Source organism: Pongo abelii, chromosome 10 (genome assembly GCF_028885655.2).
Source record: "Pongo abelii isolate AG06213 chromosome 10, NHGRI_mPonAbe1-v2.0_pri, whole genome shotgun sequence".
In the NCBI taxonomy this organism is placed as follows: domain Eukaryota; kingdom Metazoa; phylum Chordata; class Mammalia; order Primates; family Hominidae; genus Pongo; species Pongo abelii.
In genome coordinates, this window is record NC_071995.2 from 49,961,354 (window position 1) to 50,012,990 (window position 51,637).

General features: G+C 51.6%; 1 protein-coding gene, 1 long non-coding RNA gene, 1 other non-coding gene and 1 pseudogene across 5 annotated transcripts; 2 read left to right on the forward strand and 2 right to left on the reverse strand.

The window, feature by feature from the left end:
- Window positions 1-7,160: 7,160 nt before the first annotated feature.
- Window positions 7,161-13,196, reverse strand: LINC02874 (long intergenic non-protein coding RNA 2874). The gene is made up of 4 exons (XR_656277.3): window positions 12,943-13,196; window positions 10,490-10,773; window positions 8,851-8,980; window positions 7,161-8,517 (listed from the first exon to the last, which is right to left on the reverse strand). It is a non-coding gene; the product is annotated as a long intergenic non-protein coding RNA 2874 (transcript).
- Window positions 13,197-13,295: 99 nt separating this feature from the next.
- On the forward strand, window positions 13,296-26,432 carry LOC103892043 (uncharacterized). Its single transcript, XR_656278.3, has 5 exons — window positions 13,296-13,386; window positions 14,411-14,523; window positions 14,966-15,394; window positions 24,513-24,564; window positions 25,986-26,432. It is a non-coding gene; the product is annotated as an uncharacterized LOC103892043 (long non-coding RNA).
- A 3,064-nt stretch (window positions 26,433-29,496) lies between these two features.
- On the reverse strand, window positions 29,497-35,547 carry LOC100453124 (thiol S-methyltransferase TMT1A-like; annotated as a pseudogene).
- Window positions 34,909-51,116, forward strand: KRT7 (keratin 7). 3 transcript variants are annotated; one of them, XM_009247753.4, is made up of 10 exons: window positions 34,909-35,056; window positions 35,218-35,886; window positions 37,408-37,619; window positions 39,765-39,825; window positions 40,908-41,003; window positions 43,653-43,817; window positions 45,208-45,333; window positions 47,624-47,844; window positions 50,387-50,421; window positions 50,800-51,116. In XM_009247753.4, the coding sequence occupies exons 2-10, from the start codon at window positions 35,563-35,565 to the stop codon at window positions 50,967-50,969; spliced, it is 1,410 nt and encodes a 469-aa protein (XP_009246028.3). In that variant the 5' UTR covers window positions 34,909-35,056; window positions 35,218-35,562; the 3' UTR covers window positions 50,970-51,116. The 3 variants fall into 3 exon arrangements, with proteins under 3 accessions (XP_009246028.3, XP_063568221.1, XP_063568222.1); XM_063712151.1 differs by having other exon boundaries at window positions 34,926-35,056; window positions 50,387-51,116; XM_063712152.1 differs by lacking the exon at window positions 35,218-35,886 and having other exon boundaries at window positions 34,971-35,056; window positions 50,387-51,116.
- The last annotated feature ends 521 nt before the right edge of the window (window positions 51,117-51,637 follow it).

Here is a 51,637-nt window from a genome sequence, read left to right on the forward strand (position 1 = left end):
GTCCCTGGCCAAGCAGCATGCTGGGAGGTTGGGCAGGTGCGGGTGTTCTGTAATGAGGCCAGGCCTCTGGGGCCAGGGAGAGGTAGGCACAGGCTAATTACACTTTCCCATCTTCACAGCACTCAGCCCAATTTGTAATTATTTATTGTTGGTATTTACGTGTTTGTGTCTGCCTCCCCTGCACAGCTCTGTGAGCACACGGACTGTGTGGTGGCTTTGTTTCTTTAGTGTCCCAATGCCTGGCATAGTGCCTGGCACACATCATAGGTGCTTGATAACTATTTCTTTCTGGAGTGAGTAAAAGGCTACCCTTCCTCCCAGTACCCATGTTACACTGGATTTCAACGCAGGGTACAACCGCAAGAGCTTTGGGATGCTGTAGAGTGACAGAGCCCAGGCGGGATGTGGAAGGAAATCAGGGTGAGTGTCCCCCCATCTCTGGAAGCCAGCTTTGGGGCCCCTGCCCCACCCTTGCTAGGCTGTGCTGGGCTCACAGGGATGAGTCACAGGTTGACACTGGGTCCTCTGCCTGGAGGAGTCAGGCAGACCACCGACATTTGACTCCTAGGCCTGGCATCCTGCTCCTTCAGCTTCTGGCCCAGCGTCTGGTCATGGCCAAATGCTTTGGAGGGGTGAAAAGATTAGGGTCCCTCTCGCAAAGCAAAGAAGCAGAAGGAAGCCTCCCCAAGATGGCAGAGGCCCCACCAGGCCTAGAATTTTGTCAGACATGTATGCGGGGCCGAGCGGGATCAAGCCTTAGGCCCCCAGGTCCCTCTCCTTTGAGGTGGGACACAGGGATGGAGCATGTTGGGGTGGGCAGCTTTCCTCTGGTCCAGGTGTAGGGTAGGCCCAGCCTTCCTGGGGAACCCTAGACCCTGCCCCGCTGTGTGGGTGCTTGGTTCATGCCAGTGGCATTTTGGCAAGGCTGCCAGGCCTGCTTCTGGGTGGAGAGGAGCAGGAAGGAGGATTGCACAAAGGGAAACTGGCAGGAGAGCCCTACTTCCTCCGGCTGCTCAACGCCTTTCGGGGAGGGCCGAGGGGCAGCACAGGTTGCCTTGGTTCCCCGGGAAACACCACGTCCTTGCATCTGTGTCCTCTCCCAGGAGGAGAGTCCAGGTCCCAGAAACAGGGGTCCTGTCATGCCCACTCTCCATGCCACCCTCTGTGCCTGGCTGTGACCCATGAGGGAGGTTCCTACAGCCCTCATTTCTTAGGCCTCAGACAAACACTCAGCCGCTCCCCCTCCCTCCCTCTGTTTCTGGGCTTCACAGTGGCCCTCAGCCACTTCTGCCTGCTTCCTCCCTGCAGGAAGCCCCCTCACTTCGCCTTTGAGCAAGACAGCTCTCAAAAGCAACCTCCACCACGGCAGGGGCTGTGTTGTTTACTGTTCTGTTGCCACCGGCACATGGCAGGTGTGCAGTAAACAGTTGTTCAATTGAGACACAGCACGCCCTCTATTATTAGCACTTTCTCTATGGCTCTCTTTAGGCAAGGGTCTCTTCCCTTCCTCCCCCATTAGACAGGGCTGAGGACCCTGTTTCTCCTCCTCCTAGTCTCCCATGCCTGGAATCCTGGTCACTGCAGAAACTGGCCAATCTTACCTACCTCTGCTATTTGGGCATTTCTGAGTCTCTACTGGGTGCCTGTCCCTGTGCTGAGCAATGGGGCAAATATGAAGATAAGCGAGGCAGGGTTGTGACGGGTGTTCACCCCACAATTCTGGATCCCCGCTGCCCCTGAGACCAGCACTTTCTGAGCTCTGGAGTCTCTTTCCATCCAGCCCTGCCTCCGGGCCAGCTGCCGGCTGGTTGCAGCCTCCTCACCCTTCCACTCCTGACACTGTACACAGCTATTTAGGAGGTATCTTCCTCCCTGGGGCTGCTTTCAGGAAAGAACAAAGAGGGACGGCAAGGCTGGGGAGTGGCAGGGCATCTGGAGACGCTTATTTGTAAGCCCAACTAGCTCCCCTGAGCTTCAGCTGCTGCCTTTATCTGGCCCGATAATAGACCGAAACCATAGTCTGCTCCCTGTTGAGTGATCTGTGGGCCTGCCAGGGTGGCAGTGGCCCAGGGTGGCGCTGAGCACTGCTCCAGCTGACATAGGGCGGGGAGACACCAGCCTGCAGGCTGCCTGCCATGCAAGGATGTTCTGTCCATCCAGGGGTCCTCAGTGCCTGTCTAGGAGGCTCAGGACATATCTGGAGAAGGGCAGCTTCATCTATTGTGGTGTGTGGTATTTCCAGCACTGAGCACGGTGCCTGGCATATAGTGGGAGCTCCGTGGCTGAACATTAAGCATTCAGCACCTATTTATCAGAGATCTACGATGTGCAGGAAGCTGTGTTTCCCCCTCCCCATCCTTCTATATGCTTCCTTCAGCACCTGTTGGGGATTCCTTGATGCAGTGAGAGGCAGGGAGTCTCCAAGGCGGTTGGTCTGTGAAAGGCCAGTCGGGGGCCAGCCTTGCCCATCATGTCTCAGGGAGGAAGCATCAGTGCCTAGGATAACAGCAAGTGCTTGCTCATGTGACCAGTGCCATCTCCTCAGCACCAGCAGGCAGGCATGGGGCTGCTGCACTCCCATTTTGCAGAGGAATGGGGCTTGCGCCCAGATTTTGCGCCTCATCCTTCAGCACCCAGAGTGCCGCTGCCACCCTGGCAGGCTCACAGATAGCTTAACAGGGAGCAGAATATGGTTTCGGTCTATTATTGGGCCAGATAAAGGCAGCAGCTGAAGCTCAGGGGAGCTAGTTGGACTTCCAAATAAGCATCTCCAGAAGCCCTGCCACTCCCCAGCCTTGCAGTCCCTCTGTTGGGTGGGATAAGAGCTGGGGTTGGGCTGGGCTGGGGAAGGGCAGCCAATGGAGATGAGGTGAGGAGCAGAGGGAGGGGGCAGGCTGGGCCAGTGGGCGTGGATGGGCTCAGGACTGGGCCCCCGGCCTGGGCTGCTGGATGGAGCAGGGCCGGCTGGTGGGAATCCAATGACCCCAGCTCTTCTCTGAGCGGCCACTGGCTACCTTTTGAGAGGGCAAACAGTGCCGGGCGGGATCTGGGGCTAATGACTGTTTTCCAGCAGGCGATTCCTCTATGTGGGGTTTATCTGCCTGGGTCATCATTCTGCAGACTGCACTTACCAGGGTAATAGCAGGCTGGTCTGGGGCCTCTACCTGCCCATTGGCCTTGGGGCCCTGCAAACAGATGGCAGTAGATGAGGGAGGGGAGGGCAGGAATAAACAGGAGCAGCACCCACTGTGTTTTCTGAACGGCAGCTCCCTGCCTGTGTTTTCTGAAGGGCGTCTCCACAGCTTGGCGGGGGAAAGCCTGGTGAGGACGGGAGAGAAGATTCAACCCAGGGCCAGGGGCTGGGTTTCAGTTGCTCTCCTCCCCCTCCTCCTCCAACTCCAGCCTCCCGCTTCCTATCCCTCTCCCATAGGGAGGCGGACAGAGAAACACGCCTACAGCAGCCCGTTTCAGGAGACTGAGTGCTGGGTCACTGCAGCTGTGTGTCCTCAGCTCAGGGTGGCTCCCCTCACCACAGGCTCATTGCCGCCCAGATCCAGGGAACCCCCATGGACACCCGCGCCCCCCAGTCCTTACCCCAACTGTCAACCCCTGCCCAAGTCCACACGGACCCCTTCACTGGCCTTAGGGGTCCCTCTCAACCCCCTCCTGCCGCACACTGCTTCAAAGCCATCCTCAGGAAGCCCCAGCTGGAGAGGGCAGTGCTGCTGACTGAGGTGGCCCGGGTGAGCGGTGCAGTGCTTTGAGGACTCACGTGGCTTTCCAAATCCCATGGCCACCCATGTGGAGGAGTTATTTTCAGTTTACAGTTGAAGATGCTGAGGCTCTGAGAGCTTAAATGATTTGTCCCAGTGTGGGCAGAATAACAGCCTCCCAAAGATGTCCACATCCTAATCGCCAGAACCCATGAACGTGTTCCCTTACATGGCAGAAGGGACTTTGCAGATGGGATTAAGGATCTCGTGTTGGAGAGATTATCCTGGTTATCTGTGTGGGCCCAGTGTCATCACTAGGGTCCTTTAAACTGGACGAGGGAGGCAGGAGACTGAGGTGGTGTGAGGGAGATGGAAGGGAGCCCAGGAACGTGGGCAGACGTGGGAAGCTGGAAAAGGCAGGAAAATGGGTTCCCCTGTGGAGTCTCCAGGGGGACCGCAGCCCCACACCTTGATTTCAGCCAGTGAGACTGTTTTGAACTTCTGGCCTCCAGAGCTGCAGTGGTAAGTAAGATTTATTTATTTATTTAGAGACAGGGTCTTGCTCTGTCGCCCAGGCTGGAGTACAGTGGTGAGATCTCGGCTCACTGCAGCCTCTGCCTCCTGGATTCAAGTGATTCTCATGCCTCAGCCTCCTGAGTAGCTGGGACTACAGGCACATGCCACCACACCTGGCTAAGTTTTGTATTTTTAGTAGAGATGGAGTTTCACCATATTGCCCAGGCTGGTCTTGAACTGCTGACCTCAAGTTATCCTCCCACCTCAGCCTCCCAAAGTGCTGGGATTAGAGGCGTGAACCACCACACCCAGCCAGTAAGATTTATTTAAATAAAGAAATAGAGTTGTGTTGCATGGAGCCCCTAAATTCTGGAAATCTGTTACGGCAGCCGCAGGAAGCTAATACTACCAGCTGGTGAGTGGTGGAGCTAGATGTTGAACCCAGAGTGGAGGGCTGGGCTCCAGGTTGCTCTCTTGGCCTGGCGTGGCTGTGCCTGCCACTTTCTCTGCCTCTTGTCCCACTCCCCGACTGTGTTTTCTGAAAGGTGGCTCCATTGGCGGGGGAAAGTCTGGTGAGGATGGGAGAGAAGATTCAACCCAGGGCCAGGGGCTGGGTTTCAGTTGCTCTCCTCCCCCTCCTCCTCCAACTCCAGCCTCCCGCTTCCTGTCCCTCTCCCATAGGGAGGCGGGCAGAGAAACATGCCTACAGCAGCCCATTTTTTGGGGGTTCATATTAGGGGCAGGTCTGTGCTGGCCGTCGGGGCTGGGAGTGTGGAGAGCACTGTGGCGGCACAGTTGACACCGCCTCTGCCGAGGTCCACGCAGCCTGGCTGCCTCCACGCTTCACTGGGTTTTTCCTTCCTGGCTGCTGCGTCATTTGATGCAGGGGGAGGGTGGGATGAGGGGGTGTCTTTGGGTCTCTCCTTGGGGGCCCCTGAGGTTCTGTGTGGCTATCTCAGGGTAGGGGGTGTCTGGGTGCCTGGTGTGGGGAGGATCCGAGGGCCCTGCCCCTGTGGTGTGTGTGGGTGTGGGGGAGGGTGTCCCAGACACTGTGGCCCTTTCTGGGCAATGTATCTCTCAGCCCCTGCGTGTGAATCTGGAAATGTGAGCATGTGAGTGTGCCTGTGTGTGTGTGTGAATTTGTTGTGACTGTAAGTGTGTGAACATGTGTCCCTGTGCCCTGTGCTCACTCATTCCTCTGTGTGAACATGTGAGTGTGCAAATGTGGCTGTCTGCTCATTCTCCTGTATGTGACTGTGTGAACACATGGGAGCGCGTGCCTCTTCACACCCTGCATGTGAATGTGTGTGGACACGTGAGCATGTGAATGTGCAGACACACCCACTCTCCCCCATGTGTGGATGTGTGTGTCTCTAGATGTCCTTGTGGGAGTGAGTGTTTGAGCATGACTTCTTCCTCCTCTGTGTGTGAACATGTGTGTGTGTGTGTGAGTGTGTGGCTGGGGAAGCGCCACCCCCCAGCCATCCAGCATTGCCTCATCCCTGTGACACAGCCGCTAATGACTGTTTGCCATTGTCTGAGCGGTGGTGGCATCACCTGCACTAATGACAGTCTCCCCTGCCTAATGACCTGGCTCCTGCCCCATCATTTAGGAGCCTCAGGAGCACTGGCCATGTGACCAGAGAGATGTTGACCAGCTCAACACATTTCCCATTGGGGTGTTGTGGGGGGGTGGGGAAGTCATAAATCCCACCCCTCCCCAACAGCCCTCAGGGTGCCGGCGTGGGCTGGAATTTCAGCTGGCTGATGGCATCCTGGGCGGGAAGCCCCAGGTCTGGCCCTGCCCTCTGTCTCCGGCAGAGCTGGGCGGCTGCTGTCCCTCTCCACAGGTGACCCTGGACCCTGGCAGCCAGATCCATATCAGGTTCCAAAGACAGGGCTTTCCTTTCCACCATGAAACCCCCAGGCCCTCTCACCTCTGCGAATGGAGATGTCCCTTCTGAGCAGGGCTCTCTGTGCCCAGGAAGCTCTGATCTGCAGCTGACCTTGGGGAGCGAGGGGGTCTGGAGCAGCCAGGGAACCACAGGGTCCAGAGCAGGCTGCCTGCGTGGAGGCCACCGCAGAGCCTGATTCAGCCACACCGTCAATATTTCTTTTATGATCAACATTAAATTAAAATAGCCTCTGGATTCTGGAGGAGAGCTGGGCAGGGGGGCTGCCCCCTTTCTGTGAGCTCACAGCCACAGCCATTTCTTCATATTCTCTTCTAGCTTTCAATCTGCTCCCCCCGTTGATGTTCCCCACTTACAGGCAGGCCTCCTCCTACGTGAAGTTTACCTGGATCTGCAGGGAAGCCTAGGACTCTGCCTGGGGCAGGAGGGACTCCTTAAAGGTGTTCCGGTTTGAGAGATACGGGCCTGCAACTGGCTGTGAGACCCTGAGCTGGGAGTTGGGGGAGCTGCGGTGTCCTCCTCTGCCAAGTGCAGATGCAGCGGTACCTGCTCCCTAGGGCTGCTCTGGGGAATAGGTAAGCGCTGTGCATTATATAAACCATTCAGAACATTGCCGGCACACAGCAAGCACACAGTAAATCTTTTTAAAGCCTCTGAGCCTGCATTGCCTCCTCTCCAAAATGGAACAGATAACTGCTGGTGCTCATGGCTGTCGTGAGGATTAGTGAGAATCCAGGGGAAGCGCCTGCTGCAGAGTGGGGCAGCTCCGGCATCTTTCTCATGGAGTCCTCAGCTTGGCCGCTTCTCTCCTCACCCATGAGGGGCTGAGCGGGGGAAAAAGGAAGGAGTGGTTGCACTGGCTGTTTTCATTGCTGCCTCAGTGTCCCTGTCCTGGTGGGGCACTCCCTCACTTGCCAGCCAGGGACTGTGGCTTGCTTACATTACTTATAGCGGGACTCATCTGTGACTCACTAGAGGGTCGTGAGGAGAGAAAACCAGTCCAGTGCATTACAGAGTATCGTTTTGTAAATGTATGTGTGTGTTGGTTGCTGTAAAATGTATTTCTTACTGTGCGTTGAGGTTAAGAAGCTGGAGACACCTGCTCTACTGTCTCTGGGCAGGGCAGAAGCAGGGGTCTGGGGACTGCCTGGTTTTGCCTTGCTCCTCCTCTGCTCCATCATGAGATTCGCACTAAGCACCCATGTGTGCTGTCCTGGCACGGCTGGGCCCCAAAATGGGAGAGCCCAGATCCAGCTGGAGACACATCCCTTCCTGCCCCCAACAACCCACAGAAGTACCCCCTCATGCCATGTGCCTGGGAAGGCCCACACCTGACATCCAAGGTGCTATGCCACCCAGGAGCGGCCTGCAGGCTGGAGGGTGCTGCAGGACAGGCAAGGGTACAAGGGAAGGCCTTCCAAGCTTGCCTCTCATCTGGACCTAGGCCCAGATGAGTTTCAGGGCTGAACCAAGCTGTCCCTGAACCCTGCTCCTTTCCTCATGATGCTGGACACTTAGTCAACCAGCCCAGGGGTAGGGTGAGGGCATCAGAAAATGCTTCCCACAAAAGCAGACCAGTTCGGGGTGGGGGCCCTGCAACCCAGGCATGGTTTTTTTTCCTTCCCCCAACACAACAGCCACACCCTCAGTGTGGGCCTAAATGAAAGCTAGTGGTGGGCAGGGGCAAGGAGTGTTAGGGCGCCCCAATAGCAACGGCTGCCATTTACTGAGGGAGGCCTCTGTGCCAGGCGCAGCACAGATCAACTTCAATCTTTATGACTCTCTTAAAGGGTTCATATCTATAAAATGGTGCTCATTTTATAGAAAGCAAAGCTGAGGTCCAGAGCAGTTATGTCCACACAGTAAGTGCTAGGGCTGAGAATCAATCCCAGGTTGGTCTCTCTCTGCATCCTTCTGTGGCTTCTGAGGGAGAGACTCGTGTGTTACTGGGGACACAGCACTGGCACACAGGCTGGTTCCAGAGGTCAGGAGGAGGGAACTTGGTCTTAGAAGGCTTTGCAGTACACCAGCTGGAGAGGCTTCCTTTGAGGAGAAGCTGACCTTTTCCAGGTACTCCCCAGAGATTCCTTTCCCAGTATAACCTTAGCTGGGGCCTCCCTGGCAATGAAGGCAAGAACTTGCTCATGGGGAGAGCTGCTCCTCATTGAGAGTTTTATCAGTGAGTTTCCTTGATTATCAAGAGGAAAAAATTGCAGCAGGGGAGATGTGATTTAGATTCCAAAGTCTTCTTTGGCACTCCTTAAGGGCAGGGACTAATCCTCCAGGGACTAAACTTCCAGCAAAATAGGCTTAATGAACACTGGAGACTCTCGCAACTAGTGATGATCATGGCATGTGTAGCTCTGTGAGAACATCTGAAAAGTAATACATAAATAAGGGCAAATGAGTACAGGGTAACTTGGGATCTAAGTGCCGAGGGGACGCGAAATAAGTGGTGTAGTAAGCGGTATAAGTTGGGTGCGGTTGGCCAGGGAAAGCTTCCAAGAGCGGGGAGTATGTGATGGTCTGGGAGGGACAAGGCTTTCTTCGAGGCTGGGGCAGGCAGGGGGAGTAGCTGGCATCTGGCATCCTAGAAGCATCATTTCAGAACCAGCCAGTCCTTGGGAGCCCTACCCCAGAGACGGCTCAGTGACCTGGTACTCTGGGAATTTGCCCTGCCTCCTGGGTGGGGATTGTCCACCACACACCTGTCCAGCTCAGTTGGTGCCACTGAAAAATGACATGGAAATGTGGTGTGGCCTTGAGCTAGGTCCTCCTCTCCAGGGTTTTGGCCCAGTTTTGGCCTGTGGCCCATCCAAGTATCTTCTCTGTGAGATGCTGGGAAGAGAAAAGAGGGGAGTGTGGCTTCTGCCAAGGTGGGGCTGAGGGAGATTCTGGGAAGTGGAGTGGGGAGTGCTACCAAGGCCAGCCACCCCCCTCCTCAGGAGCCAGAGGCCAGTCAGGAGGGTGTGTGCCCTGTGGTCAGCCTGCTTCCAGACTCGGCTGCATCCAGGGCGGAAGCCCGGACCTGAGGCCATGGAGAGAAACCTCAGATTCACAGAGCTCCTGGGCTGGAGGGGACATGAGTCTCCCTAGTTTCCTTACAGTGAGGGAGGTGGGGGCCAGGGGTTGGGAAGGGAGGATAGAGCGTGTATATGTGTGTGTGTGTGTTTGTGTGTGTGTGTTTATGTGTGTGTGTTTGTGTGTGTGTGTGTGTGTGTGTGTGTGTGTGTGTAGGATGGATAGACCCAGGTTATGAGGTTTTTGATTTTTGAGGAATTCCCCGAGGGTGGGGGAGGCTGGTGTCTCCCAGACCAAGGTCTGAGGTGGGAGCAGCAGGGGCACCTGAACTCTAGTGCTGGGGTGGTGGCTGTGGAGGGAGAGACAGGCAGAGCCCAGGTGGCTCCCTGCAGGAAGGGTAGTTGAGGAAGCAGGGCCGGGAAGCTGGAAGGGGTAGGACCTAGGTGAGGAGATCCTTGGTGGGGACAAGGAGGCACGTGTGTCTGGCTGCGCTGGAGCTGAAGGCCTGAGAGCATACAGTGAGATGGGTAGCAGATAAAGCACCCTGAGGGCAGAACTCTGGGCCGTGTGGTGTCCTCTTCCTGTAATCAGGAGGCAAAGGGAGCCCCTGGTGGTCCAGTAGGACCAGACCGCTCCTTCACCTGGGGCTGCCAGCCAGGCCTGCCCATGCTGTGTTCCAGAAGCTGCAGCCTGTCCAGCCAGGCTCAGGGGAGGTCTTTGGATCCCCAGTGGTGGATTTTGGGGTGGGTGGAGGGGATAATTTGGGGAGAGACATATCCAGGAATTAGCTGAGGAAGGAGAGGTTAAGGGTCAAGATACAGGAGAACTTGTGGTTGGGGTTGAGTCCTGGTCTGTCTGATCTCTGTGGACACCCTGAAACAGAGAGAGAGAGAGAGAGAGGCATCTCTTTGGGGATTCTAGTCCCTTTACAGCTGGCATTTAGGTGCATGCCTGCAGCAGCCTCAGGAGTGACAGCATTTGGCCACCTATCGCCTTCGCAGCAAACTTCCCGTGCTTTAAAACAAGGGTGTCCTGTTAAGGGTCAGCAGAAAGAGATGCAGGGGAGGGACTGGCCCCTGGCAAGGAGGAGAGCCTCCCCTCCCCTCACCCATTGTCTTTTGGGGTGAGGGGGAAGCACGGGGAGGCTACTGGGGAGCATGGAAGGGCCTGGAAGGAGGGACAGAGATGGTGAGTCACTAGCTAAAGGCCACACGTGGAGGCCGGAGGAAGCTCGTGTCTGAGCCCCATGGGGACAGCTCTGTTGCCGGCTCTCCACAGCCTTTCCGTCTTGTCTTGGGCTTCTTGCCCAGGCCCTGCTGTCAGTACCTGCTCCCTGAGCCAGTGCCTGGCACACACAGCCATGAGATCATGGGGCAGGGTAAATTGGCAGGCCCCCGATCTCCCCTGGAGCTGTGGCAGGTGCATGTTGGAGCTCTGGGCCTGGCGCCTCTGTAATCTCCCTCCTGGCCCCTTGCAGGGAGGTGGCTCCTCCAACCAGCCAGTTCTGCCTTTTCCACCTAAGTCCCCAGACTCCAATAAAGGTGGAACATTGGCCCAATCCATGGCATGAATTCTTGAGATTAGACTTCAAGAAGGACTTCCTACTCAACCTACGGGATGGTGGGATAAGGGTAGAGGGAGTTAAAATTAGGAATAAATATTAAAAATAAGTGTATTATTCATCATCGAGGGCTTATTCTGTGCCCTGCTCTGTGCTAAGTGCTTTGCAGGTAGTTCTCATGTAATCTTTACCATAACCTTGTAGAGCATAGAAACTCAGGCCGAGCTTTCGCAGCCAGTGAGCAGAAGAGCTGGTGCTTGTGCTGAGCTTCTAGCTGTGGGTTAAATCTGGAGGGTACAGTGAGGCTGGCCACTGGAGGATCACGTGGGCTCCCAAGTACCCACGATCCATCATTTAGCATTCAGTTGTGAATAAGACAGGGGTATGGAGGTCAAACATGTAGGAAAGGTAAGAGCTGAGTTCATGTTCCAGAGGGCGAAAGTCAGGACGCAGAGGTGGGTGGGACTGTTTCTGTTTGGCATCTCTTGAGTCAGAAAAGAAGCAAGCACATCAGAATGGCAGCAAGAGGGATTGAGGTGAGACAGCAAGACGTTCTGACTTCCAGGGCTGCATGTCATCAACACGTGAGGGGCGTGTTTCCTGCAGAGGGAGAGCTGCTTACCGGCTCAACTGGGAAGTGGGAGGATGGACGGCTCACGGTGGGGTCTCTGTTCAGGCTTGTGTGTGAGCACCTGTGTGTGCATGCGTGTGTGTGTGCCCAGATATGTGTGTCCACAGTCTTTAGTGAGGCATCTTCTGCCTCCACGGGCTCTGAGATCTCCAGCAGCGTCTGTTGTTGTGAGCACAGGCCCCCGAGAGAGGACTGTTTCCTTTGCTGATGGTCTGAAAGGTACTTTATGTTTGGATGCAGTGCTGTCTTGATTGGGGACCATTCTTTTTCCTCAAATGTCCTCCAATTTGGCAGGCCATGTATTCCAATCTGGAAAACTCCACCCTTACTTTCAGGAATTTTTCTCTGCCCCCTCTCTAAGGACCTCCATTCCCTTTCCTTTCATTGAGGTTAAACGCCTTTCCTTGATATGACTCGTTCGCCCCTGCTGCGTTCCAGCTTCTACAGGATTGGATCCACTGTAGCGAGTCCACACATGCTTAGTAGCATGGATGCAGGGGGAGAAGGGGCACGTGAATGACTGCGTGTGGCTGGGGACAGCCCTCGGGTGCTCTCTGTTAGGTGTCATGTTGGCTGCTGGCCCTGTCTGCCCTTGGTGTCCAAGCCTGTGCCCCGTGTCAGGGGTCTGGGGTCAGATTCTGTGTTTCAAGGTCCAATGGCAACACACACACACACACACAAATTCTTGGATGTCAGGGCCAGGTGGGACCCCAGAGACCACCTAGGTGCATCTATCCTTCATTGATATACAAGGCACCCCCCAGAGAGGGAAGGGCCTTCCCTGCCCAAGATCACACAGGAAGTTGAGGGGATACAGCCGGGTCTCCTGACTCCTAATCACAGCTCTCTTCACCATACTACATTCTCTCCCTAATTTTGACAACCTCCTCTCCCTTCTTCTCTCTCTGCTGTCATCTCTGTACTTTTCTCATGCCCTCCCCTTTCAGAACCTGCCCATTTCTCAAGGCCTAGCCTGGCCCTCCTTCACTCTGGAACCTGCCTGATTCCTTTCCCCTAACTTCTTTTGCACCATTAGCGACAAGTCCTGCTAATTCTCGTTCCCTAATTGTCTGTAACACAAATTAATGCTTGATTACTTGATGCTCTAATGACCTGGGCTCTAACCAGGCTCAATTGCTTTCTAGCTGCGTGACCTTGGGCTACTTACTTAACATTCTTAGTCCTCTGTTTTGTCATCTGTAAAGTGGGGCTGGCTTTTGAGCCTGAGTAAAGAGCAGAAGCCAAGACTCAGAGGGGTAAACTTCAAAAACGGCAGTGTTAAAATCTAAGGTGTGATGGTGGTGTGTTGGGAGCAGTGGTGAGAAGGCAGGCAGGGGTCAAACTGGGGGAGCCTCAGCTGTGTGGGGCTTATGTTATTGGTAATGGGGCTCCCATGAGGCTTTTTGGAAGGGAAGTAACAAACCCCTACCTAGAGCTTGAAGCAGGGTAGAAAGGGCACTGGCTTTGCAGCTGGCGGATCTGGATTGAAATTCCAGCTCTACCACTGACTAGCTGTGTGATGCTGCACACATTGCTAGATCTCTCTGAGCCTCCTTTTTCAATCTATAAAATCAGGATTATACTCACCCTATGGAATTGTGGTAAGGATTAAACAAGAAAAGGTCTATTAATTGCTTAGCTTGGAGTCTTGCACTTAGTAAGTACTTAACAAGGAGTAGCCGCGATTACTGGTGCTGTCGTCATTACCCAGCAGCGCGTGTCTGCCTCCTGGCCTGCCTCTGTCCTGGGTCTCTCTGGGCCCTGGGTGTCAGGCTCATTCCTCATTTCCCAACCTGGAAGCTTCCCAAGGGCAGGGCTCACATGCATCATCTTCTTGCTCTGGCTGTTTCAGGAAGTGATGGGAGTGGGGAAGGCTGTTGAACTGGTGATGTCACACTTTGGGGCTTCTGGGTGGTTCTGCAGAGTCCCCAGGGACCTGTAGGCAGGTGGAGAGGGGATGGGGGAAGTCTCAGGTCCTCTTGCTCATCCATCAGCTGTGTAGTGTCTGAAGTGATTAAGGAGCTTGGGGAGGTTGATGTTGACAAGATGTTAAGCCATTTCTCCCAGGGACAGTCCCTGGGGCCTCAGGCACTGCGGTGGGCCTACCTCTGCTCTGGAACCCCATGGTGGGGGCAGGCCCATCCCCCAGAGAGGAAGCATGGAGGTGGGAGCTGAGGGTAACTTGACTGCCACCTTCCCCCACCCCTGACTGAGTGTCTCCTCGGCCCATGTGGATGGAGCGGGGAGCCAGACCACACTATCAATGAAATAATTAGAGCCTAATATTAGACAGTATTTCTTTAACACCTACTCGGTGTTCATGGGTGTGCTGGGTGCAGAAGATAACCATTTGGCAAGGTTGGCTGGGCCCCTGCCTGCAGAGAGGTTACAGTTTGGAGGAGGATTCAGACAAGCACACAGAGGATACGCACCAGGAAGGGAGGAAGCCCGGGGGCTACGGGAGCCCTGAGGGCTGCACTTGGCCTCTCTAGAATGGCCGTGTGAAGTTCTGTGAGGGTGAGACATAGCTGGCCCTGTAGGCTGAGCCAGGGACATGCAAGCAGTTGTGTGTTTGGAGAGCAGACCAGGGTGTTAAGAGGGTCGGGTGGAGGTGGCGGTAGAGGGTGACAGTGGCTGGAGATGAAGCCAGAAAAGTATGTGGGGCTCTTGAATGCCGATATGAGGAGTGAGCTTTCTGTCCCAAGGGAAGCTGGGAGCTGTTGATGAGTTTTAAGCAGGAAGGGATGTGGTCAGATGCAGGGGCTGCAGTGCTGTGGGAATGGGGAGGATTGCGAGGGGTCTGCCTTTGGGTTTCACGGAGCAAGGGAGTGATGACAGGGGCATGCTCCTGCAGAGGGAGGAGAGGATGGGGTGTGTGGGTCTGGAGCAGGCAGTCTGAGGTGGGCCTGCCCAGGTGAGAGGGTGTGGGGACTCCATCAGGTCGGGGTTTGGAGCCCAGGGCAGGGCTGAGGGAGGGGGAAGGGTGAGGTGGAGGGCTGGACTGCAAGACCAGGCAGGGGAACTGCGGCTTCAGCTCTGCCAGCACTTCCCTTAGGCCTCCCAGGCTGGTCTGCTCCACTGGCCCTCAGAAAGACTTGCCTCCTCACCGAGCCTCAGTGTTCTCATCTGAAGAATAGAGCGGGCAAGGCCTTTCTCCTACACACTCAGGTATCTGATTAGTGAACAGTCACAGTGTCTCCATCTGGGCCCTGAGTTATGGGAAAGGCAAGCCCATGACCCACCAGGCCCCCTGAAGAGCCACGCCACAGTCTGAGGTGGGCTCTCGGTGTTGACCAGCTCTTGGAGTACTGCAGGAGGAGGTGGAGGGACTGGGGAGTTCTAGGAGTGTGTCCATGATAAAGAGCCGCAAACAAGGTCCCAGGTCCAAGGCTGCCTCCCCTCCCCTGTGACATGGGGTGCTCTCTCAGACCCCTCCAGCTCATTGGGCTTTTGAGCCACCCCTGTGTAGTGGGACCAGGGCCCCCAGGGCTGGAAGGACAGGGAATATGGGGTTATAGCTTAGGCATAATGGGGTGAGGACCTCAGGACTCACCCAGCTCTGAAGGTCGCCAGATCTTTGCATTTTACTGTTCATCTTCTGCCTCTGCAGAGCCCTGAATGGGAAGAAATGGGTTCCATGTGCAGCAGGCCAGGAGAGATTTAGGCAACAAGAACCTCCAGTTCTGTCTTAGGGTTCCCAGCTTTCTCCTTGTCCTGAGGGAGCCGCTGAGCCTGTGGGAGATGAGGGGTGCCCATTCCCTAGTGCTTCTCAGCCTCCCCCACCTGCCCTCCTGGGGTACCTTTGTCTGCCACTTGCATCCTGTTGGAAGCTGTCCCCATGTGGGTGTTAGGCAGGTGGCAGGTGCTGGAGCAGAGTGCACCACCCTCCGGTGATCACTGTGAGTCGGGGTAAGAGTGGGGTGTTCCTGCCAGCTCCAGGAGAGGGGAAAGCAAGCCCCCGTCCACCCTTGTGGGTCTCTGCTCCTGGAAAAGGTGCTCTAGCAGGCTCATCTGTGTGAGTCACTGTCTTTCATGTGGGGTAAGTTGAGCCCTGCCTTTTGGATCTCAAAATCCAGGGATGCAGAGATCCTGGGTCTGGAGAAGGGAGGGGGCACAGCGCAGCAGAGCCTTGGCCTGTCTTTCCTGACGGGGTATGGAGCTGGCAGGACAGGGAGGCTAGGTGGCTGGTGGTGCAGGGCGTGCCCATCCCTCTGCTTCCTTCCTCACAGCCCTGCACTGCTCTGTCCCCGTCTGGCCCCTCTTCTCTCCTCACTTTTTCTTCTCTGCTTCTCTTCTCTCTCACTCCCCTCCTGTCCTCAACCTTTTCGTCGCCCTCCCCGCAGTCCTTCCCTTTTTCTCCTTTATTTCTTCCTTAACCCCCTCCCCTTCCATTTCCCATCTCCTCCTCCACCTTCCAGTTCTATTCCGTCCACTTGCCCCACCGCAGACCCCCCTCCCTGAGTTTAACCTGCCCATTCTTCCTTCTTGCAGCCCCTGCCCATCTGAGCAGCTGAGTTCATCCAATACCCTGCAGGGAGTCCAGCACCACCATGATGTCCCTCTCTTCCATCCTCGAGGCTGGCTGGGTCCAGCCTGCGCTGTGCCACCTGCTGGCTCAGGCCAGTGGGATTGTGCCTTAGGCAGGCTCCTGCCCTTCCAAGCCAAGGGCTTGGCTGCAGACCCGACAGCGGCTCCCAGAGGTGAGGCTGGGGATTGCAGCATCCTGCCAGCTGCAGTTCCCTCCCTGCTGTACTCTCACTCCTGATGTCCTGAAGGTCCCACTTATATGTCTACTGGTGGGCATGAACGTGTGAATGCTGTGTGGACACCTGGGCATAGTCTGTTGTTCATGCACGCATGTGCGCATCTGGTGTGTGTGCATGATTTGAGTGTGTACCTTCTGCCTTGAGTGAGCACCACCCCTGGGAACCGCAGTGTATGTGTGAGTGCTGAGTACACATGACTGTGCAGGTGTATGATGGAATTCAGGCTCCTGCAGACTTTGCATATTTATGAATGTGTACATTTTGGAGCATGTGCGATAGCACAAAGTCATGTGTTTTCCTGCGTACTTGGAGAAGCTTAAGTGCCCTGCCAGGTGTGTGCTTGTCTGTGCCTGGGGACACCAGTGGGCACGGGAATAGCATGAAGCCACGTGGACATGTATGAGGTGGGAGGGGGCTGTGGGCACTTACACAAGGCTGCTTGTAGCATGCACCTGTGTGCCCAAGAGGGACTATCTGCCTGTGTGAGTTATGTGCACACATGTGTATTCACTGCACGTGTGAGGGATATGAGACCACCCCCACACCCGGAAGGTCTGTGGTGCCATAAAGGCATGTGTGAGCAGTGAGCAGGCCCTGAGGGAAGCTGTCTGTGTCTACATGAGGAGATGCATCCTCACAGGCCCAGGGTGTGGCTGTGCTGAAAGGGGACATATTTAGTGATTTATGAGCTTTTAAGGAAAAGCCTTAGCCCCCATTCAGGCCCCAGACACAGTGACCCCCTGCTCCCACTGCCACATCACTCAGGCCTGACATCAGCCAGGCACCAGAAACCACAGGAATGAGAGGTGATCTCCTTGCTCCTGCCACCTCACCTGCTCACCCACTGTAGGGCTGATACCAGGGGAGAGCAAGGATGCCTCCCGAAGCACCTGCTGGGTGCAGGAGTGTGCTGCCAGGACCATGCTGCAGTCCAGGCCAGAGACCCCTCTGCAGCCACCGAGGCCATGCTAGCCCCACCCCCTGGCTGAGAGAGGGTTGCAGGGAGTAGGGATACCTGTCTCTGCCTTGGTGGACTTGGGGTCCAAGTGCCCCCTTTCCCAGGCAAGCCTGGCTCCTTCAGGAGAGCTGGTGGGCGTCCCAAAGTCTGCCCTCTGGGACTGACTGGCCATGAAGCAGAGGAGAGGAAGCCCTTGATAAATGTGGGTTGGAGGAATGAATGAAGAAACGGTGAGGCGGCTCACACCTGTAATCCTAGAGCTTTGGGAAGTTGAGGCAGGAAGATTGCTTGAGACCAGGAGTTGGAGACCAGCCTTGGCAACATAGTGAGACCCTGTCTCTCTATTTTTTTTTTTGAGACAGAGTCTCGCTCTGTCGCCCAGACTGGAGTGCAGTGGCACGATCTCGGCTCACTGCAATCTCTGCCTCCCAGATTCAAGTGATTCTCATGCCTCAGCCTCCCAGGTAGCTGGGATTATAGGATTGTTCCACCACACTCAGCTGATTTTTTGTATTTTTTAGTAGGAATGGGGTTTCACTGTGTTGGCCAGGCTGGTCTCCAACTCCTGACCTCAAGTGATCCGCCTGCCTTGGCCTTCCAAAGTGTTGGGATTACAGGTGTGAGCCACTGCGCCTGGCCCAATCTCTTTTTTTTTTTTAAATTTTTAAAAAGAAACAGCGGTTCCCAGGGGTGGTGGTGGCTGGCCCCAGGGAGTGCACTGAGGGTGAGTGGATGGCTGTGCTCGGCGCTAAGAGATTGGCCTTTGAATTCACTTCTGCCTGATCCTCATTTTTCTCCTTTCTACGAAAGATCAGAAATCCCCTTCAAGTTAATTATACCAATGAAATTCAGAGGTGTGCCTGGTGCCTGGCACATGGTAGGTGCTCAGGAAATGATAGGTGTCTCCTTCCTGAGAGCTGACAGCTGCCCTGAGCCCCTTCCAGAGCAACCCCTGGACCAGCCATGAGTCAGCTATGGCTGGGCAGCAGGGATCCTCGAGTTCCTGTTCTGGAAGTATGAGTCAGGCCCAGGTGGGAGAGGAGGGAGGTCATACTGGGGTCAGATGCCGGACCCAGGCAGGATCAGACAGGCGCCTGGCTGCCACCTTATCATGATGCTCGTTGCTAGTAACTGGATCTCAGAAGATAAGGCCCTGGGGCTGAATGAAGCATTCCAGCTCTGTGGACCGAAATGTTGTTGACATGGGCTGTACGATGCGTAGATGCTTTTCAGATAGCACAGCCTGAAAAGGGCCAGCAAGCCCCCGAAGGCATTGCCTTCACAGATGCTTTTGCCGCTACTGCTGGGGGCAGAACCTCCAGCCCTAGAGCTTGCCCAGCCTGGGGAACCCCTCACCTCCATGAGAGCTCCTGAATCTAGCTTGCCAGCCTAGAGCCCATCTCTGATTTTCTGAGAGCCTCTGTTCTTTACCTAGATTGTAGCAGTCACGAGTGAGGACCCAGATGTGCTTTCCACCAGGCTTTGGAGAACATCTGAGGAGTGGAGATTCCTATTTTAACCCTCTTTCCTACACCTCTGACTCTTGAGCAGGGGTCCATTATCTGCTGTTGCTGCAAACTGTGACCGTTCAGTACAATGGACAGTGCTCATGAGTGGGGTGGGGTGGGGACAAACTTCTCTGCGCTGTGCAAAAGTCAGTGTTTCAGCCACACTAGGCATGTGCCCAGTGCCCAGCTCCTTATCTCTAGCAGCCATTGTCTCTCTTGTTTCTTATGGCAGATGAAGATGGCTTATCCATCTCTTAGGAACAAAGCACGCCACTTTAGACAGTCACAAACGTGAACAACCTTATTTAGGAATTAGGTGCCTCAGAGAGAGCCTTTGCAGGCTGAAACATGGAGGGAAGTAGCGTGGTGATGGAACTTATCTCTTTGCCTCCCAGATATGCAGAAAAAGGCAGTGCGGGAACACACACACACACAGACACACACACACACCTACACCTGGACAGAGAAACAAAGCATTCATTGAGCACCTGCTGTGGACCAACCCTTATTAGGCACTGAGAGGGAGTAGACAGAAAAGTGAGTTTGCACAGCGCTTGCCTTTAGCAGCTCACAGTTGCATGGAGAAGATATGCATCAGCAAATGCTTACTGCTTTTCCATTTTTGAAATTTGTAGGACCATCCCAGGGAAAACATCAAACCTGTTAAAATATGCAAAAAGTGAAGCAGCAGCTTTGCTGTGGGGAAAAACATACCTCAGAAACCCTTAGTGAGAGGCCACTGAACACTGGTTCCTAAGACAGTCCTCTCCTGGTTCCACTGGCAACTGCACCAGCTGGACCCCTGCCACCCCTGCTGGGGAAACAGTGAAGGGAAAATGGCATAGAGGGCCAAGGACAACAGGTTCTGGTGACTTAGATAAAATATATATATGTGTATATATATGTATATGTATATATATATGTATATATATGTATATGTATATATATGTGTATATATGTATATGTATATATATATGTGTATATATGTGTATATATATGTATATGTATATATATATGTGGGTATATATATATACACACATACACACGCACACACATATATGTGTATATATGTGTGTGTATATGTATAATATATATACATATATTATATATACATATATATTTTATGTGTGTGTGTATATATATATATATATATATATATATATAATGTGACAATACCAGAGAGCAAAGTCACTCCTCTCTTCCTCTCCCCTCCTCCCTTCCCCAGGCTCCTCCTTCCCTGAGCCTTCAGGGCCTGATGGGAAGGTCTCGCTCCCAGTGGAGGGTAGGAAAAGTCCCAGTTTGCTTCGCTTCCTATCCCAAGCCCCAGAGGCCACAGGCGACCGACCTCCTCCTGGAATGCTTAGTGCTAAGGTTCCTCACTGGAGCCTTGGCCTGCAGCCAGCATCCAGCCCTCCCTGACCAGCCTCAGGTCTGAACCCCTGCACAGGGAGGTGTTTGTCTGCCCATGCCTGGCAGCCTGCCCCAAGACAGTCAGGATGAACAGGTTTGGCCACCTGAACTGGCTGCAGCCTTTGCCTTTAGTGAGATAAAGAAAGACTCAGAGCTTTCAGCCACAGCCAGAATGAAGTTTTGGGACTTTTTCTTCCCGTTTTAAATAATTTTTAACTTATGAAAAAGTTGCAAGAATAGTACAAAGGACTTTTTTTTTTTCTGTATCATTTGAGAGTAAGTTGCTGGCCTGATGGCCCCTCACTCCTGAATAATGTGTATTTCCTCAAACAAGGACATTCTCACTGTCACATAACCACGACACAGCCATTAACACCAGGAATTTCATCTCAATACATTACTGCCATCAAGTCCTCAGACCCCATTTGTTTTTCCCAGTTGTCCCGGTGAAGTCCTTTAGGGCAAAATGTTCCAGTTCAGAGTCAGGGGGTTGCGTGCGGCTATCATGTCTGGTTAGCGCTCTCAAATCTGAAATAATTCCTCCGTCTTGATTTCCATGACCTTGACACTTGTTTTTTGTAGAATGTCCCTCAATTGGGGTTTGCGTGATATTTCTTCATGAATAGATTCTGATTCTGCATTTCTGGTAGGAAAATCACAGAAACCATGCTGTGTTTTTCCTACGGCATCCTGTCAGGCCCTGCACCATCTTAATTTGTTCCATTACCGGTGATGTTAACTTTGATCGCTTGATTAAGATGGTGTCTGCCAGGCTTCTCCGAGGTCAATTACTTTTTTCCTCTCTGTAATTAAAAAGCACTTTATGGAGAGATCCTTTGAGACTATGTAAGTATCTTGATCTTCATCAAACTTCCTGCCACTAGTTTTAGCATCATTGATGTTTCTTGGCCTAATTATTACTGTGATAGTTGCCAAGTCCACTATTACTTCTGCATTTATTAGTTGGCATCTTCTGTACAGAAAAAGAAAAAAACTCTTTCTCTTCTCTACATTTATTTATTCTTATTTTTATTTACATTAGTGTAGACTCAGGGATTCCTATTTTACTCATGATTTATTTTGGCTTTATTTTATTAATTTTAATTTATTTTTGTTAATTTATTTTTGAGATAGGGTCTTGCTCTGTCACCCAGGCTGGGGTACAGTGGTGTGATCATAGCTCACTGTAACCTTGAACTCTTGGGCTCAAGCAATCCTCCTGTCTCAGCCTCCCAAGTACTTGGGACTTCAGATGTGCACCACTATGCCGGGCTAATTTTTTTTTTTTTTTTTTTTTTTAAAGACAGGGTCTTGTTATGTTGCCCAGGCTGGCCTTGAACTCTTGGCCTCAGGTGATCTTCCTGCCTTGGTGTCCCTAAGGGCTGGGATGACAGCACCTGGCCTCGTTATTTATTTTGATGCTGAAAATCTCCCTGCTTGGCCAAGGGGTCACCCCTTCAGCAGGCTTCTGTGTCCTTTTGTGATACTCCCTCCATTCTTTAGGCACTTCCTTGCTTTCTAAAACAAGATGTTCCTGGCTCATCTTGTGCTTTCCCTGTCCCACCCATGGCATTGGCCATCTTTCCAAGGAACAGTTGTTTCTCTTGGTGGAGAATGAGATATGGAAACCGAGATCTGGGCACTAGCTCCCCTCATTGCTTTTGAGAGTTATTCAGTTTGTCAGTAATTCTTGGACTGGAGTCAGGGGAAGGATGTTTCCTTTAAGCTTTAATATTCGAAAACAGCAACTCTAAGGCTTCTTTCGGTGGTGGGCAACATGGAAATAATGAGACCTTTAATGAAAAAATATAATCTATTGATTGAATAAACAACATTCTATAGGAAATAAAATCATCAGTGGAGTTAGTAAATATATGTGCATATCTGTATATGTGTTTATGTAAATATACATCTACACAATTTTAATCTGTATGTATTTTTATCTATTATCTATCTATCTATCTATCTATCTATCTATCTATCTATCTATCTATCTGTCTATCTGTCTATCTGCCTATCTTGAAGGCCTGGAGTCCATACTGAAAACTCCAATACCAAAACCATGATCACATGGTTCATTCAGTTCCTCCCTTTCCATACTTATAAATCCTTTCTCCTTTAGTGAGAAGCGTGTCTTCCATCATACCTGTGTGTATAATCAGTCTGTCTGTGTAGCCACCACTGCCGGCACAGGTGCCCTTGTCTGTACTGGGACAAAAAACCTCCCCACTGCTGCCCTGGCACAATGTCTGCCTTCCTGGCCCCATCTAATAGCTTTGGGACTAAATTATTCAGGAAGGCAGGCACTCTTTGGACATTTTGCTGACCAATGAATCATGACTTTTCCTGATCTTTGGAATGTTTTGCTCATAACTTTTTCTTAAAAACGATATGTTTTGCCATTTTTTTTTGAGTCAATTTTTGTGCCTGTCACCTAAGGTGGAGTGCAGTGGCACGATCTCGGCTCACTGTAACCTCTGCCTCCCAAACTCAAACGATTCTCCTGCTTTAGCCTCCTGAGTAGGTGGGACCACAAGCTCATGCCACTATGCCTGGTTAATTTTTTTTTTTTTTTCTGTGGAGACGGGGTTTTGCTATGTTCCTCCAGGCCGGTCTCAAACTCCTGAGCTCAAGTGATTCACCTGCCTCAGCCTCCCAAAGATCTGGGATTACCGGCGTGAGCCACCGTGCCTGGCCTGTTTTGCCATTATTAAAGTACCAAATTTCATGAATAATATCTGCAAAGGAAAACCATTTATCTGTGCACAACACTTCTGACAGCAAATGTGTGGGTTTTCTACACAAAACAATTCTCCAGTTCTCTGCAGACACCAACTGGGTGTCCTACAATTTAATTTAGTTTGAACACTAACTACCCAGGGTAGGGGGGAGCCTGCAGGTTAAAGTCTCAGTCCCACAAGACTGCTCCCATTTCAGATGCCAATCGCAAGTACTGGGTACTCACACCTCTGTCTAGTTTGGCTACAAATCCAGGGTTCCTACAACCCCCTCCTTAGGTTCAATAATTTACTCTAATGGCTCACAGAACTCAGAGACACTTTCTTTGGGTTTACTGGTTTATCATAGAGGAGATTATAGAAGATAGACATGAATAGCCAGATGAAGAGGAAATAGGACAAGGTCTGGAAGGGTCCCTGTGGAGTTGTGAGGCACCGCCCTCCTGGCACGTGGATGCATTCTCCAACCTGAAAACTCTCCTACCTCATAGTTTAGGGATTTTTATGGACGCTTCAATACATAAGCATTATCGATTATTACTCAATCTTTAGCCCCACTCTCCTCCCCAGAGCGTGGGGAATGGGGCTGAAAGTTCCAAGCTTCTAATCAGACATTGACCTTTCTTATGACCAGCCCCTATCCTGATGCTCTCCAGGAGCCCACTGGCAGTCAGCTCATTAGAACCAAAACCCCACTCCTATTGTCCAGGAAATTAGGAGCTCTGTGTCAGGAACAGGGATTGAAGACTAAATATTAGAACAAAAGTTGCTCCTAGCACCCCTATCACTCAGGATATTACAAGGGTTTAGGAGCTCTGTGTCAGGTGCTGGGGGCAGAGACCCAATATATATATTGAATTATGACATAATTTGGAAAACAAAGAAAGGGAGTCAATCATAATTCCAGCCCTCAGTACAACCATTGTTTAGTATTTAAATGTATTTCCTTTTAGTTTTTTCCTCCAGTGCACCTGTTTTTCTTTTAAGCATAATTGTAAGTATAATGTTGCTACCTCTTTCCATTCTGCATGTTTACTTAAGACAGTAAAAACATTCACTACTTACGAAATACCTGGCATGTACCAAGATCTGTATAGATTGTTTTCTCTTTCTCATTTAATCCTTAACATAATCCTGGGAAGCAGGCATTTTCCTGGCACTAGAGATAAAGAAACCAGGGCTCAGGGAGTCTCAGTTGCACTTTGGATAAGCGATAGAGCTAGGATTGGAACCTGGATATCTTTGACTCTGAAATCTCTGCTCTACCCATTGTGATATCCAGCCTCCCCAAAGCGTAAGTATTTTTTTGATAGTACAACACTATTCCCATAACTCTGATTTTACATGCAGACATATTATGCTAATGAGAGATGGTTTCACAACTTAACCATGCCTCTGTTGTAGAACACATAAGCTACTTTCTCTCATTCTATAAATAATACCCTGATTAATATCTTCATGGATATGGCTTTTAACCAAATTGTTTTTCTAAAGGGTTGCCCTAATTTGAATGCCAGACTTAAACCATAATAGCATATTATTATCTAAAAAAATAGTTGATGCTTTTTTAGGCAACAGTATCTTGGTTTAATCAGCACATAGTTGAATACAGGCTTGGCTTTATTCAGGAAACATTTAAAGGGTACCTGCTGTATACCAGGAATGATGGTAGGAATGGAAGATACACAGGTGTTTGTATTACACGACTCACTCAGAAAGCCAAAACCAGGGTGTTTCAATTACTCTAACCCATGACTCACTCAGCTGATGGTTTCAGGGGCTGTGCTGAAGAAGCCTTGGTGATATAGGTGCAAATGCCAAAAACATGGGTAGGTCTCATCAGCTCAGGGAAAATGTGATGCAGAGTAGGTGGCATTGCCAGCTGATGAGTGTGACAGTTACTAAGTTACTGTCTCTTAGCTCCAAACCCACACTTAGACTCTCAGCTTTGGGGTGCTGGAGCCGACTCTGTGGCTCCCATGTGCTTTGTCAGCTGGCTCCTGGCTGGGATGTGCAGATAGGGGGCGCCAGAGGGAGACTTCAAGGCGTTGCTTTCTGTGGGCGTCCCGTCTGCTTGCTGTTCTTGTGAGCAGTGTGTCTTCACCCTACCATCCGGTTGGCAGTTTTCCCTACACTTGGAGAATCAGCCTCATTGTGCCCTCCCACTCAGAGATGCCAGCACCAGCCAGCCTGGTACTGGTACTGGTACTGTACTACCCCTTTCTCAGAGCTCTGGGTCCCAGGCTCACAGGGCCCTGCTTTTAGCACCTGCCGAGCAGTGCTTTCTCCTTAACAGTTTGAGTTTCAGGGGCTCCTCCTCTAAGCTTCCAAGTTTTCGTAACCTCTAACTTCTTCCCTCTGTCACCTGAGCCCTAGCTATGGTAGCTACTTCTGCTAGTTTTGTGATATTTTAGAGTTAGTTACTCTTTCACTTACCCAGTCAACAACTCTAAACCTAGTTAATAATTCTACTTATGTGTTTATTTTTTGAGACAGGGTCTCATTCTGTCACCAAGGCTGGAGTGCAGTGGCGTGATCTTGGTTCACTGCAACCTCTGCCTCCCGGACTCAAGCCATCCCCCTGCCTCTGTCTCCTGAGTAGTGGGAATTATAGATATACACCACCACACCTGACTATTTTTTAATATTTTGTAAAGACGGAGTTTTGTAGTGTTTCCTGGGCTGGTCTCGAATTCCTGGGCTCAAGTGATCCACGTGCCTCTGCCCCCCAAAGTGCTGAGATTACAGATGTGAGCCACCGTGCCAGCCTTAGTTAATAATTCTTTACTCTGTTCAAAGAACTGGTGTGGGTATTGTCTCCTTATTGAACCTGACTGATAAAGGACAGGCCTTGAGTCCCCGAGTTGCTGAGGCCCTTATGGTAACCACAGTGTTATTTTGTTTTATTTAACAGTGTACACAGAGACATGAGGAAATTGTACAGTTGACTTTAAATCAACTTTAAATCAATAAAGTTGATTTAAACAAATCTTTGAGGGTTGGTTGAAGTCTGTTTAATAAGCCATTCGAAATTGGGATCCCCTATCCCACTCAGAATAGCCAAATTCTGTCCCTCCTCACCTCAGCAGAGGTTTATTCTCCAGAGATGGCTAGATAGAGGGTCTTTGTAACAAGGTACGGTACGTCCTATTGAGGGCATAGGCACCTTACTGAACAGATAAGAGAGTAAGTGAAGGTTTACAACTGAATGCTGAGACCCCTCTGTCCTCTTCTCTCATTTTGTTCCCAGAATGCTGGAAGCCAAGCTTGCACATTCTAGGCAGCCATTTGGAAGATTCTTCTCTGCGCATGAACAGCTGAAAAGGAAAAACCCCGAAACATTGGCACTGTGATTTCTCCATGTGAACAGTTTAGTTCGCCAAGGTGGACACGCCTCATTCATGCTTATGGGGTGACCGACCTGCCTTTAGTGACACCCCCTGAAATGTGAGTCATCTATGGGTTACTAGTCATTGGAGAAGAGCCCCTCACACAAAAATTGGAGCTCAGACCACAAACAACAACAACAACAACAACAACAATCCAAAAAATAAAAAAACGAAAAATTAGGAGCAGAGACTAAATGGAAAGATGGAAATATTAAAATAAAAATATTATTTTAAAAATTAATACGTATTAAAATTTTATTTAAATAAAGTAAAAATAAATAAAAATAATTAATGTTAATTAATACCAATATTCTCCCTTTTATTAATATCATCAGAAAAAGAAGATATTTCATCCTGGAAACAAGAGCAGAATGCAATAAAAAAGGTGTAGTCAAAAAACAAGATGAGCCCTAGGAAGTTAAAACAATGATAGCAGAAATGAAAAATTTAGTAAAAGGCTTTGAAGAGAATATGAAAGAAATCTAGAGAGTAGAGAAAAAGGACAAAGAGCTAGGAAACAGCAGAGCAAAGATTAGAAAATCAGAGACCCAGTTCAGGAGTTAGTTCCAGCACTGAATAAGGAGAGTCCCAGAAAGAGAAAACAGAAAGAATGTAAAGGAAGAAAACTCAAAGAAATAGCATGAGAAAATTTCCAGAACTGAAAGATATGAGCTTGTTGATGCAATAGCCCACTAAATCCCCAAAAGATCAAGTCATTTCACTGGCACAGGGAAGATTCAACAAACTTGCAACTGGGAGGAGAAGATTTCACATGAGAAATCTAGAATCAGAATGGTTTCAGACTTTTAAGCAGCGATACTGGTGGCTAGAAGGCAATGGACACCCTTAAAATACTGAGGGCAAACATTTTACAACTCAGAATTCCACAGCTGCCAAAATTATGAATTAGTCTTGAGAATAAAAAGATTCAGACATGTACTTTCTCAACATATTTTCCTCACAAACCTCAGAAAGCTACCAGAGGATATGCTCTATCAAAACTAGAAAGTAAACTAAGGAAGAGATAGAATGTAGGAGAGAGAAAGTACCCAGCAAGAGACAAATCTTAGCCTGATGATGGTGATGGGAGGCATCAAGGTGAGAGCAGTGCATCAGGTCTAGAGAGCACCCAGTCCAGGTGGGAACGGGGAGAGACTCTGGGAAAAATGGCTCCAGATGATGAAATTGATAGAATCGTTGACATGTTCTATCAATCTATCAATGAGGGAGATTCTGGAATGATTCATTAACTCTGGGAAAAGTGAAAGTAGGGGAGCATATTGATAGAATGGTTCCAAAAGTAAATGAAGTATACTATACCCCTTTGCTCTGAATATCAATTAATGAAATAATTATATCAGGATGAGGGGAGATGGGAAATATAGTGGCCCTGGGATTGTTGTTAAAGAGAGGTAACTTCTTACTTTTCAGAGTGAGAAGTCAATAGTTAATGCTCAAACCTGAAAAGTTGAGAAGTAGCAGTATAAATATGTTACTTAGAGATATGGATATAAAATTTAAAATAGAAGGCTAAAACTTGAACGTGGTTGCCATTGGGGGGTAGACATCGTGTGTAGGTAAGAGCTGTTATTTTTCATAATGAGTCTTATGGTTTACTTCTTTAAATCACACATGTATAAATTTTTTTTTTGAAACAAGGTCTCACTCTGTTATCCAGGCTGAAGTGCAAAGGCACAATCATAGCTCACTGGAGCCTTTATCTCCTGGGTTCAAGCGATCCTCCCACCTCAGTCTTCTGAGTGGCTAGGACTATAGGTGCATGCCACTTTGTTCTTCAAAAAAAATTTTTTTTGTAGAAACAGGGTCTCACTATGTTGCTCAGGCTGGTCTTGAACTCCTGGACTCAAGTGATCTTTCTGCCTTGGCCTCCTAAACTGTTAGGATTACAGGTGGGAGCCACCATGCCCAGCCAGCATGTATAGCTTTGATAAAAATTTATATATCCATATCAATATTTGTCTATCTATCTCTGGAGCATATTGGAAAGTGGTGGTTGAAGTGGAGAAGGGTGACTTTTTTTTTTTTTTTTCCTCATTGTGCTGCTGGGAAAATCAGCCGATAGTATAAAAAGCTAATCAGCTAATGATGGTGGATGGGGAAGTTTGGTCTTTTGCTAGAGCCCAAAGCAGCTTCATCAGAAGCTTTGAGTTCCTAGAACCCTGGACCCAAAGGCCTTGGGGGAAGCTTGTTTATCTAGCAGAGCCAAGATCCTCTGAGTTACCTGAGCTGGGTGGATCCACTCTCTCAGGAGAAGAGAAGGATCCAGCCCTGGCCATAAAATCTACTGACACTGGCTGCCCTCTGTAGAGGGGGGACTCACTCTGTTTACCTGAGCTGGGAGAAAAGTGCCCTTACCTGTTAATACCTGGAGCAGCGAGAGAACTTAGGGGCTCTCCTCCCTCTTCAGAGTGCTGCCAGCTTGAAGGATGGAACCAACAATCAAACAGATGCCTCCTACTGAGGACAACGGAACAAAGAAAATAGAACTTTTTTTTGTTTTTGTTTTTGTTTTCTGAGATGGAGTTTCACTGTTTTCGCCCAGGCTGGAGAGCAATGGTGCGATCTTGGCTCACTGCAACCTCTGCCTCCTGGGTTCAAGTGGTTCTCCTGCCTCAGCCACCCAAGTAGCTGGGATTACAGGTGCCCACCACCATGCCCAGCTAATTTTTTTCTATTTTTAGTAGAGATGGGGTTTCACCATGTTGGCCAGGCTGGTCCGAGCTCCTGATCTCAGGTGATCCGCCTGCCTTGGCCTCCCAAAGTGCTGGGATTACAGGCATGAGCCACTGTGCCCGGCCAAGAAAATAGAACTTTAAAACAATCTACAGCACCAAATATAACCTCCATGGGCATCCAGCAGCATATTACTAAGAAATGACCTGGAGATAAGAATGAGGTTTTGGAAATTAAAAATAAATCTTAAAATTCAACAGAGGAAGTAAAAAGTAGAATAAATACTGCTGGGCCATGGGAGAGGTCATCTAGAAGGTCAAAAGGAGGAACTATGTTGCAACACGAAACAAAAGCATAAAGAAATGGAAATAACGAGTGAGAAGAGCAGTGATGCTAAAGCTAGGAGATCTTGTATCTGAATAATATTTGTTCCAGAAGAAGAGAAAGGAACAAATGGAGTAGAGCCAATAAAGAAAGAAACATGACGAGAAAACTTCTCTGACCTAAAGAAGACTTGAGTATTGACCTCAAAAGCATTCTTTGAGTGCCTAGAAATAGTAACAAAAACAAGACACATACCTAATCATATGCTGGTGAAATTTCTGAATTTCAAAGGAACTTCAAAAGAAAAAAATCCTAAAAAATTCCGGATGTAAAAACAACCAACAACAAAACCAGCTACCTGAAGAGGAAAGAGAATCAGAAGGCCACTGAAGGCATCTTTTGCAATTTGGGAAGCCCAAGGACCATGGAACAATGCTCACAATTTCTGGGGAAAGTTCTTAGATCTAAGAAGCTTGGCCAAAATATTATTTAAGTGTGAGGGGAGAAGACAGACATTTTCAGATATACAAAGGTATCCCCATGAACCATTTCATAGGAAACTATCCAAGAAGGTAGTCTAGGCAATTGAAACTTAAATTTGAAAAACAAATGAGCAAAACAATTTAAAACTCCAATAGGGGAAGACGAATAGCACGAGAAACAGTGGAGACCAATACGTCTAGTGGAATGTGTAGTAAATAAATGAATGACGAATGAAAGAGAAGACAAGGAAGAAAAACCCTTAGAAATAATTTGAAACTAAAATGACAGGTTATTTCCACCAAATCCAGGATTTGGGATGGAGAGGCTTGTGGGGATGAGGATGGGGAAATAAAAGGTGCTATAGGTATGATCTAAATTGAGGGGATTACATTACTGCATACTTTTGGTATGATGATAGTGAAATAGGGGTTCAAATATAACTTGAAAGATGAAAGTAACTATACTTAGTAAACGTGTGGTAGATAGAAAAACTTCCAAATACCAGGCAGGGGAAACATGAGTAGCTACAATTTCCCCCCCCTTCTATGTTCTTTAATTATTTTATTATTATTATTATTATTATTATTATTATTATTATTTTTGAGACAGGGTCTCACTCTGTCACCCATGCAGGAATGCAGTGACACAATGTCAGTTCACCGCAACTTCTGCCTCCTGGGCTTAAGAGATCCTCTCTCCTCAGCCTCCCATATAACTGTAACTGGGACTACAGGCGCGTACCACCATGCCCAGCTCTTCTTCTTCTTCTTCCTCTTCCTCTTCCTCTTCTTCTTCTTGTTCTTCTTCTTTTTTTTTTTTATATTTTGAAGAGACGGGGTTTTCCATGTTGCCCAGGCTGGTCTTGAACTCCTAAGCTCAAGCAATTGCCTGCCTTGGCTTCCCAAAGTGCTGGGATTACAGGCATGAGCCATCACACCTGGCCAGTGTTCTTTAATTTTTGAATTCTTTTTAATGACGAGGCTGCATTGATTAATTGCCCTTATACTTATAATCAATGAAGTAAGAAACACTGAAAAGTAAATAGTGTTCAAAGATACCATGTGGTGCCATAAGCAATGTGTTTGGAGAAACTCCTTTCTTCCATCTCTTACATTCTTTCCCTGTATGCGTCCCTCGCTACCCAGAAACAATGACTAATGACTGTCACTAGGGAAAAGGGCTAGAGAATGGCATGTAGGTGACTTTGTGAGGGCCCAGAATAAGAACTGAATAACATATGATGCCGATAAAGATGGCTATCTGTGTACTTACAAGTTCTTATTTGTTAGGGACGGGAGATGTTCTGGCATGCACTATAGGGGATTTGTAATCCTCATCTTTAGAAAACCAGACTCTGTGATGGGATTTAGAAGACACCAGGTTGAAAGCCACCAATGGAGCAGCATGGTAAGAAGGTCTCTGGCCTAGAAATTAAGGTGCCTCAGTTTAGTTGTGTCTCTGCCATTTTTGTGAGCCATGTGTCTTTGCGTAACTCATTTAATCCCTCTGAGACTAATTTTCCCACTCCAGGAAAACTGTGTTGCTGCACATAGTCAGCACTCTTAAAATCTCTTGAAATGTCTGTTGAATAAATAATGAACAAACAAATGAGTAAAATGACTTGTCTAAGGTCGCCCTCAGTGTGAGCTGTGTCTGAGCCCACAGGTGTCCGGATGCAGCCTGATGCTCCATCCAGGTTAGCACACCTCCCCCACTCACTCATCGGTCTCAACACTCTGCACACCTCATGGAGACTCTGCTCCAGGTTCTTGACAGAGCACAGCACCAGGGTGCAGACCAGCATGTCCACAGAGCCATCGGCCACCTGGTGCATGTTTTCCCTGGCAGCTACCACAAAGCACTCAAACTGCAGGTGTCGGTTCTCTGCAATGCTCTTGATCAAAAACTTCTCAAAGTTGGGGTTGGGGTCAATACAGGTCACCCTGCACCCAGGTGGGTAGTACTTGAAGTTGGCCCCCATGCCACAGCCCACCTCCAGCAGGGAGAGCTTCTTGGAGGGGCCCACAAACTCCTGCAGGTTGCCAAAGAGCTCCTGCTTCTTGCTTGCCATCTGTTCTTTGTACATCACAGTGAACCTCACCAAGAAGTAGGGGAACCATTTTTGCACATCCAGTTCTACAAGCCCATAAAGTTCAGCAGGTACATGGGAAATGCTAGGATGTCAATGGCCAGCAACGAGGAGGCCCAGGAGACACTGCTGACCAAAGGCAGAGAGAAGTGCCCAGTGGCAAAGGGGATGCCGCTCAGCCGGGGACTGCATTGGTGGTCACACCCGACCCTGAGGATGTGGCTTTCTCCACTAATGCTGTGCAGGCTAGAGCTCGAGGAGAGGAGTCCAAGGTTTAGGCTGAATAGGGCTGGAGATTTATCCAGGTGGGGACTGAAGAGTCAGGGGTCAGAGGGTGAGAGTAATGGTCAGGGAGCCTAAGCTGGAAAGAAAGGCGAAAGGAGGGTGGTGGGTGGGGAGAAAACGGAACAGCCGAGTTCAGGACTGGGGGTGCTGGTATAGCTGAGGAATCCACCAGTGACAGTGAGTTATTATCAATGGTCCTGCAGTTTAGGATCTAGAGTGTGACCTCAGGTGTAGGCAAGAGAAAAAGGATGCAGTGAAAGTATTGAGGAGCTCAAGGAACTCAAAGGGTAAGATGCTGGGTGGGTCATTTGCACTGAAAATGAGGGAGCTCGGGGTGGAGAGGAAGCAGGACCCGGGTGCCAGAGTCCACAGTGAGCATGAAGGGAGTCAGGTCAGGAGGTGGCTGTAGGGCCAGCGGGGATCAGCCTCAGGGGAGAGAGGCAGGAGTGGTGCAGCTGGATCGCAGGAGCCCACAGGATTTTTAGAATCACAGTGATCTGTGCAATCAATATATAAAGGTTAAAAACTCAATCAGTATATAAAGGATTTTCTTTTCAACCAACAGCATTCCAGTGAATGGTCAATTCACTGGATTAAATGAATTGGTCAATTCCTTTAATCACTTCCCTATTAACAGGCATTTAGGATGTTTCTATTTTTTCACAAATATACCACATTCCAATTCAAATTCCAAGATAATGAAAAAATTAATATTTTTTTCTTTATGAGTCAGAGGACGTGTTTTTAGGGGATAGACAATGAGTAATAGTTCTCTAAGTGCAGCAAGGAGCCAAACAGAATGCCTCCTCTCTGGGAAAGGAGCAGCAGGGGCCACTGGGGCAGAGGTGTCTAGGGCAGGTTTAGCAGAGCCAGGCAATGTGGAGGACCTGGGGCTGCTTTGAGTTCATAGCTCAGTTCTAGAGCATGAGGTGGGACAGCTAGGAGGATGGTGGGAAGACAGTGGGGGTGCGCTTGGCTGTGTGTGTGTGACAGAGTGCTACGGAGACAGGAGCCTGCATTTGGGGCAGGCAGATGACCAATGGGGAAAGACTGTGGGATTAACTCGCCTCATGATTCTGCCCAGGATTTCCTAAGGTGTCTTGGTGAGGCCAACAAAGGCCGGGTGGGGTGGAGACAGAGGCTGGATGGATGGCTGAGCTGTGAACTCTTGTGGGCAGGAATCTTATCTGCAGCCTCTCAGGTTGGCAGCGCTTTGGGAAGCCCTCCAGAGGATGTTAGCGTGTGCCACCTGGCACCGAGTGGGCTCCTAGTTCTGGCCTGTGAATGGAGAGGCAGGAGGAGACTGGCCAGGGCTGGAACGGCCTGGAATGCTTCAGAGAGGGAAGGAGAGGCCAAGGGGTGAATGTTAGGCAGTCCCTGGAATGCAGAAATGTTGCTCAAAGTGGCCCCCCACCCCCAACCCCAGATGTGAGCCTGAAAAGCCCAGAAACCTTTTCTCCTTCCCATTGTCCTCCCCAGTCCTCTCTAGGTGTGGAATCTGGGGATTTCATCTTGGGTGAAAAATCCATGGCCCAGGGAGGGGCAGTGACATGTCCAGGGCCTCAAGGCAACAGCAGTGCCCTGACAAAGATTTCCCAGCCAGGCTTTAGGGGAGAAGCGGATGCAGGAACTCCTGGTCTGGGTGGGCACAGCCTCCAGAGTGCAGATCCTGTAGGGGGCTGGAGGTGGGGATGGATGAGAGGGCCAGAGGTAGAAGTTGTTAGGGGAGGTATGGGAGAGCAGGCGTTGGTGTGAGAGGCAGTGGTAAAAACAGAGTTGAAGATGAGCCCTGAGGGGTGAGGAAGTTGGAGTGTGTGCGTATGTGTGTGTGTATGTGTGTAAATTAAACAATTGGTCTTTTTTGCCTGCTTGGGCATTGGGGAAGGACGGCAGTGAGATTCCTATGAATGCAAATATCACAGGACCAGGTAATCCCTATGCTCTTCAAGCTACAACCAGGCACAATTCCAGGTCGAATCTCTCTCGGTCTTACACACGCATTCATGCTCCACAGCTGATACCACAGCAGGTCTCCTTGGGCACCCCTCTGCCTCTGGCCTGAGCTGACCCAACACCAATGGCTAGGGTCAGGAGGCAAGGCAGGGAAGGAGGCTGGTGAGCCTCCACTAAGATCACTGAGAAGGGGTGACATTCTTTAGCTTCACTGGAAGTCCTTGTGCTTTAACTGAAATGGCCAACCAGGAAGGACGTTCCATCCCCACCCTCGTCTCCCCCAAGGGCTTGGCCTGAGATGACGAACCTGGCCAGCTTATTGGGAGGGGCTGGAGGTGGGCTAAGGGCAGACGGAAGCCAGGCCTGAGAACAGGGTGTGGCAAGCATGGCTGGCCCTACTGGGAAGTGAGGCCAGCACTCAGGCTTTGTCGGGTATTCTGTTCCAGCACGAGGCTTACCCCTCTTGACTGGGTTTGAAACTGCTGGGAATTGTTTGGTGGTGGCTTCGCGGGAGAAAGATGATGAAAGCTGAGGGCCTTTAAACAGGAAAATGGTTGGGGGGAGCGGCAGGAGAGTTGAGTGCTAACAGAAGCACACGCACTCAGGCAGGCATCAAAATGTGTGCCATTGTGTAGCCACAGCTGCCCCCTCGCCCAGGATGCACGCGCAGACCCCCATCTGTGTAAGCAGGCTCAGACATGCGCGTGCACATGCCTGGGGATGTGAGCACAGCAGAGCCGAGAGGCCTGCAGGCGTGTGCACACATCCACAAAGTGTACACACATCCACAAAGTGTCACAAATACACACAAGTGTCCCCTTCCTCTACAGGGACACATAAAATAAATGGGCAGGAATATGAGTGGAGGGTCCGGGAGGTGAGGGTCCAGGGTAAGCATTCCCAAGGCCCCTGGGATTCCGATGTCTACTGGAGTGGGGAGGGGAGGAGCTAGAAGGGCGGTCGTGTCTCTCTCAGCCTAGTTTCTATGGGAAATGAAGTAGGAGGGAACGCAGCCAGGGAAACTAGCTGGGCCAGGAGGGGTCAGACTCCTGAACAAGTGAGCTGATCTCTCAAGCAGGAGCTGGATCAGTGTGAGGGAGAGCGGTAAGGAATGCCTTTCTGGCTTCAGTAGCCTGGAGGATGGGGGCGTCTGGGCGTTGACTCCTGGGTTGGAACTTTTCAGCCCACCCCTTCCCCCAGTCTCTTGCCACTGGGTCTGTCTGCTCGGGCCTCAGGGATCTCTATGTTTTTCACCCCCTCTCCAGGCATCCTCCTCCGGGAAGCCTTCCCTCACTGAGTTCGTTTCCGATGGGCTGGAACTGCGGTCCCCCGCTGTTCTCTGCGGCCGTCTAGGGATGGCGCTCCTGCCTACTCCGGACCATCCCTGCTTGGACTGAAAGCCTGGGCTTCGGCGGGGCGGGCGGGCAGAGGGCGGAGGGCGGCCCCAGGAGGGGCCTGGCAGCAGAGAAAGGTGGCCCGCGGCCAGCCCCGCCCCTACCTGTGGAAGCCCAGCTGCCCGCACGGGCGGATAAAAGGCGCTGAGTGTCCCCGAGGTTAGAGAGTGCGCGCTCCTCCTCGCCCGCCGCTAGGTCCATCCCGGCCCAGCCACCATGTCCGTCCACTTCAGCTCCCCGGTATTCACCTCGCGCTCAGCCGCCTTCTCGGGCCGCGGCGCCCAGGTGCGCCTGAGCTCCGCGCGCCCCGGCGGCCTTGGCAGCAGCAGCCTCTACGGCCTGGGCGCCTCGCGGCCGCGCGTGGCCGTGCGCTCTGCCTATGGGGGCCCGGTGGGCGCCGGCATCCGCGAGGTCACCATTAACCAGAGCCTGCTGGCCCCGCTGCGGCTGGACGCCGACCCCTCCCTCCAGCGGGTGCGCCAGGAGGAGCGCGAGCAGATCAAGACCCTCAACAACAAGTTTGCCTCCTTCATCGACAAGGTGAGCGGGACTGGACCTCGCCTCGCCTCGAGCCGCGCTCCAGACCCCACCAGCCGCCCTAACTAGCCCTGCCTGCGCGCGGGCCAGGCGCTGGGGAGCACTGCCGCCCTTCTCTCTTTCCGCTAGTGTTGGGGACAAGATCTGGGGGGTCCTTCCTCCTCCGCATGAACCCCGTGGCTATTTTATCCCCTCGGTTTCCAAGCCCTCCCTTCCAGCAAGCTGCCCAGCTGCCCCTCCTTTTCCTCCCGGAGTGCGGGCCTGAATGCTGTAGGGCTGCCCTCGCTGGCTGCCTGTCGGTCCCCTGGACCAGTTTTGCCTCGGGCTAGGAGTTCCAGAGGCCTAGGCCAGGAGTTCTCTCTCTGGGACCCTTTCCCTGAGAGGGGACCGTGTGGAGTCAGGAATGGAGTTGGATGGCACGCCCTTCCCAGCGGGGGAGACCCAGTCTCTCTCAGATGCTGATGCGGATGCAGATGCTGGAGATTAGGGCTGCAGTCGGGGAGGCTCCCGCCCCGCCCCTCCCCTCCGCCACCTGCCTGGTCCTCCAGCCTCCCTTAGGTGGCAAGAGGAGAGGTTACAGCTGCCCTTGAAGACAGCCCAGTTGAGGGCAGGGAGTGGCAGAGAGGGGCCTCGGAAAGGGTCCATTTTGGAGATATTTTTCCTGGCCGTTGGCCTCCCACACGTGGGGCCTCTGGAGGCGGGAGGGGCAGACTTGACTGGTGGGTTTGGGAGGAGTGCTGCCAAATCCAGGAACTCAGGGCTGGCCCTGCTGGGCTGTTCTGGCCAGGGCCCCCTTCCTCAGGCTTAGACCAAGTGTACTCCCATACCCCCCTCCCTCATGTCCTCCTTTCTTTCGCCATTCACCCAGACCCGTCTTTTAGATTTCGTAGGGGCCTCCCCAAGCTGCTCCAGGCCCAGGTTCCCCCATGTGTTGAGCTGCACCGTCTTACTCTCTGTGGTCCCCAGGGCCTGGGGCCCTGAACTGCTGGTTTTGCAGAGGCCTCTATTGCCTCCCACCTCCAGTCATACCAGCTACTCCTTAAGGGCCTTTGTGGGCTCCAGGCTGGGGTCATTTTACCATGGATTGACGGTCCTGAGGCCTTGCTGGAGAAAGGGGAAGGAGAGAGAGGATACTGAGAAAGGAAGAGAAGAGGTCCCAGACAGAAGGGAGGGCTGGGCCTGGTCATCCTCATGATCCATTGACAGGAAGAGATGGCCCTTCAGAGAGGGAGGTGGAGAACACCACCTGTAATGTGATGGGGAGTGAAGTGGAGAGGAGGCCCTGGAGCACATTCATCGAGAGTCAACCACGGGGCACATCCGTGCACCAGGCAGACCTGCTTCCTGGATCACTCTGTAGGACACTTGATTTGGAGTCCAAAGGGAGAGGGCTGGAAGCCCCAGGCAGGGGAACAGCCGGAGAGACCATGGCTCTGCTAAGTGGCTAAAGACGATGCTCCTCAATCCCGCTGTGGGTGGCACGCTCCGGCTCCTCTTGAGTTTCCTCCTTCTCGCCCTTTCTAGGTGCGGTTTCTGGAGCAGCAGAACAAGCTGCTGGAGACCAAGTGGACGCTGCTGCAGGAGCAGAAGTCGGCCAAGAGCAGCCGCCTCCCAGACGTCTTTGAGGCCCAGATTGCTGGCCTTCGGGGGCAGCTCGAGGCGCTGCAGGTGGATGGGGGCCGCCTGGAGGCGGAGCTGCGGAGCATGCAGGATGTGGTGGAGGACTTCAAGAATAAGTAATGCCCCTTGTGCCACATGCGAAGACCCCTGCCCCGGGCCAATGTGACCCTCATCAGCTGACCCTGTGCAAGTCCCCCTGCTTCAGGAATCAGCATGCAGCTGCTCAGTCCGATAACTCCCTGAGGGGCCAGTCTTGACCAACACATTTCCTGCCTTTCCTCTCTCCTCTTTGTCCCTGGGGGCTGTTTCCAAATCATTCTGGTCTTTTCCCCTGACTCAGTCCCAGTGAAATGTCTCAGCCCAGCCCTGACCTGCACTGTCTCCTTTGGGTGCCTGACCAAGGCCCCGAGAGAGAGTAGGGCAGAAGAAAGTGTCTTCTGACAGGGGTGCTTCAGAACTGGTATGACCTTCACAGATTATTCTAGAGCAACTCTCTTTTGTTCAGGTGAGGAATTAGAGACCAGAGAAGTTTAGGGACTTGGTTGAGCTCACACAGCAAAGGTCACTGGGAGAGCTGGGACTTGAATTTTAGGTCCCTGACTCCTAGGAGGGGACATAGAGCCAACTTGGGAAGGAAAGAAGCGGGGAAGGAAAATGGTCATTGTGAGCCACGGGAGGGCCGCAGAGGCTGAGGGTGGGTCTGGTCATGGCAGGAGCCAGAAGGTGGCCCAGGAAGGCTGGGACTGGGGCTTTTGAGGACAGGCCTTTTTGCGCTCTTTTCTCATTGAATAGAAACAAAAGCCTGAAGCTCAGGCTGGGCCCCACCCTGGCACACCTGAGGGGCACTGGGGCAGTGAGTGAGTTCTGTCCCCTGCCTGTGGCTGTGTGACTAAGCAGGAGCAGGTACATTGGCTCTGACTGGAGGAGAGCAAACAAGGTCTCTGTGGAGTGCCCCCCCCCCCCCACACTCCCACTTCCCTAGGGCAAAAGTCAACAGGATTAGTCCCATAGCAGGTGGAACCAGACAGGTGCAGAGTAGGGAAGGCGTGGGGCCACCATTCAGCCCCTGTTGTCAGGACTAACACGTGTGTGCATGCGTGTGTGCACACCTGCTGCCCACCCCCATACTCTCCCAACCCCAAACCCTCAGAGCACCTTCCTGTGGAGCCAGCCTGAGATCCAGGCTGGGACTGAAAGAGGAACTGGAGGGGAGTCTGGGGAAGGGGTACAGGGAGGGTCCCTGTGTGCAGCTGCTCAGGGAGTTCCAATCTGTGCACCCTCTGGACCTGGTCGTGCACTGCCAAGGCAGGGGTAGACAGCAAGCCTTGCAGATATTTCTCCAGCTTCTACAGAACTTGAGGGAGTGCAACTTTGAGGGTATGGGCACCTCCCACCCTGAGTCTGGGCTCCTGAAGGGGCTTGGCCTACCTGGATGTCCTGCCCTCCACCCCAGGTTGTCCCTACTGCTCCCAGCAGCTCTTGGAACTCTTGTTTCCAACACCCTTTTTTTGAGTCTCAACATAAACATTAGATTAAGCCAATGTGGTCTCTTCCTCTGTGCCTTGTTTGCCCAGGTCCTCCTAAGGGCCAGGAGTGGCTCTTTGGGAGGAATAGTGATGGGAGCTATGGGAGGAAGGATGGGGGCTGGATCATCTAGGCGAGACCTGGTTCTTTCAGGACTTTGTGTATCCCTCATCCTGATTCTACAGGGTTCCTCCCCTTCAGACTCCTTCTTTGCCCCTGAGGGGTGGGATTAGGTAGTGATTAGGGCATGGCTGGAGTCAGCTGCCAGGGTTCAAGTCTGGGCTGTGCCACTTAGCAGCTTAGTGACCTGGGCAGATTACGCTGCCTCTCTGTGTCTCTGTTCCCTTCTCTGATAACCACAGTACCATCGTTATAGGTTTGCTGTGAGGGTGAAATGAGCTCATGCACAAGAAGCACATAATAGTGCACACCCAGTAGAACACAGTCTTATGCGTATGGCTGTTATTATTTGCTTTTTTTCTCCCCGGACATGCAGCTTTTGTGCTGTCATTCACATGTTTCCTATGTGCCCCGCCAACAACCCCCCATGCCAAGACTCAAAGCCCTAGGAATGGCCGCGTGGAAGTCAGGGAAATTTGGTTTTGTAGCTGACACATGTTTTTTCAGGTGTGTCTTTAAAGAGTAGGGGAAGGGAGGCAGGGCAGTTTCACAGCTGCATATGGCAGGGGGAGCGTGGAGGTAAAGCTGCATCAACACCAGGCCCTCCTCTACTGCAGGTACGAAGATGAAATTAACCGCCGCGCAGCTGCTGAGAATGAGTTTGTGGTGCTGAAGAAGGTAAGTGGGGAAGACAGGCTGGAGGAGGGTTGTCTGAAAACATATGGGACAAAGGACCACAGGATCCTCTCACCTGAGCAGCCCATGGGGACCTCTGGCCAAGGCCTGCCTGAGCTGTCCAAGAGGAAGACTGCACAGCCTGTCCTGTGGGTGCATGTACGTGTGTGTGTGGTGACTGATTAGACTCATTTCTAGGCCTCTAGGGGTTAGAACTAAGAGCAAAGGATGGAGGTTATAGAGGGAGATTTCAGCACTGAATAAGGAAGTGCTCTATTCAAGCCAGAACATTTTCATCAGAAAGGTGTTGCTTGGCTGGCCTGAAATGTTTGCTGAATGAATGCAATGAGCTGCCTCGAGCCAGCATGAGCTCTCTGTTCCTGCAGATGTGCAAGCTTGGAAGACCTTAGAAGTATCTTAGGGGTCTTGTCTACATGCCCTTTAAGATTCTCTTCAGTACACTGAGCAGTTGGTGTTCCAGGCCAAACCACAGAATTGCAACTTGCCCCTGGGAGCTGGGCCCTTGGAGATTCAGGAATGAGTAAAAGTGAGGCCTGTCCATAGGAGTTTAACCTCGGGAAAGTGCAGCTGGAAGAGGCTCAGACACCATCTTCACCTGGGGTGTTATCTGAGGCCCACCTGCATCATAGTTACCATGCTGCAAATTAGACACATAGCCTGGAGATTTTCCATCTCTGGGAGCGGGGCTGGGAATCTGAATGACTTTGTGTTCTGCTACTGACTGATGAAAAGTTGAGCTCGCAGAGTTGAAGTTCCAGGTCGCACGGTTAGTAGGTGGAGCTAGTGGTGTTGAAACCATCTAGGTCTTTAGGAACTGGTCAAGTGCTAGGTTGGGGCTTCAGTTACTCTGGGATACCAGTGCTGATGCCCGCCATGCAGTCTGGAGGGTCAGCAGGGCAAGCTTCCTGCTGTGACCATGTCCAGCAGCTGTAGAAACTGTTTCTGGGTAGGGCGGTAGTGTTTGGCCTGTGGGTTGGACAGGGCAGGCCTGCTCCCACCCCTACTAAATGTTCCCTGTACCGAGGACATAGTCTCCCTCTGCCCCATCTTGCCCCAACCCCCAGGATGTGGATGCTGCCTACATGAGCAAGGTGGAGCTGGAGGCCAAGGTGGATGCCCTGAATGATGAGATCAACTTCCTCAGGACCCTCAATGAGACGGTGAGGACCACGGGGCTGGGTGACATGTCTTATCCTACCCCCCGCCTCTGGGTCAGTCCAGATATGTGTCAGTGTGAGAAACAAACTCATCTGTCCAAACCCAAAGAATGGACTCAGAGACCTGGAGAACAGCGAAAGTGAGATATTAATGACAGTCTTGAAAGATGGGTGTCTGATGGGCAGGCATGCCTAGCACAGCCACAATAAGCAATTTATCCCCTAGTGCACAGGTCCCTCCCTCAGTTCCTCACAGGCTGAGTACTATGGGTTCACAATCTTCCTGGACAGTGCCTATTGGTTGTTGGGTTGGGGCTTTAGGTGTTTTTTTTTAGGTTGTATTGCTGCATTTTGTTGCAGCCCACAATGCATTGCAATCCTAGTCAGCTCAATGGCTCTTTAAATATTTGACTTATGACCTAAGTAGCTGGGCAGGCTGATAAGAACAAAGTGAGCCATTTTGCAGGCTAGTAAACCTTCATTTAAACTAAACTTCTTTGGTTCAGGTGAAGGCAAGAGAAGCTGGGGGGCTGACAAGCAGGCATTGGCTATTCAAGCAAAGGGCTGGTATATCCTATTTCTTCTGTAGTTTGCTGACCTAAGCCAATTTAAGGCACTTTGTCTTGGAAATGGACCATTATATACATTATTTCCTTCATCAGGGGTTGGGAGGATTTATCCTGCCCTTTATCCCTTCTGGACTCAGGAATTCAGGATGGGCTAAGGATTCGGGAGGACGTGGGGATGAGTCAATCAGGATTGACCTTGGAGACACATGGGATGATCGCAGCATTTCTAAGGAAGGGGGATTGGGTGGGACTGGAAGGAACCAGGAGGAGGTCAGGGGACTCCAGGCTGTGACAGGGTTCAAAGGTGGGCTAGGCAGGGCCAGCAGGGGAGCCCAAGTCAGGAGAGACTGGATTGCCTGAACGTTTACTCCTAGAGGGGCTGGGTGGGTAGCTGCCTGCCAACTCACCACTCTAATGTCCTCCCTTCCCTTCTTATTCTCTCCCTCTCACCCTTGTCCTCCGGGGTTTCCAGCTCTTTTTCTTCAAGGGGATTTAAAAATCTCTCCCCTCTCATCAGTGTGAGTCTCGCCTTAGGCAGAAGGTAGGGTGACCAGTCGCCTGGCAGAGGCTAGGCTGGGCATAATTAGCTTGTGAGGTTAATTACAAACCAGTTCTTCAGTCTAGTCTTTGCCTGAACGTCCAGTCTCCACCAGCCCCTCAGAGCAAGTGTCCACACATTTGTTAATTTCAGGGGAAGTTTCTTTGAGTCTTGCTTCAGGCACTTCTAATCTCAGGTCTTCCTGGGTCTATCACATGGTTTATTTATGTGTAAACACACGTGTACACACACACACACACATATATATATATAAAGTTGTTTTCTTTTCATGGTGAAAGTTTAGTTTATTTATGTGTAAACACACCTGTGTGTATATATATAAAGTTGTTTTCATGGTGAAAGTAATACATACTCATTGCAAAACAACCAAAAAATTAAGTAAATCCTAAATTGAAAATGGATTACTTGGCCGGGCGCGGTGGCTCATGCCTGTAATCCCAGTAGTTTGGGAGGCCGAGGTGAGCGGATCACCTGAGGTCAGGAGTTGGAGACCAGCCTGGCCAACATGGTGAAACCCCGTGTCTACTAAAAATACAAAAATTAGCCGGGCATGGTGGCGGGTGCCTGTAATCCCAGCTACACGGGAGGCTGACACAGGAGAATTGGTTGAAACTGGAAGGCAGAGGTTGCAGTGAGCCGAGATTGTGCCACTGCACTCCAGCCTAGGTGACAGAGCAAAACTCTGTCTCAAAAAAAAGAAAAAAAAAAGAAAATGGATTACTTACACCCAATGTTACCATCTTCATGTCTACCTTTCCAGACTTTCCTGTGCTTACATATACATAAAGATACAGAAATATACATTTTCAATAAAAATAGCATCATGCTTCATTTTTATTATTATACTTTAAGTTCTAGGGTACATGTACACAACGTGCAGGTTTGATACATAGGCATACATGTGCCATGTTGGTGTGCTGCACCCATCAACTCATCATTTACATTAGGTATTTCTCCTAATGCTATCACTCCCCCCTCCCCTCACACCCCCGGCAGGCCCCAGTGTGTGATGTTCCCTGCCCTGTGCCCAAGTGATCTCATTGTTCAATTCCCACCTATGAGTGAGAACGCATCATGCTTTTTTTAATGCAACAGTACACCATGGGCATATTCCCCGCAGGGAGCTGGAGCTGTATCATCAGTGTACAGACTGCAGAGTATTCTGTAGCACGGTGGAATATGATAATTTCATCCATTCCCCATGGCTTCCCTCACAATAGAGCTCGTGCACCTACAGAACCTCACAGTGAGAAGTCAGCACAGCGCACCACACTGTCCCTTTCCTTATCCCCTTTAACCCTGCCAGATTCTCGTTTGAGACACTGCTAATGGGCCCTCAGGGAGCCAAGGGTGGGCAGAATGAAGTAACTTAATGTGTGCTGGGTCTGGGCCCCCTTGCTGCCTGGTGACTCAGCCCACTCCCAGCTGTTCTCTCTTTTCTTTCCTTTGTGAGTGGGGAATCCCAGGGTGGGTGTGGGCATAGGATCCTGCCCTAAGTCCTGATGTCCCGTCTGGTCCCTACAGGAGTTGACAGAGCTGCAGTCCCAGATCTCTGACACATCTGTGGTGCTGTCCATGGACAACAGTCGCTCCCTGGACCTGGACGGCATCATCGCTGAGGTCAAGGCACAGTATGAGGAGATGGCCAAATGCAGCCGGGCTGAGGCTGAGGCCTGGTACCAGACCAAGGTGTGAGGCCACCAGGGGCATACTTCCTCCTGCCAGGGTCCTTGGTGGCAGCTTCCCTTACTCCTCAACTTGTCTCAAGCCTTCAGGGCCTGGGTCCCACTGTTCTGGCAGGCACCAGTGGTTTAAGTCTGTGGTGCTCTGCCCTGGAGAAAATCCCAAGATGGGAGGACAGGGCAGACGAAATAGATATGGATTAATCATTATAATAGCTAAAATATGGCAAGTACTTACACAGTACTAGGCAATTTTCAAATCTTTTGCCATTATTGACTCATGTAATACACAGAATAGCCGTATTAGATAGGCATCGTTATTACCCCCATTTTGTTTTATTTAATTTAATTTATTTTATTTTTATTTTTTGAGATGGAGTCTTGCTCTGTCACCCAGGCTGGAGTGCAGTGGTGTGATCTTGGCTCACTGCAACCTTTGTCTCCCTGGTTCATGTGATCCTCGTGCCTCAGCCTCCTGACTAGCTGGGACTACAGGTGTGCACCACCATGCCTGGCTAATTTTTTTTGTATTTTAAGTAGAGACGAGGTTTCACTATGTTGGCCAGGCTGGTCTCAAACTCCTGACCTCAGGCAATCCACCTGCCTCGGCCTCCCAAAGTGCTGGGATTACAACAGGCGTGAGACACCACACCCAGCCTATTACCCCCATTTAAAGATGAGGTAATTGAGGCACAGAGAGGTTAAGTAATTTGCCTAACTGCATACAGCTAGTAGATGGAAGAGCAGGGACTAGATCCTGAATGTGAGGGCCCTAGACCTGGGAAGCTTAATCATCACATCTACTTCATGGTGGCAGGACAGTTGATGGTGCAGGGGCTGAGGGAGCAGGAGTGGGTGCTGGGGTGAACCAGTGTTCTTGAAGAAGGGATCCCAAGGCAAGGATTGAGAGGTCTGCCCCTGCAGAGATAGGGAATCATTCATGGTGCCTGGGTGAGAACACAAGTATGCCAACAAGGAGACCTGGGTTCAGGCCCTCGTTCCACCACTGATTGGCTGTGTGATCCCTGGGTGGTGCTTTCACTTCTCCGAGACTCACTCTCCTCACCTGTGAAATGGGTGTTCTGGGTGTTGAACAGGTGAGAATCTCAAACTCTCAGTGATTCTCCAGCAGAAGGGCATGGTGGGAGTGGAAGAGCCCTGGGATCCATGGGGATGGGCCTGTGGAGCCTGGTCTGTCTTCCCTGCCTGACTTGGAGGAGAATGAATCCCTTCCTCACACTGCTGTCTGGTCTCCTGGCATCGGGCAAAAGTTGATGGGAGTCAGACGGTCCTTCCCTGAAAATATAAGTTGGGAGGGGCCTTGGGTGGGGAGAGGGATGAGTTACCTGTACTCACTGCCCACCTCTCTGCCATAACTCTCTGTATGGCCCCTCCAGTTTGAGACCCTCCAGGCCCAGGCTGGGAAGCATGGGGAAGACCTCCGGAATACCCGGAATGAGATTTCAGAGATGAACCGGGCCATCCAGAGGCTGCAGGCTGAGATTGACAACATCAAGAACCAGGTGGGACAAGCCCTCTTGCCTCCCCCTGCTACTTGGGGCATGCAGGGGTGGCCAGCTGAGGCCAAACTCAGGATGTGGAGCAGGAGGTTCCCCTCTCCCGGCCAAAGCTGGTGCCACTGTCTCAGACCCCCTTGTGAGATCTCCAGGACAGAATGTTCTTGGCCAGGTCCTGGCATGGGCTGATGGGAGAAGGGTCCTGGATGTGCACAGAGCCTGTGGAGGGAGACTCAGGCTGGCTGGCCAGAGGAAAGCCACCACTGGTTCCACATTGATACTGAGCACTCTGCTTGCACCTGGTTCTGGGTGCAGGGCGCTGTCCCTGGGAGCTCATCGTTCATTGCAGGGACAGAGGACAGCAGAAGACCTTATAATGGCTCACATGGCCCTTTCCCACTCCAACCTCACTTTCTACGACTCCCCTCACTCTGCTCTGGCCATGCTAACCTGCTTCCTGCATCTTGCATTTGCCAAGAATGGTCATGCTTCAGGGCCTTTGCACTTGGCGTTGCCTCCCCCTGGAATGTGGTTCTCCCAGCTCTGTCCATGGTTGTTGTTTTCTCCTCCCTGGGGTTTAGGAAAAGACCCCTTCTCAGAGACAGCACCCTCAAACACCAGCCCCTCTATCGGCAGCCTGTCTGAAGTTCTTTGAAGCCCCTGTCACTTTCTGAAATGTTCTGTCTTATTCATTAAGTGATTGATGGTTCCTACCTCCACTGGAATATAACAGATGCCTGGAGAGCAGGGACCCTGTCTGTCTGGTTCACTGCTCCTCTCTGCCAGCACCTGGCACATGGCAGGGGCACGGGTCTCAGACGAGAGACTGCCTGGGAGGATGAGCTTTGCTGGAAGCTGGGGTTGGAGGTGTTGATGGGGGAAGGGCCCCCAGCCCTGGCTGAGTAGTGTGTGGCCAGGGCAGCTCAGCCTGTGCAGGTGTCTGCAGTGGAGAGAGGGGGAGGGCGACACACGTAGAAGCTTTGGAAAGCTGATTTCCAGATGAGCATGGGTGGTGGGGGATGTGGGGGTGATTTACCCAGAAATGTCTATCCCTTGGAGCCCTGTGGGCCTGTTTACAGGAGGGCGGAGGCTGCCTCGTGGCACAGAGGCAGGGCCATGAGTCACCCCATGAAGTGGGCCAGCTTCCAGGCCAGGAGGGGAAGCACAGAATAACAAATGGTGGTTTCCCAAACCCTGCAGCCTCTACCACATCCGGTTCTCCTCTCACACAACAGGGCAGATCCAGGCCTATAGCCAGGTGTCTACCACTACTGAGGGGCGTCATGGGGAGCTACAAGGGGTCTCCAGAGGCAGCGGGGATGGTGTTGGCTCTGGGGGCACCAGTGTGACAGGGCAGGGCACTGAGCTGTGGCCGAGGGGCAGAGTGTCAGAGGGCCTCCTGGGGGATGCTGTCTCTGGCAGAGAGGCAGGCTGCCTCCACTGAGGGAAGAGGATCTGAGGATAGAGAATGGCCGGTAAGAAGGGAGAGAAGTCCTTGCCCAGGGGACAGGGATGGTGGCTTTCTGAGCTAAACAAGATGAGGCCTGGGACTATTCAGGCTCCTGGCAGTGGGGGCTGAGCCCAAAGCAGAGGGCACTCTAAGGCCAGGGAGAAAGTGGCAGCTGCTCCAGGCAGGCACAGGTCTGGAACCAGAGCATCCCTGACCAAACCTGGGGACTGTGAGTCATGCATCTCATGGCATCTGGGGGCATCTGGGAGGGTCTCTCTGCTCCAGGCCCTCCTATTCTGGGCCTGCTCTCAACTGGTTCCTATTTTATAGGTGGTTTCTGGTCTTTGTCAGCTGCCTGACATCTGGAGACTCAATTAAGATCCCATGGTCTTAGAGCTCCTGCAGCTGGGGGCTGGGACTGGGGGACTGGGGGTTTGAAAATCATAATAGCATTCATTAAAAATGATCACAATAGCATTTATTAAGCACTTGCTGTGTGCTAGACATTGTGCCACAGACATCTTGTATATTATCTCATTTCATCCTCAAAATCTCCTTATGAGGGAAACACTGTGATTATTGTTCTTTTAGAAAAGAGGGGACTTTGGCTTAGCAGGGTTGATTCATCCATGGTCACATAGCTAGTAAGTGGCAGAGCCAGAACTGGAACATAGGCGTTGGATATCCAAACCTATGTGTTTAACCCTTGGGATTCTCTGGTGCTTGGGGGAGTAGGTGGTGCCAATGAAGCCACCTTAAGCAAGTTGCCCAGGTGCTCACTGTAGGATGGGTAGGCAGGAAGGCAGACTGGTGAGCCTCAGCTTACAGCTGCACTGCTGCCCACAGCGTGCCAAGTTGGAGGCCGCCATTGCCGAGGCTGAGGAGCGTGGGGAGCTGGCACTCAAGGATGCTCGTGCCAAGCAGGAGGAGCTGGAAGCCGCCCTGCAGCGGGCCAAGCAGGATATGGCACGGCAGCTGCGTGAGTACCAGGAACTCATGAGCGTGAAGCTGGCCCTGGACATCGAGATCGCCACCTACCGCAAGCTGCTGGAGGGCGAGGAGAGCCGGTGAGGACAAGGAAGCTGGAAAGGGGATGCTTCTAGGGCTCCGTGGGGTCTGGGGCTTGACATTCATCTATTTACAAGCATTTCCTGTATGCCCCTCCTCTGCAGGGCGCTGGGTGTGGGGATGCAGGGAACACAGAGCTGACGCTTGCCTCTTTGCCTTTAATGAGATGACCTTCTAGAAGGAAAGACCATGGAGTGTGAAGCTCAGTGGGCAGGTTGAAATGATAACAGTCCCTTTGCGTGTGCGACTTCTTAGGGTTATCATATTTGATCCTCAGTACACATTCAGGTAGTCAGGTCAGAGACGATTGATTCCTTAGTCTCCAGAGGGGAAAGCTGTGGTTGAGTTTCATTAATTGAGAGAACAGGGCCAGAGTGCAGTCAGGGTGTGCTGATTCCTGCTCCAAGGATCTTCCAGGACGCCAGGCTGCTTCTCACTACAGAACTAAGTGCTACATCATGTGGTGTTAACTGACTGTGGTGGAGGGGGATCATTTTGTTTGTCCCCAGAGATATTTGCAGACTCACTTGCAGTCAGAGAGGAGGCTGGAATGGGGGAGTCTGATAGCACATTCTTCGTGAACCGCATGCCACCTCTGTCTATGCAGCTGGGCCTTCATGTGCATATTGCTGGGTTCGAACTCAGCCTCTTCATTCTTGGCTTGTTATAAGACACCATGGCAACAGAGAATACACAGGACATGTTTCTGCCCTCAGGGAGGTTGCAGAGGGTGGAGGAGACAAAACATCCACAAAGGAAACCCCCAGAGACCAGTAACTTACATTTGTAAAATGCTGAGTGTATACAAGAACTTTTTCTTTTCTGAGTATTATTCCTGAGGGGCCAGAGACATGATGGACAATGAATGGAGCAGCAGGGAAGGGATTGGGGAGTGAAGGGGTGCTAGGGCCGAGGGCCTGGGTGCTGGGAGGAGGAGAGGAGACAGGGTCGCAGGGTATGAGTAGGAGGCGGAGAGGAGGAGGAAGGGGCTTTGCCCCTGCTGCTGACCCGCCTTCTCCCTGGGTTAGCACCCAGTCTTCTTTGTGGGAAGAATTGAACACCAAAGGTCTCTGGGAACACAGAAGCTGATCTGGGCACAGGGATCTCCAGCCAAGATGCCTCTCTCTGCTTCCGCCTCTCCCACAGGCACAGGGCCCCCCACATTCTCTAGAACCCATACCCTGGGCCTTCTGTTGTCATAGAAGTCAGAGTTGGGGGACTCTTAGAGTGGTACCTGATCTGGCTTCCTCCCATGGGAAGAAAAGGGGACTGAAGCTCAGAAATGGTCAGTAGTGTGCCCAAGGTCACACAGCACGCAGAGACATCCTCTTCCAAAAGCTTAATCTCAGTCTGAGCTGCTATAACCAGGCTTAGATCCGGGTACTCTGAGAGGATACGGTCCCCCCAACCCTGGGGGGATATGGAGGTAGATACCTTGCTTTTACCTCTTAACTTATCAGAGTTGTGGTCCAGAAACTCATTCAAACTGGGAGGCCTACTTTAAGAATACAAAGTTACCAAAAAACCCCCACTTACTTAGAATGAGAAAAGTCACACAGATCACTAGGGCCTTGGACATTCAAGCCTCTTCCGTCTGAGTTCTTTAGGCATCATACCAGAAATTCTTCGAGTTGCTGCCTGACTGCAACCTGGCTCCCTCTCCCCACCCACAAGTGCCAGCAACTCCCAGCACCAGCAGGGGCCATTTAAGCAAGCCCCCCGGGAAGCTTTCAGCAAACCTCTCTCTTTCCCTCAGCCTTTGCTCTGCCTGCTTCCTGGGCTTGGGGCCACAGAGGCCAGCGAGGCTCCCTTCATTCCCTCCACCAAAGTGAGGTCTTTCCTGCCCCCCTAGAGCAAACTGATCCCCAAGGCCAAGGGCTTGGTGACAATGGGACTGTGAGTCACAAAACAAACACAGCCAGCTGTCTCGAATGGATTTTTAATTTCTACTGCAAGACCTGTTTCAGCCCCACTGGCTGCTTAAAGCCACCCCCACTCCATGCTCCTTCCTTAATCCTGGCTGGAGCCCCATTCAGTCAGTCAATGATTCACTAATTATTTTGACATATATTAAGCAATGACTTCTCCAGGCCTCATACTAGGGATAAAAGTATCAATAGGCCACAGACACCTTTAGGATTTTATGATACGGTGAGGAAAGGGAGCCATCTACATAAATAACACACACAGCTACCATTCACCGAATCCCAGGTGCTCAGGGCCTTAGACAGATTATGTCATTTAACCCTCACAAACAAGCCCATGAATTTGGTCCTGTAGTTGGGCCCAAGGCATAGGTGGGAAATGGAGGCCCTGAGACATTGCCTGGGGTCAGGTGGCCAGTGGATAGAAGGGCCAAGGTGAACACTCCCTTCCCGCATGCCTCCTTGCTCCTTTTACAAGGCTGAAGGCAGGCTGGAAGTGTGGGGCAAGAAGGAAAAATCAATGATCCTGCTTGGGGCCTGGAAAGAGAGAGGGCTGAGAGCGCTTCCCTCTCACGCTAGGAAAGAGCTGTCCTCACTGTCTGTCCTCTGCCCCCAGGTTGGCCGGAGATGGAGTGGGAGCCGTGAATATCTGTAAGTCCTTGGCTGTGGCCCATGGGAAGCATCCCTTGTGCTGTTTAGACGGGCTGGGTCTAGAGAATGGCAGACTGGCCCAGGGCCCTGCTGGAGGGGCCAGGAGCCTCCTTCCTTTCTACAGGGATTGGCAGGTCCCCTGGAGCACATACCGCCAGGCTCAATGGCCTGGGAAGCAGTACAAGAGGGCAGGGTGGGGCCAGGAGCACCTGGGGAGCAGCCCTACCCCTGTCAGACGCTCCTTGTGGGTTGGCCCATGGAGGGGGGCAGGGGTGAGGGAGAAGGGCAGCTGGGGCAGGAGGGTGGGGTGCAGTGAAGGGATGGGGTCCCTGGTAGGGAGCCTCATGCTGAAGAGAGCCCTCCTCTTTTCTCTCCCAGCTGTGGTGAATTCCACTGGTGGCAGTAACAGTGGCGGTGGCATTGGGCTGACCCTCGGGGGAACCATGGGCAGCAATGCCCTGAGCTTCTCCAGCAGTGCGGGTCCTGGGTCCCTGAAGGCTTACTCCATCCGGACCGCATCTGCCAGTCGCAGGAGTGCCCGCAACTGAGCCGCCTCCCACCACTCCATTTCCCTGGCCACCGCCCACAGTCACAAGAAGATTCCCATCCCTGCCTCCCATGCCTGGTCCCAAGACCATGGGACAGTCTGGGAAGTGATGTCAGAATAGCTTCCAATAAAGCAGCCTCATTCTGAAGCCTGAGTGATCCACGTGCCTGGTATCCTGGCTTCACGAGGCTGGGCAGGGGGAAAGACGGGACTAGAGAAGGCAGGGTCTCCCTGGTGACTAGGAAGCCTTTTGTGCAGGAGACTGAGAAGGCACATGGTGGGATGCGGTGCTGCTCTAAGGAACAGGATGCTTACCTAGTGTGAGCCTTGGCCTTCAGGTCTGGGGCTGATCCTAAAGATTCTCCTGAGGAAGCCCAGAAGAGCCATGGGGAAATGCAGGCTCTGGCAGCAATTGGGCCTTGGAGTGCTGCCCTGCTAAGGGGGTGGAAAGGCTGTTTGCCTCCCTCCCCCCATGCCCAGAGCTGCCAGAGCACATTCCTTTTGTGAGGAGGCCACAGACGTTCAGCTGCCCCAGGTTCCAGTTTTGGGTGGCCCAGCCAACTTTCATGCCAGCCGTCCTCAGCCCTTCCTGGTGCTGGGTCTGCCAGGCTCATGGTCAGCCAGGCCCTGGGGCCCTGGAGAGGTCCTCTGCATCTTGAATTCTTTGGG

Bases quoted from the DNA above. Each gene is read 5' to 3' on its own strand.
- KRT7 (XM_063712151.1), top strand. From the start codon at position 35,563: ATGTCCGTCCACTTCAGCTCCCCGGTATTCACCTCGCGCTCAGCCGCC. The intron at 35,887-37,407 runs GTGAGCGGGACT...CGCCCTTTCTAG, and splicing joins TTGCCTCCTTCATCGACAAG to GTGCGGTTTCTGGAGCAGCA. The intron at 39,826-40,907 runs GTAAGTGGGGAA...CCCAACCCCCAG, and splicing joins AGTTTGTGGTGCTGAAGAAG to GATGTGGATGCTGCCTACAT.